General features: G+C 41.2%; 4 protein-coding genes across 7 annotated transcripts in view; all 4 read right to left on the bottom strand.

Moving 5' to 3' along the window:
* Window positions 1-4,322: 4,322 nt before the first annotated feature.
* Window positions 4,323-20,707, bottom strand: LOC124258832 (gamma-interferon-inducible lysosomal thiol reductase-like). The gene is made up of 5 exons (XM_046692924.1): window positions 20,587-20,707; window positions 17,314-17,481; window positions 13,370-13,444; window positions 13,065-13,172; window positions 4,323-4,686 (listed from the first exon to the last, which is right to left on the bottom strand). The coding sequence occupies exons 1-5, from the start codon at window positions 20,692-20,694 to the stop codon at window positions 4,423-4,425; spliced, it is 723 nt and encodes a 240-aa protein (XP_046548880.1). The 5' UTR covers window positions 20,695-20,707; the 3' UTR covers window positions 4,323-4,422.
* A 382-nt stretch (window positions 20,708-21,089) lies between these two features.
* LOC124258799 (gamma-interferon-inducible lysosomal thiol reductase-like) lies at window positions 21,090-30,931 on the bottom strand. 3 transcript variants are annotated; one of them, XM_046692886.1, is made up of 7 exons: window positions 30,821-30,909; window positions 28,282-28,323; window positions 26,654-26,741; window positions 23,216-23,383; window positions 22,410-22,484; window positions 22,015-22,122; window positions 21,090-21,453 (listed from the first exon to the last, which is right to left on the bottom strand). In XM_046692886.1, the coding sequence occupies exons 3-7, from the start codon at window positions 26,723-26,725 to the stop codon at window positions 21,190-21,192; spliced, it is 687 nt and encodes a 228-aa protein (XP_046548842.1). In that variant the 5' UTR covers window positions 26,726-26,741; window positions 28,282-28,323; window positions 30,821-30,909; the 3' UTR covers window positions 21,090-21,189. The 3 variants fall into 3 exon arrangements, with proteins under 3 accessions (XP_046548842.1, XP_046548844.1, XP_046548843.1); XM_046692888.1 differs by lacking the exon at window positions 26,654-26,741 and having other exon boundaries at window positions 30,821-30,906; XM_046692887.1 differs by lacking the exons at window positions 26,654-26,741; window positions 28,282-28,323 and having other exon boundaries at window positions 30,821-30,931.
* Window positions 30,932-34,492: 3,561 nt separating this feature from the next.
* LOC124258762 (gamma-interferon-inducible lysosomal thiol reductase-like) lies at window positions 34,493-45,351 on the bottom strand. Its single transcript, XM_046692844.1, has 7 exons — window positions 45,079-45,351; window positions 42,691-42,879; window positions 41,340-41,414; window positions 39,216-39,314; window positions 37,963-38,112; window positions 37,105-37,173; window positions 34,493-36,073 (listed from the first exon to the last, which is right to left on the bottom strand). Exons 1-7 carry the CDS (start codon window positions 45,196-45,198, stop codon window positions 36,017-36,019), a joined length of 759 nt encoding a protein of 252 aa, XP_046548800.1. The 5' UTR covers window positions 45,199-45,351; the 3' UTR covers window positions 34,493-36,016.
* A 10,555-nt stretch (window positions 45,352-55,906) lies between these two features.
* Window positions 55,907-60,948, bottom strand: part of LOC124258728 (protein REDUCED WALL ACETYLATION 2-like) — a 17,657-nt gene continuing 12,615 nt past the window's right edge. For both annotated transcript variants that reach the window (XM_046692809.1, XM_046692811.1), the window contains exons 3-5: window positions 60,512-60,630; window positions 59,421-59,548; window positions 55,907-57,094 (exon numbers count right to left, since the gene is read on the bottom strand). In XM_046692809.1, coding sequence (XP_046548765.1) covers window positions 56,115-57,094; window positions 59,421-59,548; window positions 60,512-60,630 — 1,227 coding nt within the window. In that variant the 3' untranslated portion in view covers window positions 55,907-56,114. The remainder of the gene's footprint in view (window positions 57,095-59,420; window positions 59,549-60,511; window positions 60,631-60,948) is intronic.

The raw sequence follows: 60,948 nt of genomic DNA, 5'->3' as shown, positions 1-60,948 counted from the left end.
TTGGGGACAGGATCATCTTGGTGACACCATGGATTATTCTTCACAGGGAAAGAGTTTTATTTGTGTCATCATTTTAAAATAAATTGAACAGGCATTTGCAGAATGCCAGAGAACCTTTTTCTCATGTGTATGTTTCTTTGCAAATTGTCTCCCAAACATGTATGTGAAGAAATTGTTGTTCCCACATGACTGTGATTAGGTGATGAAGAAAATGAAGAATGGAGTGTGATAAATCATTTGATAATGTGAGCAGCGGCTCCCTTGGGTTATTTAATACATTATGACCACAATGAATTCCTTGTCCAGTGTTCAAAATAGCCACTGGCCTACTAGCCCATGGCTAGTAAAAATCCAGTCAGGCCAGTAAATCTCCACAGTCACTATCCCGACTGGCTAGTGAATTTTCATGGGCTCATTTTGTAAACATATGACTCTCTCCTACTTGTTAAGTTGTAACACACTGTTAAATCATGCAAGATTATGGCCTGATGAAAATGTTCATCATATTAGCAGCTTAATGATGAAACCTGTGTCTACATTCAAATTTCAGACTAGTGAATTATTTTGTTGGCTAGTAACTTTCAGGCATAGCAAGCCTGACTGGCTAGCAAAATTTTGAAACTATTTCGCACACTGCCTTGTCCATGATCATTTTTGTGACAAGGGTTGCCCAGTTTCTAAGGTGCTGCAGATGGCTATGCTGAGTTGCAGCCATTGACCACACCAAAATATAGGTTTGTCAGCACCATACTGTTCTTGAAGGTTCCACAATGTGGTAAAGGTCCAAGATTGTGTGCTTTCCTCCACTGATGAAAAATAGTGATACTGTGACACACTGTGATAGAACTGGAATACTGTTAAAAGTAGTCTTTAAATTGAACCCAACTCTCTCCATGGTAATTATGTTAAATAAGATCACAGGGTTAGCAAAACTTGAGGGGCAGTGGGGTAGCCTACTGGTTAAAGCGTTCACTCGTCAATCCGAAGACCCGGGTTTAATTCCCCACATGGGTACAATGTGTGAAGCCCATTTCTGGTGTCCCCCGCTGTGATATTGCTGGAATATTGCTAAAAGTGGTGTAAAACTAAACTCACACATTAGCAAAACATGATTTACTGTGTTCTATGTAAGTAGCATTCCTTTAACAGAAAGGTTGTACAGGACAAATTATAAATTTTTATTGCAGAGATTTGTTCAAAACAATATCTATAATGTCTGCATATAGGATACAGTAAGTTAGCTTTCCTGGTGTGACTGTAGCTGATGAAGTCACAATATCTATAATGTCTGCATATAGGATACAGTAAGTTAGCTTTCCTGGTGTGACTGTAGCTGATGAAGTCACAATATCTATAATGTCTGCATATAGGATACAGTAAGTTAGCTTTCCTGGTGTGACTGTAGCTGATGAAGTCACAATATCTATAATGTCTGCATATAGGATACAGTAAGTTAGCTTTCCTGGTGTGACTGTAGCTGATGAAGTCACAATATCTATAATGTCTGCATATAGGATACAGTAAGTTAGTTAGCTTTCCTGGTGTGACTGTAGCTGATGAAGTCACAATATCTATAATGTCTGCATATAGGATACAGTAAGTTAGCTTTCCTGGTGTGACTGTAGCTGATGAAGTCACAATATCTATAATGTCTGCATATAGGATACAGTAAGTTAGCTTTCCTGGTGTGACTGTAGCTGATGAAGTCACAATATCTATAATGTCTGCATATAGGATACAGTAAGTTAGCTTTCCTGGTGTGACTGTAGCTGATGAAGTCACAATATCTATAATGTCTGCATATAGGATACAGTAAGTTAGCTTTCCTGGTGTGACTGTAGCTGATGAAGTCACTGCAGATCTTATCACACATTTGTTTTCAGTTATTTCCATGTTTCTTTGTAGAATCATACATATTTTATACACAATCTGTCAATAATCCAACCCATAAATTCTGTGAATAGTCAGCAGATTTTGCAAGATTCTTCAGCTCAGTTTTTAATATTCTATCAGAATTTCTGTAAGTGAGGGGAATGCACATGCCCGGCCAAAGAAAACGAATGTTTCTGTTGAAAGCCTCTTAAGATTGACAAATGTACAGGTGACAAATGTATATTGAAGGATACCTTTTTGCCTTTATCATAGCATATAACCTTGAAATCTTGTGCAGCTGATTACTCAGGTAATTATTCAAACTGAATAGGTTTTCAAACAAGAGCACACTTCGGTTGTCAGCAGATGGGTCATGGATGTGAAAATTGCTTGGTCACTTGGCCTTCTTATGACAATACAAGTCTCATGTTTGTAAAGATTTTAACTCACTCACTCTCTTGTTTGCATTTGGGTCATCGAAACCCCTTCTGATGACTGTAGTCCCCGCACCACCATCCGCTAACACATTGTCTTCTGGTGGTCTACCAGCCTGTGCTCTTTATTTAACCCTCTTTTGAGGATTCATGTTCAGCACTATTGGTGTGTCCATCTGCAACAATGTTTCCTTGACTTGTACTCCAAGCTAAGTCTCCCCTCAACAGGCAACTTAAACACAGACTGAGATCCTGAGACTGAGAACTTTCTGCGCATGTTCTGATTCAGAAAAATTAAACAATTCAGACACTTGGTACCTTCCTCTTGTCTCATATAACACTTGGATGCTCTTTTCACTTTCCAGTCAGTCTTGACATTTTTTAATACCCCTAAATCAGTATCAAACTCCACCTTGACCTTATCTCTGAAGTAACTACTGTGAATTTTTAAAACAAACGGTGGACATCATGCAAGTAGTTGTCAGGTGTGCTGTTTTGGGTGACCAACCTGAAACAGTCACCTGACCAGTTGATAAACTGTCACTAGTTATAATGTTATACACATTTTCGCATATTAGACTGTTAAATGACACATGACAAGAAACAGGATACTTTGTCAGCTGCAGATGAATGGCATATCTTTCCTTTATGTGGATATTGATGGATACTTTCCTCGAACAAGGTAATAGTCGGTTTATATAACTTTAGTCGGTTTTAATATTGATATTTGTATTTTGTTTTTATTCATTTGTTGTAGCATTCAGCGGAATCATTCCACTTCATTTTCTTTCACTGTGAAGTTTGACGAGAGAGACAACATATACACTAGGTTGCACTTAGGATGTGTGTGAAATATTATTCACATCAGCAATCTATAAAATGTCTAGATATTAGTCATTTTCACTAAAACAGATGGTGTCATTTTTATGAAGTTCCAAAATGCCTAAAAATAAATATGATATAATAAATTAATTGGGATTATATCTTAATAATGAAGATGGAAATATAAATAAGTAGAAAAGATTTCATCTTTGTTTATAAATGTAAGGATATACATTATACTTCCAATTGCTTTTGCTGGGGGCTGTTCAATAGGCCTTTTTGAGAACCAGTCAATAAGGACGAACAAAATATTTTATGAGCGCTTCACCCATTTCGAGTGGCGGTGTTGTGTTTGAAAATAAGCTAGGCCAAGTACGTGTTAACAGGAAACAGTGAGTATGGTTTTACGCCGCCTTTAGCAATATTCCAGCAATATCACGACGGAGGTCACCGGAAATGAGCTACACACATTGTACTCATGTGGGGAATCGAACCTGTGTTCAGTGTGACGAGCGAACGCTTTAACCACTAAACTACCGCCCCAACAGGAACAGTTAGGTAATTCAAACATAATTCTAACAGGGATCTTCACGGGTTCCATAAAGGTGAAAGTTGTTTGAAATTTCCAGGATTGATGGTTATTTAACGTCGCTCTCAGCAATATTCCAGCAAAATGGCGGTGATCAGTAAATAATCGAGTCTGGACCAGACAATCCAGCAATCAACATCATGAGCATCGATCTACGCAATTTGGATACGATGACGTGTGTCAACCAAGTCAGCGATCTTGACCTGGGCCTCCTTTCACGAAGCAACCTTTACTAAGATTAACCTTAACTCCCATTCTTTAACATTGCACTAAGGTTACCTTAGTGACTTACGATCACCTTAGTGCTTTGTGAAAGGAGGCCCAGTACGTTACTCGCCTCTCACGACAAGCATGGTGATCAGAGATTTTCAGGATGTTTAGCAGGCACGGTATTATTGTACCGCAAAACATAGGCGGATCCGGTGTGTGTGTGTGTGTGTGAGTTTGTTTGCACCCCTTTGTCCTGAAGGTTTATTTAATGACCCGTGAAAACGGGTGAAAATGAAGTGTGCACCCCCTTTTCTCAATAGTGCGCACCCCACCTTTCTCAAAAAGCTGTATCCGCCCCTGCAAAATAAGTATAAATATACAAAAACAACTGAGGCTAACGTATGGCAATATTTTAATACCTATAGGGTCAATGTCCGCATGCAAACGTATCAAAGATGTTGCTGCCACATCCCACGTGTCTCGGTATCAAGGACATCACCCCACGACCTGTGGTTTAGGAAGGTCTTTACAGGCAGTCGGTTGTGGCCCGGTGTACGTCTTACAGAGAAAACCCATCAGCCCTGCGGAGGCGCTGTTTTGTATGCTTGTAGTGTGTTGGCCGTTCACGACAATCCAGGGGACATAGTGGACTTTAGCAGCTTCCGTTTTCAGCGCCATATGGTGCATCAGATTCTCGCCATCTTTGTTCTTCATACAAGTTAGTACGTCGTCCTCGGACACCTTGTTTGCAGCCGCACACTGAAAAGTCCAACAGTGAGTGGTTGACTTAAATGTGGATGAGTATGATTTTATCCGCGTTTAGCAATATGAATACAATACCACAGCGCGGGACACCAGAAATGGGCCTCGCACATTGTACCCATGTGGGGAATCGAACCCGGGTCTTCGGCATGACACGCGAATGCTTTAACCACTAGGCTACCCCGCCGCCTCTCTGGCACCCAAGAACGCAGTGACGCCGGGTCGGCATGTCGTAACGACCTACTTTTTGAATGGGGATTCCTATGTTAAAATTTTCGCACAAAAGAGGCCCCCAATTAGCGAGCTCTGCCACGCCGAGCGACCGTCGCCCCCTAATGAAACACCTCGCCGCGTAGGGTAAACACCTTGCCCGGGAAGCTAGCGAGAAAAGTACACAGACGTCGACTCGTAAGTACACAATATACGTACTCGCGAGAACCATAAAACATACAGACATACAAACACCGAACTCATTGTATATTTCGCGATGGATACGAAACAATACCAATGGGTTATTGTCGCCAAGCCACCACAACGGTATAGACTGCATTTCGACGAAGAAGTCGTGTTGGGATGTAGTCAACGTTGGTATTATTCAAAAGGAGAGTGTGTGCGCCATCTGGAAGAGAAGCTGCGATATCGACCCGTGGACATTCCGGACTCATGGGGAAGCCCGTGCATATATATATATTCTCGGACAGCGTACAATCACCGTAGTCCTTACATCATAGCGGACAGGAAATGAACTTACCAACAGAAGTGGACGAAATAGACTCTGAGAGAGTAACGGCATATTTGGAATACTATCTATCGTGCGCCTATGCCTTAGTGGTATGGAAATTCATAAAAAGTATGAGAGGGAGACAGAGCACGATTTCGATACATTTTTTCATACGTCTATGAAAGCGATTGACGAAGACGCGGTTATTCTGAAGTGGCGTCAGTACGTGGATGGTGATCCGTATCTACGTGTCATCTCTCCATTATATTTTCTGAAATATCAATGTAGAGACTACCGAGATACCAGTGTCAAAACCGACCAGTGGATGAACCATATCAAACGGACGGTTAAACGTTGGTGTGGGAAAGTATAGTCATGCAGGTTGATTATCATCAGGAATACTACGATCCCAGGAAACCAGGCGCTTTCGCGGGTGAACAAACATTTTATGCCGCTCTGAAGCATCGTAACCCCTAATGTCTCTTCTCATAGCGTACGAAGATGGATGAGAACGCAAGACGCCTACAACCTACATCGTTTACCAAAGAAACGATTTTCAAGAAATAAAGTCATCGTGGGAGGAATGTACGTACAAGCAGACGGAGACTTATGCGACGTTTCTAGGTTAGCGCAAGACAACGATGGAATTAAGTATATTCTCATCGTAATCGACTGCTTTTCGAGGTATGTCTGGGTCCGACCTATGGTAAATAAAGAATCAAACACGACTGCCAAAGCGATGAGGGAACTATTGTCATCCATGGAGAAACCGCCATACAGTCTAAGAACGGACAAAGGAAAGGAATTTAATAATCAAACAGTGCGACGGATTTACACTCTATTTAACGTCAAACATTTTGTTACGCAAAAAACTCAGACATTAAAGCGAACTACGCCGAACGTTTCATTCGTACTTTGAGATCTATGATGTATAGATTCCTCACGTACAAGCATACCCATAGGTACATCGACGTATTACAAGACCTTGTTTATAATTACAACCATCGCCCGCACAGGAGCCTGAGAGGAAGAGCACCCGTGGAAGTGAAACCATCAAACGAAGCTAGCATATGGTTGGATATATACGCGGACAAAGCGAATATCAAACCTCTACGAAACAGCAACTTTGCATTTAAAGTAGGAGACCACGTCAGAGCATCATTGGTCAAGAGAACGTTCGAGAAGGAATACGAACAGAAATGGTCGGAAGAAGTATTTAGGATACGTCAGCGACAACTCAGAGACAATATACACGTATATTGGATAGAAGACCTCAATCCGATCCCATTAAAGGATCCTTTTATCAAAACGAGTTGCAGAAATATCCTCACGATCCCAACGAAGTGAATTGGCGAGTTGAACAAATACTCAAAACGAAATACGTCGGTAAGAAAGGAAGTAAGAAAAGGACCAAACGTGTTTTAGTGAAGTGGTTGGGATATCCAAAGAAATTCAATTCATGGATCGACGCTGACCAAATCAAGAACGTACACGTAGTGAAAGAATGACGTCAACAACGGAATGGATTGTGACTAAGAGCGACGATAGCGTCGAAGTATTTTCCTGAAAATAAACCTTATAAATTTTCCGTGTACCTGAAACAACCACTCAGACTGAACGGACATTGGACCATATCGCTACGAAGTATACGCCAGAAGGAAGAACGCCAATAAGAAAGAGATGTTTTGAATGGAATGTTGTATATATTCTGTTCCATTTGCGAACCGATCATAGTACACGGTCAACGTCAACCTCTGTTGAGACGAGTGCAACAGTCAACAGCATCGACGTGGAAGGCTACGTTCTCCGATCCCTACGACATCGGCGTGAGAGTGATTAACGATACCGTGGAGCGGTTGGATGTTTATATAACGGACGCCTGGGGCAATCCAGCCACTTTTCTGACGGACATTTCGTCTATCACTCTGCAGTTGAGACCATATCCTTTAACATTTTAGTGTTATGGATGTCGACGACGCACTACCAAACGCAGCAGACAGGATGTATGTTCCGAATGCAAACACGTGGAAGAAATATTACGGCGATGTAGCGCACGGGAAAATAAACCCCTATTTTCACCAAAACAATAACTCCAGAAACAATGTCACGACTATGTCACCAGTATCCGCATCAAATCCGATGATCATCAACTCACCACGTGACATGTCATCTCTCCCGAAGGCGCGTGTCGAACGAGTGGTAGACGTCGCAAGGGATATAAACCTCGTGAGTCCGGTAGAACAGGCAGTAGAACAAGCCAAGTCGGAGATCGAACACAACCCAGACATCGTCTCCAAGGTAGCCATAAACGAAGGTATGAGGATTAAAACAAGAGGTCGCAAGCACGGAGGAGGCAGTTGGAAGAAGACCCTTACGAAGGCAGACGTACGAACAAAAAAATCCGCGCAAGAAGAAAACGAAGAAAGCTCCGAGCAGAAAAAACGGGAAGACGAGGAAAATATCCACATACGGGAAAAAAGCGAAAACAGGGAAATCGCTCTCATACAGAGATATATTTAGCTAATTATGTCTACCATATTCTCTTCAGAGTCCGGATTTTTCAGCGAAACCCAACCACCAGAACTGGATCTATTTAGTCTACCCCCGACGCAAACGGCAGTAGAAAGGACGTATCTACAAGACTGTCGCCCTATTTCTCCCCTGTCCGGATCAGCTCCTATCGAATTTCACATTAGCGGACAAAACAGTCTAGATTACATAGATCTCAGGCGCTCGTCCTTGTACGTCAAATGTCACGTGACCAAAGCAGACGGGACCAACCTGACCCTCGGGGACGAATGCTCTCCGGTCAATCTTTTTCTGCACTCACTATTCTCTCAAGTGGACGTCTGGCTACAGGGACGCCTCATCAATTCCACAAACAATCATTATCCGTACAAAGCTATCATTAAAACGTTGTTAAATACAAACGAAGTCGACGCCAATTCCAAGCTGACATCGCAACTATTCGTCAAGGACACGGCAGAAAGCATGGACGTTACAAAGCCAAACTCGACTAACAGAGGAATGTTCGAAAGACACAAGCTTATATCGGAGAGTAAGAGTTTCGACATGGAAGGTCCTATTATGCACGATCTCTTTCAGCTGAGACGCTACATCATGAACCAGATCGACGTGCAAGTGAAACTATACAGATCCCCTCCGAGCTTTCTCTTGATGGCCACCAAACCGGATGAAAATTACACGGTACACATAGACGACATCGTCCTTCGCATCATGAGAGTCGAGGTGAACCCCGGCGTCATATACGGACACAACACCGCTCTTTCTACGACAACGGCTAAGTATTTTTACCCTCGCACGGAAGTGAAAATGATGTCCATACCCAGAGGTCAAGTGGCGTTCACGTACGATAATATCTTTCAAGGCGTGCGACCCAATAAGGTGGTCGTAGGCTTCGTACCTTCCAACGCAGTAGCTGGAGATTATAGTCGAAATCCCTTCAACTTCGCCAACTACGATCTATCTCAGATAGCGCTCTACTGCGACGGTCGAAACGTCGGAGAATCGGGACCTATGAAACTTCAATTCGACAAAACGCGAGGTCAAAACATGATGATGGCATTCGCTAATCTCTTCCGGTTCAACGGGTGTTGGACGGCTGACGGAGGAGGTATCGATTCACAAAGCAGCGTCTATCTAGATAGGACGGATTTCGACGGGGCATACGCCCTATACGTCTTCCCATTGGAACCCGTCTTCGGACGAAGCCACGAACAATCCTATCTAAATCTACAAAAACAAGGCAACCTCCGCCTGGAAGCTCAATTCGCCACTGCTCTTCCGGAAACGGTCACGTGTATCGTGTACGCGGAATTCGGGGTGGATTTCAGGTCGATAAAACCAGGAATGTCATAGTGCGATAGAGAGAATGAACAGACAGAAGGAATGTTATGTATACCGATATATACCGAGGCATTAGCTGTATTGTCTCACTACTGTGTCTACCATTAAACCGTGTGCAGCAACGACGATATGACGAGTACCGCGCGAGACAGAGGCGTCGTACGCGGTACTACAGATGATGACGTTGAAGTGACGTCGACGACCTTACCTCTACTCGCCCCGACCACTATTTTCATTAGCGGTGCTACGCAAGCGGGGAAGTCAACCTTCACCAAGAGATTGATAGAAAATGTTGACGCCATGTTCGAAAGAAAAGTAACGAAAATACTCTATTGTTATTCCGTGTGGCAAGATATCTACGACTCATTGGAAAGAAATGCCCGAGAAAATGCACATCATCCGCTCTTAGAATTCCACAAAGGATTACCATGCGAAGAGAGTGTAAATGAATGGGCGAATTCTACTGAACACAAACTAATGATAGCCGACGATCTGATCGACCAAGCATCACGTGACCCGACAATGTGTAAAGTCTATACGACTCTCGGGCACCATAAAGACATAACGGTGTGTCTTCTCAGCCAAACACTCTTCCCCTCCGTCGCGTATGGAAAGTACGCCAGGACCATATCTTTAAATTCTCATTACATCGTACTATTTAAAAAATAGACGCGATACCTCTCAAATATCAACGATTGGACGACAGATCCTACCCGGGAAGGTGAAGTTTTTTTCTGGATGCGTATGAAAAGGCAACGAGTAAACCGTTTGGGTATTTGATCATAGATCTGTCACCGAGAGGCGACCCGCGCTACCAGCTCAGAACCAACATATTCCCGGGTGAGGTGTTGACGGTATACGAAGCGTCCTGATAATCACCATGTCCCATCCGTTATCATCGGCGAGCGCGTTTCTGCATTTTATCAAAGATGCGCCGACGGACAGACAGCGGAAGTCGATACTGAACCTGATGACCAATGAGCAAATGGACGTACTGAGCGAAGTGTGTGTAAACATCTTATGCGGAAACATCCCAATTCCGCCCTATCTTAAGGAGAAGCTCAGACGCAAGAAAAGTCAGTTGAGAAAGATCGCCGACAGGAGAATAGGACGCTCTACCACCAAACGCCTCCTGTTACAAATCAGACATTTGTTGCCATTAATAATTAGTCTATTGAAGCTTAGATCCGAATCTGCACTCGAAGACGACGCATCAGAACAAGACGGGCACTATGGCACGGGAGATGGTTCTGATTCCGAAGGAGAAATATGAACGAGCACTCAACGAGCGATGCGTCCATCTGCATGAGGAAAGAGTGAAAGATAACAACGTACGAGTGGATGACAATGACAACTCAACGCCATCAAGTCATTACGACGAGACTACAACGGAACAACAGCAAACTGGGAAAAACGCAAACTCCCGCATGTCAATCGACTATGTATTACCACCCAAAAGCGAAAGAATGAAGACTCATAGCACCAGCTACCCCGATAGCGTTGGTCATCAACACTGGATACGATATTGAAGGAATACTACACCACGAGCCGAACGGATACATTTTATCAGTGACTATCCTCGCATGTATCACGAATCGACTGTGCTAATACAGTTTGTAAATAGCTCCGTGTACAATCGTAGCGCTACTTCTCTATTTGTGTATATGAGTGGTGTACATAACTTACTATATATTCTGTTTGACCTAACTATGTATCCGTATTTAAGACGTGTATACTTCTCTTTTCCATTGATTGTATACTACTAATGAACAATATCAAGTATCACGAATCCACTGTACGAATAGTGTTTGTAAATAGGACGATGTGAAATCGTGGCGTTACTTCTCTATTTGTATATGTACATAGTGGTATACATATTCTGTTTGAGGTATCCATGTATCCGTAGTTAAGACGTATAGATAGATAAAATAAAACTCATAAACACAAAAGTACATAATAGTTGTATTTTATTTATATAGATATATAGATATACACCAACACCAAGGATATATGTATAAATATATATGAATCCACATTTCTGACCAGACCAACACCTGAGATTACAGATCAACATTATCTGGAAACGGGTTTCAAAGTCAAACATTACGGTTGAGTCGTCACTCCGTCCGACATCACCATTCGTTTGGCGTAGAAATACGACAGTCCCGAGTGCCTTTGCTGATATGTATACATGGTATTATTTCACTTCTGACACCGGTATTGACAATCGATCATTCCATCGCGAAACACGGACCGATAAGATTCATTGTGACATTTCTCTTGTTCACCGTTAAATAAAGCTACAATATAATTAAGCACCCTTAAGTTTTCCCCTTCACGCATGCTGTACGTGTGTTTGATGCACACATCTTCTCAAACAGCTGTAAATAAAGAAACATAATGATTAAAAACACACAAACACAATCATCCAATGTTTCTTTAACACGTGCCTAAGAGATAATTGCTCTGATAAAATGAAAAATTGCTGCAAGCGAGCGTTTGTGTTTCCGTTATATACCGTTAAATAAAGCTAATATATATATATATATGTATAAAATACATCTTAAGTTAACCCATTTCCGCGCGTGCAAACACACACACACGCATCTCTCTCACACACACACACACACACACACACACACACACACACACACACACACACACACACACACACACACACACACACACACACACACACGCGCGCGCATTAAATGGAGAGAAAAGTTAATATATAATTGTTACGTCTTAAGTTGTCCTTAACATAGGAAAATAGTGACATTTCATATACCGTTAAATATAGCTACAATATAATTAAAACATCTTAAGTTTTCCCCCTACGCATGCCGATGCGCGCGCGCGCGCGCACGCACGCACGCACACACACACACACACACACACATCCAATGTTCCTTTAACACGTGCCTCGCGCGGATTAAATGTAGAGAAAAGTTCACTCTCACACACACACACACACACACACACATATTGTTACATGTTAAGTTGTACCTACCTTTCTCGCGACTTTTTCCGGGAAGCGCAGGTTTCTCGATGATGCAAATGTATATTTTGGGATGTAGATGATACCTCCTCCGATCTTGATTGAAATCTTTCTGGAAATAGTGTCCTTTAAACTGACATAGGGCACGTTTGGGTTGCCGAACTCGTCGTAGTCATCGTCGCTGTCATCGCTTAACAGTATAACATCGCTTTCGGTTTCGCTGGTAGCATCATCGTCGAGGTCTGTTCTCTGTTTTTGAGTAAGATTACTCAGCGCGTAGACATCGTCATCATCATCATCATCGTCATCACGATCACGATATCAGTATCTTGTGAGGAGCATTCGGGTTCGTTCTTCCAGCTCACCGCTGGTCGCTTTTCGTTTTCTTCGAAGAAGAACTCGATTCAGCTACTTGGGGTACCTTACGTTTCAAGTTCTACAGTTTGGTTGTTCTGTTCATACTATAAGACCGCGTGTATGTCTAATTAATTAACAGCGGTGTCATTAAAATACTTTTAGCTACGTGTCTATATCGGACGTCTGTGTACTTTTCTCGCTAGCTTCCCGGGACTGGTGTTTACCCTACGCGGCGAGGTGTTTAATTAGTGGGCGACGGTCGCTCTGCGTGGCAGAGCTCGCTAATTGGGGTACCTCTTTTTATCGAAAAATTTAACATGGGAATCCCCATTCAAAAATTTGTCAGCGTAGCTAATACATAACTACTCATGACATAAGAGGTGCAAATATGTTGAAGCTTTTCTGACCCAAATGGTAAGGACGGAGTGGTACCTTGTGTAGGGCGGACAACTCTTGACCATGGGTCGTGCTTAGCTCCATACAGTTGATAAAGGGCATGTAGTGTGCGGCTTTATATGAAGTATACTTCAGGGCACATGCCTGAAGAAAAAATATAAAAGTACCAGTCTTTTCACAGAAATCAATATTCATCTCATAACGAGGTGCAGTGAGATCTATTCAGGTCCAATGTAGCACATGCCACTGTTTTGCAATCGAAATTAGGAGTTATACTGAACATTATAAGGAGTTGCAGTTATTAAGAGATATATCTGCTACGAAGGCACTCTCCAACTCACGGCGATCAGGTTACCAAGACACTCCACCGCGCCGTGCTGACAGGCGAACTTCCAGCTGCCGTTTCGCTGCCGTTCCTGAAATAGTTTAATATGTACAACAGCAGATACATTTCTTCTGTTTCTGTGGCAGTCATTCAGATTTATTCACTTAATCACGTATGTTATGGTGACATATACCTACCCTGCCACTGACAACACAAGACAGAATATACCCACCCTGGCATTACCGTAGGACACTGTTGTGACATTGACAACACCAGACCGGATATACCTACCCTAGCATTACCGTAGGGCACTATAGTGACATTCAGAACACAAGACAGAATATACCTACCCTGGCATTACCGTATAGGGTACTATTGTGACATTGACAACACCAGACCGGATATACCTACCCTGGCATTACCGTAGGGCACTATCGTGACATTGACAACACCAGACCGGATATACCTACCCTGGCATTACCGTAGGGCACTGTTGTGACACTGAGCACACAAGACAGAATATACCTACCCTGGCATTACCGTAGGGCACTATTGTGACATTGACAACTCCAGAACGGATATACCTACCCTGGCATTACCGTATAGGGTACTATCGTGACACTGACAACACCAGACCGGATATACCTACCCTGGCATTACCGTATAGGGTACTATCGTGACATTGACAACACCAGACCGGATATACCTACCCTGGCATTACCGTAGGGCACTATTGTGACATTGACAACACCAGACCGGATATACCTACCCTGGCATTACCGTAGGGCATTATTGTGACATTGACAACACCAGACCGGATATACCTACCCTGGCATTACCGTAGGGCACTGTTGTGACACTGAGCACACAAGACAGAATATACGTACCCTGGCATTACCGTAGGGCACTGTTGTGACATTGACAGCACCAGACCGGATATACGTACCCTGGCATTACCGTAGGGCACTATAGTGACATTGACAACACCAGACCGGATATACCTACCCTGGCATTACCGTAGGGCACTATCGTGACATTGACAACACCAGACCGGATATACCTACCCTGGTATTACCGTAGGGCACTGTTGTGACACTGAGAACACAAGACAGAATATACCTACCCTGGCATTACCGTAGGGCACTATTGTGACATTGACAACTCCAGACCGGATATACCTACCCTGGCATTACCGTAGGGCACTGTTGTGACATTGAGAACACAAGACAGAATATACCTACCCTGGCATTACCGTAGGGCACTGTTGTGACATTCAGAACACAAGACAGAATATACCTACCCTGGCATTACCGTAGGGCACTATTGTGACATTGACAACTCCAGACCGGATATACCTACCCTGGAATTACCGTAGGGCACTGTTGTGACATTGACAACACAAGACAGAATATACCTACCCTGGCATTACCGTAGGGCACTATTGTGACATTGACAACTCCAGACCGGATATACCTACCCTGGCATTACCGTAGGGCACTGTTGTGACATTGACAACACCAGACCGGATATACCTACCCTGGCATTACCGTAGGGCACTGTTGTGACATTGACAACACCAGACAGAATATACCTACCCTGGCATTACCGTAGGGCACTATCGTGACATTGACAACACCAGACCGGATATACCTACCCTGGCATTACCGTAGGGCACTGTTGTGACATTGACAACACTAGACCGGATATACCTACCCTGGCATTACCGTAGGGCACTATTGTGACATTGACAACACAAGACAGAATATACCTACCCTGGCATTACCGTAGGGCACTATTGTGACATTGACAACTCCAGACCGGATATACCTACCCTGGCATTACCGTAGGGCACTGTTGCGACATTGACAACACCAGACCGGATATACCTACCCTGGCATTACCGTAGGGCACTGTTGTGACATTGACAACACAAGACAGAATATACCTATCCTGGCATTACCGTAGGGCACTACATTGTGACATTGACAACTCCAGACCGGATGATATACCTACCCTGGCATTACCGTAGGGCACTGTTGTGACATTGACAACACCAGACCGGATATACCTACCCTGGCATTACCGTAGGGCACTGTTGTGACATTGACAACACCAGACCGGATATACCTACCCTGGCATTACCGTAGGGCACTATCGTGACATTGACAACACCAGACCCGATATACCTACCCTGGCATTACCGTAGGGCACTATTGTGACATTGACAACTCCAGACCGGATATACCTACCCTGGCATTACCGTAGGGCACTGTCGTGACATTGACAACACCAGACCGGATATACCTACCCTGGCATTACCGTAGGGTACTGTTGGGACACTGACAACACCACACCGGATATACGTACCCTGTCATTACCGTAGGGCACTGTTGTCACATTGACAACACCAGAACGGATATACCTACCCAGGCATTACCGTAGGGCACTATAGTGACATTCAGAACACAGGACAGAATATACCTACCCTGGCATTACCGTAGGGCACTGTTGTGACACTGAGAACACAAGACAGAATATACCTACCCTGGCATTACCGTAGGGTACTGTTGGGACAATGACAACACCACATCGGATATACGTACCCTGTCATTACCGTAGGGCACTATTGTGACATTGACAACTCCAGACCGGATATACCTACCCTGGCATTACCGTAGGGCACTATCGTGACATTGACAACACCAGACCGGATATACCTACCCTGGCATTACCGTAGGGCACTATAGTGACATTGACAACTCCAGACCGGATATACCTACCCTGGCATTACCGTAGGGCACTGTTGTGACATTGACAACTCCAGACCGGATATACCTACCCTGGCATTACCGTAGGGCACTATTGTGACATTGACAACTCCAGACCGGATATACCTACCCTGGCATTACCGTAGGGCACTATCGTGACATTGACAACACCAGACCGGATATACCTACCCTGGCATTACCGTAGGGCACTATAGTGACATTGACAACTCCAGACCGGATATACCTACCCTGGCATTACCGTAGGGCACTGTTGTGACATTGACAACACCAGACCGGATATACCTACCCTGGCATTACCGTAGGGTACTGTTGGGACAATGACAACACCACACCGGATATACGTACCCTGTCATTACCGTAGGGCACTGTTGTCACATTGACAACACCAGACCGGATATACCTACCCTGGAATTACCGTAGGGCACTGTTGTGACATTGACAACACAAGACAGAATATACCTACCCTGGCATTACCGTAGGGCACTATTGTGACATTGACAACACAAGACAGAATATACCTACCCTGGCATTACCGTAGGGTACTGTTGGGACAATGACAACACCACACTGGATATACGTACCCTGTCATTACCGTAGGGCACTATTGTGACATTGACAACTCCAGACCGGATATACCTACCCTGGCATTACCGTAGGGCACTGTTGTGACACTGACAACAGCAGACCGGATATACCTACCCTGGAATTACCGTAGGGCACTGTGGGAACATTGACAACACCAGAACGGATATACCTACCCTGGCATTACCGAAGGGCACTGTTGTGACACTGACAACACCAGACCTGATAAACCTACCCTGTCATTACCGTAGGGCACTGTTGTGACACTGACAACACCAGACCGGATATACCTACCCTGGCATTACCGTAGGGCACTGTTGGGACACTGACAACACCAGACCGGATATACCTACCCTGGCATTACCGTAGGGCACTGTTGTGACACTGACAACACCAGACCGGATATACCTACCCTGGCATTACCGTAGGGCACTGTTGGGACACTGACAACACCAGACCGGATATACCTACCCTGGCATTACCGTAGGGCACTGTTGTGACACTGACAACACCAGACCGAATATACCTACCCTGGCATTACCGTAGGGCACTGTTGGGACATTGACAACACCAGACCGGATATACCTACCCTGGCATTACCGTAGGGTACGATTGTTACATTTAGGACTCTGGAATGGAGTGCGGTAAAGGCAGGGTAGAGCTGGGTGGTTATGAACATGCGACAGTAGGGGCACATGGACTCATAATACAGAACGGCGTCTACTGGTTTAGCAGAGGTAGCGTCTTCTACACAATCCTGAAACAGAAAGTTCAGAGAGTACAAACAAACTAAACACTGAACAAAACTCAACACTTAACACCTAAACAATTATAACATCCTTTAGACAAAACATAAATATATGCTGATTGATGGTATCTATCAGCATATATTATGTTGTATCTAAACAAATTTCAGGGTTTTTATATGAATTATCACCGCGTCTGTTCAAATCTTCAAAGAGTTCCGGTTTCAATGGAGCCCCCAGTGTGGAATATGGCCTAACAAGGCAGAGAGCAACTATTCAGCACCGTCTAGAATTTCTAGCTTTGAAATGGGCAGTGACTGAAAATTTCAAGGATTATCTGCATGGCAATACCTTCCGTGTCTATACTGATAATAACCCTCTGACCTTTGTGCTCACTTCTGCAAAGTTGGATGCTACAGGTCATCGCTGGCTAGCAGCCTTGTCAGCATACAACTTTGATATCGTCTACAGACCTGGGGCTCCTTTCACGAAGCAACCTTTACAAAGGTTAACCTTAAGTCCCATTCTTTACCATTGCACTAAGGTTACTTTAGTGACTTACGATCACCTTAGTCCTTTGTGAAAGGAGGCCCAGGGCTCAATAATGTAGATGCTGATGGACTCTCCAGACTACCAGGAATAGAAGCTGAAAGACAACAGATAATATCGGAGTCAATACGGGCTGTTTGTAACATTTCACAGGGCCATCCTTTGGCACACAGCCTTTGCTCTTTAGCAACGCCAAGCCTTGCAAGTCTAGAAGATCCTGGAAAGGACCTTAAAGTGATGGCAGACAGAGACTGGAGAGAGGCTCAGGCTGCAGATGACTTTCTTAGACCATGGGTTAACTTGATAAGGGTTAACAGGAAGCCCAAACGACAGGATTATTCCCCTTGCCAACACTGTTATCTACAGGAACTTTGACAGCCTGGTTCTTCAAGAAAACTAACGCCAATGGCCAAGAACAACACCGGCGTGTTTTTCCATCAGCCATGATTGAACATGTGCCCAGAGGACTTCGCAGTGATGTAGGACACCCCGGAAGAGACAGGAACCTGTCGCTCGTCAGAAATCAGTTCCTTTGGCCGGGCATGGCCAAAGACGTGGAAGACTGGATCCAGAGATGTGACAGATGTTTGAGAAGGACGCCTCCAAGCAATGCACGTGCTCCCCTAGTCAACATCACCCAGCCTTTAGAGCTTGTCTGTCTTGACTTTTTAACTTTGGAACCATCATAGGGAGGCTACCAGATTATTCTCGTCATCACAGATCACTTTACGAAATATGCACAAGCTATTCCAACTAGGAATCAGACTGCAAAACCAACAGCAGAAGCCTTGTTCAAGAACTTCATAATGCACTATGGGATCCCAAAGCGTATCCATAGTGATCAAGGAACAAACTTTGAGAGTCAACTTATGAAGGAATTGTGTAGTCTCTTGGGAATGGAGAAAAGCCGGACTACATCTTATCATCCCATGGGTAATGGTATGGTTGAACACTCCAACCGGATACTGCTTAAATTGTTGGGAACACTCCAACCAGACAAGAAAGCAGACTGGAAGACCTAGCCCCTCTTGTACACGCCTATAACAGCATTCGGCATGAGCCAACCAACCAGTCTCATTCTATGGGTATGTATATATGAACGGGTGGAAGATGTTATTCGTTGTGTAATAATGTTCTAAACGTAACAATTGTATATGTTGACATTCAGTAGAGGACAGGGATTTGCTCTATATTTAGACATGAGCGATATTTGGAAACAGTTCTGGAATGTACTACAGATCCAGTGACGCGAAGAACATTACAGAACGATCGGAATCCTACCTCCTGTCTCTCATCCCAAATTACATCTCAGTGAGTGAGTTTGGCTTTACGCTTCTTTTAGCAATATTCCAGCATTATCATGGCGGGGGGGACACCAGAAATGGGCTCCACACAATGTACCTATGTGGGGAATCGGCGTGACGAGCGAACGCTTTAACCACTAGCATGACTAGGCTCCTCCACCGCCCAGCATTAATTACATCTCAGTTTACCAGAATAGTACTCATTCTTACTTGTTGGACACTTGACCATTTTTGCAGTGAATAATACTCTGAGTGAATATTGCCACCTGTCTTTTCTTTGATTAGCATTCTAGAAGTTGAGGAGATAAGGTGAGGTGAAAGGGGGTTTAACGTCGTACTTGAGAATATTTCGCACATATGACGACGTGCATGCGTGTATGTGTGGCTGCTTGTACTAGCCCAGACAAAAAGCTGGTTTTATAGTGCTAGCTCACCGAGATACCACGCCACACTGAAGCATGAATACCTCACTCTGACACAGTATACTGGCTCCGAGCCGACCAGTCTTTGTTGTACCCATTAATGCTGAGCGCCAGACAGGGACCATCAAATACCATATTTTAACGTCTTTTGGTTTGATGCGGCCGGGGATGAAACCCTTGACCTTCCGCGCTCCGGGTGGACACTCTAACCACTACAACACGGAGGCGGTTTAAGGAGATGAAGAATGAGGACAATGTGTATGGATATACAACTTTTCTATTCTGTATAGGCGACGTTTCGACATAGTGAGTGAATTGGGTTTTACGCCGCTTTTAGCAATATTCCAGCAATATCACGGCGGGGGACACCAAAAATGGGCTTCACACATTGTGCCCATGTGGGGAATCGAACGCAGGTCTTCGGCGTGACGAGCGAACGCCTTAACCACTAGGCTACCCCACCGCCCGTTTCGACATATGTCGCGGTCAAGTAAGAGGTGCTTGACAACATTAGAATCTATTGCGAAACGTCGCCTATGCAGAATAAAGAAGTTGTATACATATATCCATAAAAATTGTGCTCATTCTTCACCTTTGTCTTTATTTATTTTTACTGCCACTGTAATAGTTTGTGATTTGTAAACTTAGTGAATTTTGGAATACAGTTGTTAAATATGTCACATAGCTGTTGGTTTCACGCCAAGTTCTTTTAGCGAGTCCGATTCCCGGTTATCTGTAAGTTTCAACTTGGGAATCAACAGGTAACCAACACACGATGGTGACGAACATCATAGTTGCGACCTTTCTATGAATCCTGTGTGTGTCAAAATGCCTCACTCACCAAACATGGGGCAGCAGCAGCGACTCCGACGATACAAACCAATAACGCTACAATACCTCGACACCCCATCATGAACAGCACTGACACACTGAGACAGATATAAAACATTGCAGGTGAAATGTGCAACGATGCATCTGGCTGTTCCCATGGCTATCTTAGGTCGTCGCAATTAACTATTTCAGTTTACCTAGGGGCGGTGGGGTAGCCTAGTGGTTAAAGCGCTCGCTCGTCACGCCGAAGACCCGAGTTCGATTCCCCACATGGGCACGTGTGAGGCCCATTCCTGGTGTCCTCCGCCGTGATATTGCTGGAATATTGCTAAACGCGGCGTAAAACCAAACTCACTCACTCAGTTTACTTAGGCAAGGTATGAGATGTTAGCAAACGTATGATGACGTAGCTAATCATAAATGTAGAGAGTTGTACGTTTTCCAAAATGATCATGATAACGTACATTTTGCAATTAACATACACACAAGGGTCAATATACAGAAAACTGACGCTAACGAATAGCAATATTTTAATACCCATATGGTCAATGTCCCCATGCAAACGTATTAAAGATGTTGCTGCCACATCCCACGTGTCTCGGTATCAAGGACATCACCCCACGACCTGTGGTTTGGGAAGGTCTTTACAGGCAGTCGGTTGTGGCCCGGTGTACGTCTTACAGAGAAAACCCATCAGCTCTTTGTAGGCGCTGTTTTGTATGCTTGTAGTGTGTTGGCCGTTCACGACAATCCAGGGGACATAGTGGACTTTAGCAGCTTCCGTTTCCAGCGCCATCTCGTGCATCAGATTCCCGCCATCTTTGTTCTTCATACAAGTCAGTACGTCGTCCTCGGACACATTGTTTGCAGCCGCACACTGAAACGAAGACGAGGTTCTGTATTGCTGGACTGTGTCTTATTTATTTATTTATTTATTTTATAACGCAGTCACTGAACAAGGAGGTCCCAAACGCTTACGAACAGCATGCTCCATCTACGAGCAGCCTTCATTGCTACTTTCTCTGAGTTACTTGCATGCGCATGTACGGCGATACAACAACGAGTGAGTCAAATGCATAGTCATTGGCCCGTGAACGATAACCCCTTGCGCACATAACAATACAGAAAATACGCTATTTTGTCAATTCAATGCATGTAAGACGTGGGTAATAAATAAAATACCACACTCGGTCTCATTACCTACGAATTATACGAAACTCGTGACCTTCCTATGGTTTCTGACCTCGCGCACGCTCGGTCAGATACCATAGGAAGGACGCTCGTTTCGCATAATTCGTATGTAATGAGACTTCGTGTAGTATTCTCTATGAGAGACGTCATAATAACCCACTACGATATCCCAACGTCACGTACGGTCCATTAGAATGTTTACAAGGGTGATCTGAACATGATCCAAATGATAAGGACGGGGTGGTACCTTGTGTAGGGCGGACAACTCTTGACCATGAGTCGTGCTGAGCTCCATGCAGTTGATGAAGGGCATGTAGTCTTCGGCTTGATATGAAGTGTAGTTCAGGGCACATGCCTGAAGAGAAAATATAAAATGACAATTTCTTTCACAGAAATCAATACATTCTTTTCATAACCAGGTGCAGTATACATGCCTGGATATATGAAGTATAGTTAAGGGCACATGCCGGAAGAGAAACTATGAAAGAACCAGATTATCATGGAAATCACTACATTAATGGCATAATGAGGTGCAGTGAGATCTCCTATTCAGGTTCAATAACACATGCTACTGTAATCGAAGTAAGGAGTTGTATTGTTGAACATGTTTTATAACTGTAATAAAGGCACTCTCCAACTCACGGCGATCAGGTTACCAAGACACTCCACGGGGCCGTGCTGACAGGCAAACTCCCAGCTGCCGTTCTGCTGCCGTTCCTGAAATAGTTTAATATGTACAACAGCAGATACATTTCTTCTGTTTGTGTGTCAGTCATTCAGATTTATTTACTTATTCACGTATGTTATGGTGACATATACCTACCCTGGCACTGACAACACCAGACAGAATATACCTACCCTGGCATTACCGTAGGACACTGTTGTGACATTGACAACACCAGACCGGATATACCTACCCTGGCATTACCGTAGGGCACTGTTGTGACATTGAGAACACAAGACAGAATATACCTACCCTGGCAATACCGTAGGGCACTATAGTGACATTGAGAACACAAGACAGAATATACCTACCCTGGCAATACCGTAGGGCACTATAGTGACATTGAGAACACAAGACAGAATATACCTACCCTGGCATTACCGTAGGGCACTATAGTGACATTGAGAACACAAGACAGAATATACCTACCCTGGCAATACCGTAGGGCACTATTGTGACATTCAGAACACAACACAGAATATACCTACCCTGGCATTACCGTAGGGCACTATAGTGACATTGAGAACACAAGACAGAATATACCTACCCTGGCATTACCGTAGGGCACTATTGTGACATTCAGAACACAAGACAGAATATACCTACCCTGGCATTACCGTAGGGCACTATAGTGACATTGAGAACACAAGACAGAATATACCTACCCTGGCAATACCGTAGGGCACTATTGTGACATTCAGAACACAAGACAGAATATACCTACCCTGGCATTACCGTAGGGCACTATTGTGAGATTGAGAACACTCGAAGGAAGTGCGGTAAAGGCAGGGTAGAGCTGGGTGGTAATGAACTTGCGACAGTAGGGGCACATGGACTCATAATACAGAACAAGGTCAACCGGTTCTGCAGAGGTAGTGTCTTCAACACAATCCTGAAACAGAACGTTTAGAGGGTACAAACTAAAATAAAACACTAAACAAACGTTCCTGTAGAAAACTGAAATACCTCCTACATAGAATCACGCTCATACATAGACGCTTAAGTTGTAATTTTGTGTTTTTAAGAAAAACTGATACTTCTCTGGTCTAAACGTATTCTTCTCAGGTTGATAATAGGAGTTCGATTTTATCGATCGATTTCGATCTGTAACAAAACACATGACATTACCATAATAATTCAATTAATTGCTGGTGATCTTTTGCGAGAATGTTTTTTGAACATTTAATACCGCTGATGTGTGCGTACAGTGCATTCAATTGCGCCATAATGGGGACATGTGTTACTTAAGGTCTGCCACTGATTTAAACTGACGCGATGACTATCTTTAATTGGAGCTTAAGATACCAAGTTTTCATTGTAATGGTACCATACTATGGGTATCTTTAAACGGGTCTTGTCTTGGTGGTATGTGTTACTCGTTGTGTAACAATGATCCAAATGTAATACGTTGTACCTGTTGACATTCGGTGTGGGGTGGGTGTGTGTTGGGAGGGGCGGTGCAGTGGTGTGCTCTACTTTTAGACCTAGGCTATATTTAGACACAGTTCTGGAATGTACTACAACCCTGTACATGCCTGTCCCGTGATGCAGAGAACATTTAGAAAGATCTGCTAGCGTTTTCTTAGCTATATTAGGACAAACTCCTGCCTCTCATCTCACATAACCTCTCAAGTTACCAGATGACCAGCACTGGTGTGGACATCAGCCTTACCCTTGATACTCAGCCTGTTTAGAAAACATTACCAGTGCTGCAGTGAGCTCGGGGTGAATATTATCATCTATGTCTTTATTGCTATAATCACAGCTTTTGTATAACACGGCCTTTGAATTTGTACTGCCACTCTACTTTGTATTGCCACTGTCATATTGTATTGCCGCTGTAATATTGTATTGCCACTGTAATATTGTATTGCCGCTGTAATATTGTATTGCGACTATAATATTGTATTGCCACTGTAATATTGTATTGCCACTGTAATATTGTATTGCCGCTGTAAATTGTATTGCCATTGTAATATTGTATTGCCGCTTTAATACTGTATTGCCGCTGTAATATTGTATTGCCACTGTAATATTGTATTGCGACTATAATATTGTATTGCCGCTGTAAATTGTATTGCCATTGTAATATTGTATTGCCGCTTTAATACTGTATTGCCGCTGTAATATTGTATTGCCGCTGTAATATTGTATTGCCGCTGTAATATTGTATTGCCGCTGTAATATTGTATTGCCACTGCAATATTGTATTGCCGCTGTAATATTGTATTGCCGCTTTAATACTGTATTACCACTCTAATATTGTATTGCGACTATAATATTGTATTGCCACTGTAATATTGTATTGCCACTATAATATTGTATTGCCGCTGTAAATTGTATTGCCACTGTAATATTGTATTGCCGCTTTAATACTGTATTGCCACTGTAAAATTGTATTGCCGCTTTAATACTGTATTGCCCTGTAATATTGTATTGCTGCTGTATTGTACTGCCGCTTTAATATTGTATTGCCATAATATTGTATTGCCGCCCGCTTTAATATGTATTGCCGCTATTGTATTGCCACTGTAATATTGTATTGCCACTATAATATTGCCACTGTAATATTGTATTGCCACTGTAATATTGTATTGCCGCTGTAAATTGTATTGCCACTGTAATATTGTATTGCCGCTTTAATATTGTATTGCCACTAATACTGTATTGCCGCTTTAATACTGTATTGCCCCTGTAATATTGCCCGCTTTAATATTGTATTGCTGCAATATTGTATTGCCGCTGTACTATTGTATTGCCGCTTTAATACTGTATTGCCGCTGTAATATTGTATTGCCACTATAATATTGTATTGCCACTGTAATATTGTATTGCCACTATAATATTGTATTGCCGCTGTAAATTGTATTGCCATTGTAATATTGTATTGCCGCTTTAATACTGTATTGCCGCTGTAATATTGTATTGCCGCTGTAATATTGTATTGCCACTGCAATATTGTATTGCCGCTGTAATATTGTATTGCCGCTTTAATACTGTATTACCACTCTAATATTGTATTGCGACTATAATATTGTATTGCCACTGTAATATTGTATTGCCACTATAATATTGTATTGCCGCTGTAAATTGTATTGCCACTGTAATATTGTATTGCCGCTTTAATACTGTATTGCCACTGTAAAATTGTATTGCCGCTTTAATACTGTATTGCCCCTGTAATATTGTATTGCTGCTGTAATATTGTACTGCCGCTTTAATATTGTATTGCCACTGCAATATTGTATTGCCGCTGTACTATTGTATTGCCGCTTTAATACTGTATTGCCGCTGTAATATTGTATTGCCGCTGTAATATTGTATTGCCACTATAATATTGTATTGCCACTGTAATATTGTATTGCCACTAATATTGTATTGCCGCTGTAAATTGTATTGCCATTGTAATATTGTATTGCCGCTTTAATACTGTATTGCCGCTGTAATATTGTATTGCCGCTGTAATATTGTATTGCCGCTGTAATATTGTATTGCCACTGCAATATTGTATTGCCGCTGTAATATTGTATTGCCGCTTTAATACTGTATTACCACTCTAATATTGTATTGCGACTAATTTGTATTGCCGCTGTAATATTGTATTGCCACTATATATTGTATTGCCACTATTTGTATTGCCACTGTAATATTGTATTGCCGCTGTAAATGCCCATTGTAATATTGTATTGCCGCTGTAATATGTATTGCCGCTGTAATATTGTATTGCCGCTGTAATATTGTATTGCCGCTGTAATATTGTATTGCCGCTGTAATATTGTATTGCCGCTGTAATATTGTATTGCCGCTGTAATATTGTATTGCCGCTGTAATATTGTATTGCCGCTGTAATATTGTATTGCCACTGCAATATTGTATTGCCGCTGTAATATTGTATTGCCGCTTTAATACTGTATTACCACTCTAATATTGTATTGCCGCTGTAATATTGTATTGCCACTGTAATATTGTGATTTGTATGAATTTGTAAACTTCAGTTGTTGAACATATCACAATGCTTTGCTGTTTGTTGGTTTCATACGAAGTTCTTTTATCGACCGATTTCCCGATTAACATTTAATTTGAACTTTCAACGCAGCAAATTCATGATGGTTCAAACTTTCTATTCACTGTTGTAAATGAAGTGTTAAAATGTCTCACTCACCAAACATGGGGCAGCAGCAGCGAGTCCGACGATACAAACCAATAACGCTACAATACCTCGACACCCCATCATGAACAGCACTGACACACTGAGACAGATATAAAACATTGCAGGTGAACTGTTCAACGATGCATCTGGCTGTTCCCATGGCTATCTTAGGTCGTCGCAAATTAACTATTTCAGTTTACCTAGAAACGTTATGAGAAATGAGATGTTTGCAAACGCGTGATGACCTAGTAAATCATAGCTGTACAGAGAGTGTACGTTCGCCAAAATGATCCTGATAATGTACACTGTACATTTAACATATATATTTTGTATTTAGCATACATATTCTGCATTTAACATACACATTTTGCATTTAACATACACATTTTGCGCTTAACATACATATTCTGCATTTAACACACAAATACACATTTTGTATTTAACATACATATTCTGCATTTAACATACACATTTTGCATTTAACACACACATTCTGCATTTAACATACACATTTTGCATTTAATACACATATTCTGCATTTAACATACACATTTTGCATTTAACATACATATTCTGCATTTAACATACACATTTTGCATTTAACATACATAATTTGCATTTAACATACACATTTTGCATTTCACATACACATTTTGCATTTAACATACATATTCTGCATTTAACATACACATTTTGCATTTAACATACATATTTTGCATTTAACATACATATTCTGCATTTAACAAACATATTTTGCATTTAACATACATATTTTGCATTTAACATACATATTCTGCATTTAACAGACACATTTTGCATTTAACATACATATTTTGCATTTAACACATTACTTAAAATGTTAAAGTTAACTATCTTCTCGGACAATCTTGGCAGTCGTATTAACTTTGATTATAATATACTACTCACAAGCAGGAACTCCCAGTAAGCCCCAGAGAGATTTGAAAGAAGAATCGTATGTTTTGAACGATATTTTTAGTAGTATATATGGAAACCTAAGGAATGAAGATTGTTATGACATTGCGAATGTAGTATTTGCTGCTCATGAACCTAATACTAGCTAAAAGAGATGGCCAAATGGTTAGAAGGGTTGGCTAAGGGATACATTGACTTAACACCAGAAAATATTATGTTTGGTTTTAAGGGGAGAAATAATAATCCACTTAATGCCATTTGTCTCATGGTGAAACAAAATAATTACAATATGAGCAGAAAAGGGAGAAAACCTAATTTTAAAAGCATTCAAAAAGAAATATTAAGTTACTATCAAGCATGCACATTTATCACCTTTACAAACAACAATCAGTCCCAATTTTGTACATTTTGGTCCTCTTTCCGCAGGCTATTTAGACTTGTAGTTCAATATTTAATTGTAAACTTTAAAGAGTACACTTTAATGTAAAAATGATTTATGCCTTTCAGGTGATTAGAAATAGTCAAACATGCAGTAGACGTTTTCATGCACTGTACTATGTATACTTATGTACATGTAAACATCTGTTGAGAAACAATGGGTAATGTTAAACGACTTATATACTTGCATGTTACCAGATGCAGTCAAACATACACAAGTTGTAATGTATATACAACACGAAACAACACTATGTATAACAGAGGCCTACCTGTGTATTATGTAGTTATGCCTACTTATCTATATGTAATATCTGCAAAGAAAGAATGGTCGATGTAACATGTACTGGGACATAAAAATGTTAAAACTAAAAAACCAAAAAACAACTAATACTAGCTCGTTTATCACGCAATTCTTGGTGGCTTTACAAGATAAGACTGTTCTACGATAGGAGCTGCTGTTGGTGAGGCGATCAAACCAGCCATCACACATGAGAAAGCTATTGTGCAGAAGAACCAGAAGGACAAAGTTAGAACAACACTCCGGGGGTAACAATATCCGAAAGACGGGTATACCTAAGAAGCAGGGAGAAAATACAAACCAACTTATTCTTGACGTGGCAAATGCAAAATGAATATACATTACATCCTCTGACATTGCTAACAGCCATAGAATCCCTCGCTTCCCCGCTAAACCTCGGGTTCAAGCAAAACATAATATTGTACGTTAATTATGGTAACACCACCAAACAAAACCTGATTACAAACAGGAGGAAAGACCAGAGGGTGTGGTCAGGCAGTAAGATTTTCATCAAAAGAGATCTAATAATGAAGAGGGTAGCACGAGCACGTCAGGAGAGGGATCTATAAAAATAGACACACTCATAATAGTCTGCTATACACATTCCTAATAGTATGCTAGACACACTCTTAATAGTCTGCTATACACACTCATAATAGTCTGCTATACACACTCCTAATAGTCTGCTATACACATTCCTAATAGTCTGCTAGACACACTCTTAATAGTCTGCTATACACACTCATAATAGTCTGCTATACACATTCCGAATAGTCTGCTATACACATTCCTAAAAGTCTGCTATACACACTCATTTTAGTCTGCTAGACACACTCATAATAGTCTGCTGTACACATTCCTAATAGTCTGCTATACACACGCATAATACTAGTAGGTTTCTAGACACACTCATAATAGTCTGCTATACACACTCCTAATAGTCTGCTATACACACTCATAATACTAGTAGTTTTCTATACACACTCCTAATAGTCTGCTATACACACTCATAATAGTCTGCTATACACATTCCTAATAGTCTGCTATAAACACTCAAAGTAGTCTTCTATACACATTCCTAATAGTCTGCTATAAACACTCAAAATAGTCTGCTATACACACTCGTAATAGTCTGCTATACACACTCTGCTACAATTATACATAGTCTACTACAATTACATTAACCAACCCCAATGTGGTGCGTTTCTTCGTGAATATGAGTTCATAAACAACAAGAAATCTATTGTGTGGCAATCCATCGTTTCAAGACATTCAACTGATGGCTTGATATAACCATATTATATACTCTTCACTGACTGACTGACTGAGTTTGGTTTTACGCCGCTTTTAGCAATATTCCAGCAATATCACGGCGGGGGACACCAGAAATGGGCTTAACACATTGTGTCCATGTGGGGAATCGAACCCGGGCCTTCGGCGTGACGAGCCAACGCTTTACCCACTAGGCTACCCCACCGCCCTATATACTCTTCAAAAACGTAGGCAACAGAGATGGACAACAGAGATGGACCTCATCCATAGAAGTACGCCATCTCTATGGCATCGAGCCTTTTGTGTCTAAATCAAATTATCTAGAAACAACGATAGAGAAGAGGTTCTTTTAACCAGTCTTCGTCTTTGGGACAGATCTTAATATTATTAAGAAAGATATTTCCGCAAATTGCACAGTGTGCAATCAAGTAGATAATGTGGCTCATTATTTACTGCATTGCCAAAAATGTGTAAATCAACGTAAGGCGATGGTGGAATCTCTTCCAGCTCTCAATATTGACATCTCATTGACTGGACTATTGTGCTCAAAGTATATCGTTCGCCGTGAAGTTCAGAATGTCAGTCTTGATAATACTAAGGCGTGTGGCAGCTTTACTACTATATAAAAGTTTAGAAACTTAGCAAACCTTTATGATGGGCAAGGTGTAAATGGGCCGAGTTGCCCGAACACCTACTGAACTTTTAATTATCAGTCAATCAATTTGTACACGCCTATACTTCCTATCCAAATTGAAAGTTCAGGTTCCCCTATTTTTAAGAGTATATATCGTGAGTATTACTGTGCTTGCATGAGTACAGTCTTGTGATAAACTCAGTGTTCCTATTAACACCTCTGAAATCTAGGTGAGGTGTGGTGAAATTGGGTTTTACGTCGTGCTTGAGAATATTTCGCTCATATGACGACGTTGAAATCTAGGTGTATGCAAATGAATCTTAAAGTGATCTATCAGTAATCCTTGACGTGCAAGTGTGACTATTCCATAGGCGCCCGACTCTGATATATTTATAAGTATGACCTACATGTATATATATATATATAGGTCATACTTATAAATAAATCAGAGTCGGGCGCCTATGGACTATTCGTATCAAAACAATTATTCATCAGGCTATTTCACAGACTATTCTAATGATGCACATCGTCTGCTCTGAATATTCAAACTATGCACGTGACACCTGAAATAACCATTGAAACACTTATCAATAAAAGTACATACCTTCAATTTCCAACCAACGGCATTATCCCTGTACACCAGGTATCCCCATGGAGTGTCAGCCGAACTAGCGCATAATGCCACACGACCCGCACGGGCTTTTCATTCAGAACATGCTTACAGAACTGTTTACAACATACAACGTGAATACTGAAAGTTCTCATCTTACTGTATCTACTTTACTAACGTATCCTAGACACACTGTCACAACATTATTTACATGGTTATTGGTTTTTTTAGATTCGGTTTATTTTGTATTTATTTATATTTAATTTCTTATATAATTGCGGGCGGTGGGGTAACCTAGTGGTTAGTTCGCTCGTCACGCCGGGTACATTGTGTGAAACCCATTTCTGGTGTCCCCCGCCGTGATATTGCTTGAATACGACTTGCTGACAGGAAATTTTCATGGATACAAGACCATCCAAAAGCCGTGATTTCATAACTCAGAGACATACCAAAAGACGAATACCGTAATGCCTTTAATAAGTGGCTCGACCGCCTCAAATTATGCATAGAGAGAGGAGGGGAGTACTTCGAAGGAAAGTGAAAATCTCAACTTTGTATGTTAATGCAGAATGTTTTTACACTCTTGTTGCCATTACTTATTGAACACCCCTCGTATTGCTAAAAAGCGGCGTAAAACAATACTCACTCACTCTTGTATAACGTTGTCTGTACGTGTCATGGGCATGCACTAGTTGCGTGGATATGTGCGCTATATATAAATATCCTATGATAATAATATAATGACCACAATTGTTTAGGACATTTACTGAATTGTAAATAACGTTCCAATATTTCAATACTTTAATTTGTTCACATGTTTCTTTATATGTGTACGGTCAGGTCAAGTCATCGATGTGACTACTCCATTGTTTGAAATTATGTTTGTATTTAATTTTTCATTGTTTGCTTACAAACTGACGTGCAACACGTCCATTATTTTCATGCATGTACAGATGTCAAAACATTAGTTATCTTTGCATTATGGTACCAAAACCTCATTTTCTGTGTATTCTCCTCCTACTCCAAATGATTCACATAATATTGTATTTTACTACAAAAAGCAAATTTCTCAAGCAGCATTTCTCACTCATGCACTGCCTCCTACTAACTTTATATCGCCTGTAAGTCAGATCGTTGGGTTGGGTTGATTTCTGCTACACAGGCAAACTGTATCGCAAATAGGGTTGGGCAACACAAAGAAAATGACCAGGGCCCTTATTCTCGAAAGGTTCGTAGCCCTAAGAATTCTTAACTTTGATCGTAGCCAATGTGTTAAGAATGGGCTTAAGAAGTTCGTAGGACTTAAGAAGTTTCGAGAATAGCTAGCCAGTCCTCCTATAGGTGATTAATAAGACTAGTCATTTTCTTTGTGTTGCGCAAGCCTGTGGCTGCTATTACCTCAAGAAGAGTTTTTGTTTAGTTCTATGTTTAGGTGCTCATTACTTTATAATGATTTCTTTATTACTAATATTCTGTGGAGATGTACATCCACATCCGGGTCCAGATCTTATTCTAGGCATGGAATTCTAGTCAGTATCACAATTTAAGAAATGTACATCTTGAGACAAGACTTTATCCGCAATATTAAAAATTATAAATCGGTCCCAGGCGAAGTCAGATTCTTCTCTGTCGTTTGCTCCTGGGCTGCGCATTTGTTTGATAGATGCTTGTCAGACAGCCGAACCTGCTCCTGTGGAAACACTTGAGAGGATCACTTCCATTATTTCCTTCAGTGTCCTCCATATGATAGATTCACATTTCAGACTAGACAAATGATATAAATTTGCATGCTATTCTTAGTGGCGATAAATCATTGTCTCAGTATGAAAACGAATTGATAATATAATCTGTGTATAATTTCCTGAATGATACCAACCGTTTTTCATAAAGTGTGGTACCATTTGCTGTATTTAGTTTGAAATTATTGAATTATGAAAACATTTGTCTGCGGATTTTCTATATTTCCACAAATGTATTTATAAACTCATTCGTTATAAGTTAATGTGTAGGAGAAGCAGTTATATAGGCTGATGCAGCCTGTTTGCTGATCCTTTTTCCTTTTATATTTATTATTCTATATTGTACATTTATAGTGAGTGAGTTTAGTTTTACGTCACACTCAGCAATATCCCAGCTATATGGCAGCGGTCTGTAAATAATCGAGTCTGGACCAGACAATCCAGTGATCAACAGCATGAGCATCGATCTGCGCAACTGGGAACAGATGACATGTGTCAACCAAGTCAGCGAGCCTGACCACCCGATCCCGTTAGTCGCCTCTTACGACAAGTACAGTCGCCTTTTGTGGCAAGCATGGGTTGCTGAAGACCTATTCTACCCCGGATCTTCACGGGTCGTACATTTATAACAGGAGATACTTCGCCCACAGGCAGAAATAATAAAGACGTATATGGGTTACAAGGGCGGATCCAGGAATTTTGAAAGTGTGTGTGTGTGTGTGTGTGTGTGTGTGTGTTTCAGGGGGTTAAAAACCCCTTTGGATCTGCCAACGCCAAAAAAAGAAATTCAATGTGGTCTTAAGTCACTTTCGGGGGGTTGGGGGGTGGGGGGTCCGATACCCTGAACCCCCCCTTGGATCCGCCACTGGGTTAATGGCCTAGACGTACATTGCACATTGACGATGTGTGAAAACCGTGAAAACTAAGCATAAAGATGCAGCTACCAGTAGGCCTGGTGTGTGTGAAGTTAGGATTCATGTCGTAGCTTTTTGTCAAAAGACCTGTGTAATGGATGATGAGTAAAACCTTTGGAAACACTGAAAATCGTTTTTGTAATCCAATTTTTCACGTGGAAACTAATTTGTAATAATGAATCCTTTAAGGATTGTTTTGCACGTAACGGCTTTGGGGCTATACACACGTTTTGGGGTTAAAACCACCACCCCCGAACCCCCTTGGCTGCGCCAACGCCAATCTATTTATTTGTATGTATGTACATGTTCTCTGTACAGAACACAAATCATGTTCGGTTTGAGGAGGGAGACTATATAACGTTATAGATTATCCCTGGTTTGAGTAAGCCCTTCTCACTGATGAGTAGTTAGCTTTGTCTTTCCCAGTCTGAGCTGAATAACACCTTCCTTGTTTTTCCCCCCAAATCATGATTAAAATTTACTCCTGGGAAATCAAAGATATTAAGACCAAATTTTGTTATAGTCTTCAGATCTTGTAAACTGAGCTAAGGAATCCCTGATTTATGACACAATTATATATTCAAGTCATTTTCATACTCCTGAGGCCTGATCCTATGTTGGAGTCCAGTCCTCACTCTGTGTGTCACACATTGTCATGGACAGTGAGTGAGTGTTTTGGGTGAGTGAGTGAGTTTGACACTTGAAATGATGCAGATAATGAAGGTTCACAAGGCTGGTCAAACCAGGGAGACTATATAAGGTTTTAGATTATCCCTGGTCAAACCAACAAGCACAGTTAGGTACCAGCAAACCAAGCAACATTATCTGGACAAACCAGGATTCGAACTCACTGTCCCAGGTTCAGAGAAGCCACTCTTCACAGCTAATTGTGGCGCTGACTGAATCTGGACACACCAGTAATTGACATTCATTACTCTGGAAAACACTTGCATTAATTTCACCATGAACAGCAGCATCTACATAACCAAAGTTTCAGAAATAGAAACACAACATATTTCTCCATTTAAGTTTATTATGATTGTAAAAATACAATGTAAATTTGTATGTATTACATCTCATCTCCCTGAAATAATAGGAATGATATGTACATCTTGGCACCAGTCTTTCTAGTGAAAGAGATGAAGTCATCTTCATCACACCTCATCCTCAAGCCTGGTGTTATTGAGCTATTTCCTGTCATTTGTCAAGGTCTGAACATTACTCCTGGAAAAAACATAAGACCCCCGGTTTGTAGTTTTATACATCCCTAATTTATGCATCTCATGGAAATATACTGAGGGAAAAAAATAAGGGATCACATGAAAGCACAAGTGTTCCTTTATTTATTTCCAGGTTTTTTCACAAGTTATCCGATGCAAAGCTTGTGAAGAAACCTTAGGAAACAATATAGGAACACTTGTCTTTCATGTGATCCCTTATTTTTTTCCCTCAGTATATCTACATAAGCCATTTAGAGGCATTTGGTACAAGACTGTATGTTCTTCCAGATGGTTGAATGTACCAGGTGATACGACATGTTAAAGAGGAGGATGGAGATGAAAGGATAGCAAACAACTTACACAACAACAGGAACAGAATGTCCAAACATCATGGCTTTTGATTTCTGTGTTTCAATATCAATCACTCTGTGAACAATAGTATAAATGTTTTGCCAGCAAATAAAACAAAGAAATTTGGAACATATATATTAAATGGTATTAACATTTTCTGATGTCGAAATATATTTTTACTCATCAGGATTCAAACATTCCTGTGATACAGATGGACAGACATCCTGTCAGCTGCAGGTTGGGATAATTCTGAGTTGTGTCTTTTAATTTGGTTATATACTTGAGTATCACGCCATTTACAAATACAAGTTGTTTTCTAAAGTGCCATTTTATGATGCAAAAAGACTAACATGAGTATTATGACTTTGTGTGAAAATACAAATAATCACTACTCTGATAAAGGAATCCCTCTTCATAAAGCAGCATACTCTCGGTTACAAAAATATTTGCTAAAAGAACTAATGTTCATAGCAATAAGAAATTAAACAAGTTATATAGATTTATATAAATTTGTAATGAAAGCATAAATAATATCGCAAACTATTTAGCAGCATTAGGTTGTTTCTTGATATCACAGACCAGAGGTTAGATGGCAATGTTAACACATACAGTTCTGCTACATAAAGATTGCTACATAGTTACAGAAACTACAAATAAAAACAAAATTATCTGTTAGGAAATGGCAACAAAATCCCTTTTTCAGTTATCTCCATAATCTGTTTTTTACCAAAACCATATGGTTTGATGGCCAAAGTATATTTGGAAAAAAATCATGTTTTTTTCTGAAATTGATTTCTGAGAGTTGACATAAGATGACATCAACACAACCAGAGGCAACATACATGTATGTGAAATATATCAATAGAAAAAAGGGGAGCTTTAAGAAAGGTCAGGAAGGTTATTTCTGCCATGAATATTGATGTTTTTGCAGAGTGTCACTTTGATTCTGAGTTGTTTCGGACTATTTTATTTCCTGGCACAGTAAGTCGCCTGCCTCTGTTGGCATCCTGATGGCTTGGTGCCCTGCAACACAAAAGGGTGGGTGAGGTTGGCTTCATGTGGTTTTGAACATTATTTCTTGGAGCTGTATTTCAGTCAATCACTGCAGTCAGCTTGATACCGGAGAGAGCCTTAAGTGATGTGATCTTGGCACTTTGGTGAAAACCATGATCATAGGTATCATGTTAACAAACCTAGAAAGGGAACTGGTAATCACAGTTTCAAACCAAGTTTCTGGCAAGCCTGAAGACACAACACCTTAGATGACTTATAACATCACACAGTTAACTATATCAACACTAGAAAAGGGGTTCTAAAAGTTAAGAAGGGGGGCTTAGGTGGAAAAGAGTGGGGATCTGGTGTCGGAGGGGGGTTGTTGAGAGGAGGAGGGCTCCAGAGTGGAAGAGGTTGGGCTCCAGAGGGGAAGAAGTGGGTTCAGAGAGGAAAAAGTGGGATCTAGAGGTGTGCTTCAGAGAGGAAGAGGTGGACTCGAGAGTTGAAGGGGTCAGCCCCAGAGAGAAGAAGTGGGTTCCAGAGTGGAAGAGGTGGGCTCCAGAGAGGAAGAAGTGGGATCTAGTGGTGGGCTCCAGAGAGGAAGAGGTGGACTCCAGAGAGGAAGAAATTGGGTCTAGAGGTGGGCTCCGTTCCAGAGATGAAGAGGTGAACTCCACAGTGGAAGAAGTTGGGTCCAGAGGTGGGCTCCACTCCAGAGAGGAAGAGGTGGACTCCAGAGAGGAAAAGGTGGGCTCCAGGTGGGCTCTGCACAGTGGAGAGAAGAAGAGGTGGACTCAGAGGAGAGAGGTGGAAGCGGTGGGATCTAGAGGTGGGCTCTAGAGAGGAAGAGGTGGACTCCACAGTGGAAGAAGTTGGGTCCAGAGAGAAAGAGGTGGGCTCCAGAGAGAAAGAAGGTGGGATCTAATATAGTACCGAAAACCCTTGAAGGATAGAATGGCTTTCAAAGACAACTACAAACTCCAACTTTGGACAAATGAGTCCAGATGACAGTTAGTCTTTCTACTTGCTGTATGGTTCAAGTGTAAGATTAATGCACTCACTGTGTACGTGTCACAGAGCAGCTTGATCAGATTAGTTGTGGCTTCATTCTGAATCTTCTCATTGTGAACCTGAAACAGTATTACGTCCATATCACAGAAGTTGGAACAGCATGTCATGAATGATACAGACAAACTTTATAGATAAGAACTTCTATATTTTGTGAGTGAACCTGAAACAGTATTACGTCCATATCACAGAAGTTGGAACAGCATGTCATGAATGATACAGACAAACTTTATAGATAAGAACTTCTATATTTTGTGAGTGAACCTGAAACAGTATTACGTCCATATCACAGAAGTTGGAACAGCATGTCATGAATGATACAGACAAACTTTATAGATAAGAACTTCTATATTTTGTGAGTGCAACGTTTCGAAACAGACAGAATTTCTGCTTGACAATGGTACAAGAATCTGTATTAACACGCCACTCTCACGAATTACAGAAGTTTTTATCCATACAGTTTGTCTATGTTGTACTTCCCAGCTTCTAAGTTGCCACTCAAAGAATGTCATGGCCCGAAAGACTACAGACTATAGTGTACCTTCTAAACAAAGTACATGTATGTCACTTTACAGGAAGTATTTACAACTCCCATTTTGTGGCGTGAGTGAGTGAGTATGATTTTACGCCGCTTTTAGCAATATTTCAGCAATATCACGATGGGGCACACCTGAAATGGGCTTCACATATTGTACCCATGTGGGGAATTGAACCCAGGTCTTCAGAGTGACAAGCCAATGCTTTAACCACTAGACTACCCCACAGCCCCTTCCATTTTGTGATTGCTGAGTGGGTTAGATCACTGACTGTCTGCTGTCACTGACTCACTATCTGGAGCCCTGCCTACTTACCCCGTTTAGAGTGACCCAGGGCACGTACTGATGCTGGGGGTTGAGGGCATCTGTCTTCGTCGCCATCTCATGCTCCCACTGGTTGCCTTGGGAACTGTTGGCACAAGCCTCGATCTTACTGGTCGGGATGGAGGGGAACTTCTTGCCACACTAGGTATAAAACAGTACTAACTGACACAACTGGAAAACATCAACCACATTGGAATACTGATTGAATGAGTGAATGAGCAAAGCTTTATGCTGTTTTTAGCATTAATCCATCCATTTCACAGAAAAGGACACCAAAAAGTGTTTCACACAACAAACTTATGATGGAATGGAACTCAGATCTTCAACATGACAAGCCAACTTTTGCACAATGGGCTACCTTACTAGACATCAGAATATGCATTCTGTTATCACTATGATCTGTAGAAGCCGACTTATGAGCTACTCTCATGAATCTAGTTTTAGGTCACAGCAATGTTGGGTAATCGCTTTTGTGTAATGCCCAGTCATCTCTGCACTTGGCATGATAAAACATTCTCTATTTTTTATTTGATTCTCATGTCAAATAAAACTTTGGACAAAAACACACATTTTTATGCTAAAAGTAATTCTACATTTTCTCAAAAGTGTGTAACCAGAACGGAATCCGAGTTAGAATTAAATCCATGCAGCCTGTGTTTGTTGTGAGAAGGGTGTAACTAGATAGGATGGTCAGGATCGGTGGACTGACGTCATTAGTATTGTGATGGTGTGGATCAGTGCTCATGATGTCAATCACTGGAAAGTCTGACCCAGACTTGATTATTTACAGATGGCTGTCATATAGCTGGACTATTGCTGACAACAGTGTTGCATACAAAACATACAATATCTTGTCATTTGTAGTGATTATGAAGGGAAAGTCTGTTTGGTGGCATATTGTGTGAGTGAGTGAGTGAGTGAGTTCAGTTTTATGCCTCAATCAGCAATATTCCAGCTATATGGTGGCGGTCTGTAAATAATCGAGTCTGGACCAGACAATCCAGTGATCAACAACACGAACATCAATCTACACAATTGGGTATGATGACATGTGTCAACAAATTCAGCGAGCCTGACCACCCGATCCCATTAGTCGCCTCTGAAGATCAATTTTAACATGGATCTTCACAGGTTGGTGGCATATTGCATTAACTTAAATACACTATTGTTATTTCAACATCATGAAGTCCTCATGCACTGTGTCATGTGTCATATATTAAAGTTGTTTCTGACATGTTACTAACCTCACGGAATGCTGCCCTTGACCTCTCTGGACCTTCTTCCATGCAGTTAATGAATGGGAAGGCAATGTTGATATCATTCACTATGTTAAGTAGGCAGGTCTGAAAACACAAAGGGGCAGTGATATTACAAACAATGTTGAATGGGCATAAATAGCTATGTAATGTCAATTCACTAGGCTGAATAGGTATGTAATGTCAATTCACTCTCCTGAATAGGTATGTAATGTTAATTTACTATCTTGAATAGGTTTGTGATGTCAATTCACTATCTTGAATAGGTACGTATTGTCAATTCGAGATCTTGAATAGGTATGTAAAGTCAATTCACTATCTTGAATAGGTACGTATTGTCAATTCACTATCTTGAATAGCAATGTCATGTCAATTCACTATCCTGAATAGCTATGTAATGTCAATTCACTATCCTGAAGAGGTATGTAAAGTCAATTCACTATCCTGAATAGGTATGTAATGTCAATTCACTATCTTGAATTGGTATGTAATGTCAATTCACTATCTTGAATAGGTACGTATTGTCAATTCTCTATCTTGAATAGCTATGTAATGTCAATTCACTATCCTGAATAGCTATGTAATGTCAATTCACTATCCTGAATAGGTATGTAAAGTCAATTCACTATGCTGAATAGCTATGTAATGTCAATTCACTATCTTGAATGGGTATGTAACATCAACTCACTATCCTGAATAGGTATGTAATGTCAATTCACTATCCTGAATAGATATGTAAGGTCAATTCACTATCCTGAATAGATATGTAACGTCAATTCACTATCTTGAATAGGTATGTAATGTCAATTCACTATCCTGAATAGATATGTCATGTCAATTCACTATCCTGAATAGGTATGTAATGTCAATTCACTATCCTGAATAGCTATGTAATGTCAACTCACTATCTTGAATAGGTATGTAATGTCAATTCACTATCTTGAATAGCTATGTAATGTCAATTCACTGTCTTGAATAGCTATGTAATGTCAATTCACTATCCTGAATAGGTATGTAACGTCAACTCACTATCCTGAATAGGTATATAATGTCAATTCACTATCCTGAATAGGTATGTAACGTCAATTCACTATCCTGAATAGGTATGTAATGTCAACTCACTATCATGAATAGGTATGTAATGTCAACTCACTATCATGAATAGGTATGTTATGTCAACTCACTATCCTGAATAGCTATGTAATGTCAACTCACTATCCTGAATAGCTATGTAATGTCAACTCACTATCCTGAATAGATATGTAACGTCAACTCACTATCATGAATAGTCATGTAAAGTCAATTCACTATCCTAAATAGATATGTAATGTCAATTCACTATCCTGAATAGGTATGTAATGTCAACTCACTATCTTGAATAGCTATGTAATGTCAATTCACTATCCTGAATAGGTATGTAATGTCAACTCACTATCCTGAATAGGTATGTAATGTCAATTCACTATCCTGAGTAGGCACATATCATTAACTATCATGAGTAATTATGGGATACTGTTTACCATCCTGCATAGACATGTGATATCATACACTCTCCTGAGTAGGCAGGTGATATCATTCACTATATCTGGTAGGCATATGATATCAATACGACCTAAGTTAACATATATGTCACTACACGCAGAAAGAGATCATTGATGCTAGACTTTTTATACAAAAATTGTTTCCATCAAGGAAAGTTAACCAAGATTGCCCTGAAGTGCTGATCGAAGAAAAAAACCAGCAACATGAAAAGACATTTGTATTTTTTTTGTTCCCACCTACCAACTTCAAGTTTTTCCCACAAAGATCTGTACACTAAGAGTGAGTGAGTGAGTGAGTGAGTGAGTTTAGTTTTCCGCCACTTTTGGCAATATTCCAGTAATATCACAACGGAGGACACCAGAAATGGGCTTCACACATTGTACTCATGTGGGGAATCAAACCAGGGTTCTTGGTGTCATGAGCAAATGCTTTAACCACTAGGTTACCCCATCACCCCTGTACTCTAATAAACAAGAGAAGCCTCGTGATGTCACTCCCATGTAACTATTGGTGTAAATGAAGGATCAAGATGTTCTGGTGTAACAACCAGTCAGTATTGAGACCACTCACATCCAGGAGGTTTTCGGCACACTCCTCTTCTCCATGTTGACACTGAAACACCCACTTGTCACCAACTTTCTTTTCCTGAAAACATAGCACAATGTCATATTCAGTTGACACTGACCTTGTCAGAGCATAACTCTGAATGGACACTGACCTTGACAGAGCATAACTCTTAATGGACACTGACCTAATAAGGACAACAATTTTTATGGCTATACAACTTCTTTTATTTGGTGAAAGGCGACGTTTCGACATAGATTCTAATGTCGTTGTGAAACAAGTGCATCACATCGTCTTTCACAGAATAAAAGAAGTTGTATATCCATAAAAATTGACATCATTCTTCATCAACTCAACTTCTAAAATGCCTGTCAAAGAAGACACTGACCTAACTGGAGCATAACTCTTAATGGACTCTGACCTTGATGATGATGATGATGATGATTAGGAGATTTAACATGCGCTTTCTGACATAATGCATATTTCGCCCACGTTATAGGCATTCACACACACACACACACATGTACGCACGCACGCACCCCCACCCACATGCCTGCCAGCACGCACGCACGCACACACACACACTCCTCCATAAAACGATCCTTTTGATGTGGTTGTTGTGTGATTTTATGGGATTAAACTATTCTGCTTCCTAGGAACTAACCCTCGTTAAACCTGACCTTGCTAGTGGCTGGTTTACAAGTAAATAACCTTGTCATAATCTTTCACATGTCCTTTCTGTCTCTTCTTTGGCAAAATTAACAAGAAGACATGGTCATCAATATTCCCCACCACACTGTTCTGTCCCTATTTGGTTCCTGAATTGTAACTCCACCACGACATTCATGTCCTGAAAGTACATACCACATTTGGTTTCCCCATCTATAGTTTTTTTGAGAAAATCCGTCCCCATCATCTCGGACGGACGGACGGAGTTCTAACCTTCTCCCACCCCACCTTGTGACAGGGGATAATGAAAAATCAATGGAGTTCAAATGTAGTAGGGAGAGATTATCAGCTGTAGTAGATTTAACCCATTCAAGGGCATAGTTCTTAATTACAATTATGTATTAAATACTTTCTCCCTAGGCTTGCCCCTCATAATAGAGGAAATATGGTATACATATGCGGATCCAGAAGGGGGTGCAGGCGTGCGCAACCCCCCTTTTGTCCTGAAAGTTTATTAAATGACCATTGAAACTCGGATGAAAATGACATGTACACCCTCCCTTTTCTCAATAGTATGCACCCCCCCTTTCTAAAAAAGCTTTATCCCCCCCTGGTATACATGTAAAATTTGAAAGAGGACTGGGTGAAAACAATCATATGATGGCGTGTGTATATTTGCATGTCGGACCTCTGCATTTCCATACGGGACCAGCGTGAGATTGAAAATGCTGCCAACCGCAGTGAAGGCTGGGAATAACTGTGTCGTGATGAAGTTTCGGCAGTCTGGACACAGGGATTCGTAGTACAGCGTGAAGTTGACGGGAGGGGCGGGGCCTCGCACTGTTTTCCACACTGTTCTCCTGCAGTGTTCAGTCACCTGCAACATAAAATCAGGTGAGTAACTCATCCATGCATTAGGCCAACCCTCACAATGACAAACATGTCCATGAACTGTCAAAACTCGCAACGATAGTAGAGCCATAAACCCTGTGTGTTCCATACAGTGGCTTGCTACTGAATTAAAAGAAAGAGAGAAAGGGAGGAGGAGAGAGAAGAGGGGGGAGGAGGAAGAAAAGAAAGGTCAAACCCCTGATGCCCCCTGTTTCTGGATCCGCCACTGATCTAGACCCTGATATTGTCAACCTTTATCTCACGTGAAACTGATCACCTAGACCCTGATATTGTCAACCCTTATCTTATGTGAAACTGATCGTGTAGACCCTGATATTGTCAACCTTTATCTCATGTGAAACTGATCGTGTAGTCCCTGATATTGTCAACCTTTATCTCATGTGAAACTGATCACCTAGAATCTGTTATTGTCAACCCTTATCTTATGTGAAACTGATCACCTAGACCTTGATATTGTCAACCTGTATCTCATGTGAAACTGATCACCTAGACCCTGATATTGTCAACCTTTATCTCATGTGAAACTGATCACCTAGACACTGATATTGTCAACCCTTATCTCATGTGAAACTGATCACCTAGACCTTGATATTGTCAACCTTTATCTCATGTGAAACTGATCCCATAGACCCTGATATTGTCAACCCTTATCTTATGTGAAACTGATCACCTAGACACTGATATTGTCAACCCTTATCTCATGTGAAACTGATCACCTAGACCCTGATATTGTCAACCTTTATCTCATGTGAAACTGATCACCTAGACCCTGATATTGTCAACCCTTATTTCATGTGAAACTGATCACCTAGACCCTGATATTGTCAACCCTTATCTCATGTGAAACTGATCACCTAGACCCTGATATTGTCAACCCTTATTTCATGTGAAACTGATCACCTAGACCCTGATATTGTCAACCCTTATCTCATGTGAAACTGATCACCTAGACCCTGATGTTGTCAACCCTTATCTCATGTGAAACTGATCACCTAGACCTTGATATTGTCAACCCTTATCTTATGTGAAACTGATCGTCTAGACCCTGATTTTGTCAACCTTTATCTCATGTGAAACTGATCACCTAGACCCTGATTTTGTCAACCTTTATCTCATGTGAAACTGATCACCTAGACCCTGATATAACCAACTGTTATTTCACATGAAACTGATTCCTAGATCCCTGTTGCATAATGATTACTCCCTAAGAGTCTGTACACAATGACTGGTCCATAGGCAATGTGCGTCTGTGTAGGCCAAAACCAACATGGAGTAAAGTGATCGTCTCCCACTACAGTTTTATGTTATCGAGTCTTCCTCGGACATCACCAGACAGACGATCACTTTACTCCATGTTGGTTTTGGCCTACACAGACGCACATTGCCTATGGACCAGTCATTGTGTACAGACTCTTAGGGAGTAATCATTATGCAACATCGCCCTTTCTTTAGAAAAGTAAAGATAGCAATTAACACACTATGCTGAGGATGTTCTTCAACAACTCATGCCTGATTGTTGCAAGAGCTGACTCACATTGAGTGGCAAGGCTCACTGACTCAAATAAGCTGAGATAGCTAAGCCATGTCTCACTGGACACTAATTGCTGGACCTTGAGATAGTCAAGCCATATCTCAGTGGGTACTGGTTACTTGGACCCTGATATATTCGTGGCATGTCTCATGGGGCACTAATTACCTTGACCCTGAGAAAATCGAACCACATCTCACAGGACGCAAGCTGCCCAAACCCTGAGATAGCCAAGCCATGTCTCACTGGACACTAATTGCCCTGACCCTGAGATAGTCAAGCCATATCTCACTGGGTACTGGTTACCTGGACCCTCTCAAGCCATGTCTCACAGGGTAGTGATCATCTGTACTCTGAGATAATCAAGCAATATACCTCACTGTACACTGACTGTGTGCTCCCTGACATAATCAAGCCATGTATCACAGCACACAGATTGTGTGTACTCTGAGATAATGATAAGTTGGTGTGTCATGTCATGTCTAGAACACACTCACAGTCTAAACCTGACATAATACACTGATATCTCACTAATCAAACAGCTACCTCTGGCGACACTGTCTGAAATGCAACACTGATCACAGACACTGATGGACACTTATATAATGCTGTGTCATTACTGTAACAAATACTAACCTTGCAAGCATCCGCAACGTCGTTGGAACTACACCATAGCGACGGGGGGAGAGAGCACTCGGACGCCAGGGTCCCCACCACTGAACACAGCATCAATGTAAGAACAAAACTGATCTTCATCCTGTACTACTCAGTTGAGTTAAAACAGAAAACTGAAAATTAATAACTCGGATATTACACTTATAAGTTGTCTAATCTGCAGTCGCTACTTGTCAAAGTGATTGGCACATTTCGAAAAGTAATTTGTTTATCGCTGAATGGGATCACATGATTTTTGCGGATCATGTGATAGATCACGTGGGATTAGCAGACTATAGTGTGTTTCACAAATGTAAGACTGCAGTATCTCAAGTGTTCGTGGAAGAAAAAAAAAGACGGATCATTGGTTTTTATTTCATATCATACTATTAAGTTTCTTTTATATCAAGGGGATATATGCATCTGGTGGAAGTTGCATTTTTATTTTTGATAATTGCTAATTTGCTGAAAGGGATTATAGTGTAGTGGGAGTGATAAATTGGCATCTTTGTAAATGTCCATATAATGATCAGAAAGACATCAAATCTTATACTGGTTGTCATAAGAGGTTTATGGATGTCATTGAATCCCAGTTACGGATGCTGCCAATCACTGGATTGTATGGTCCAGGTTCGAATATTTACAGATCTCCCTCGCATATCTGGACTATTTATTGCTCAGTGCAACGTAACATATGTTATATTTGGGACTACACTTTCTTGTAAAGTACAGATTCCTGTATTTTTGTACTAGTGTTGGGCTGAGTCCCATCCTGGATTCGAACTTACATCCTCAGAGTCAGGTACCTAATCGCCAGCACACAAAGTCAGTTGCCGAACCCACTCAGCCACCTCGACTTCATGTGCTGGCCATTAGGTGCCTGACTCTGAGGATGTAAGTTCGAATCCAGGATGGGACTCAGCCCAACACTAGTACAAGAATATGTACTTTACTAATAAAGTGTAATCCCAAACAAAACATGTGTTACATTTGATCACTTCCTACATGGCATTGTGTGATCAGTGCAACGTTAAATGACAAACACATTTCTGGTTTTATTGAAATAACTTAAACAAAATATTGATTGTACTTTTCATTGCCCCACATGGGCACAATGTGTGAAGCCCATTTCTGGTGTTCCCTGCCGTGATATTGCTGGAATATTGCTAAAGGCATGATTCTAGTTAGTGGTTGAGATAATATTATGTATTCAACAATGTTTCTACAATAGAAAAATGTGGAATCCATATTAAAGGGTTTACTTAAAGAGAAATGTGGTTTCACAGAGTTCATGTATATTAACACTCCGTTTGGTAACCCCCATTACCCCTACATGCCACTACCCCTACAGCTTATAACAACATAGTTTACGGTCTGTTGCACTGTTAATCCACTGCCTGTTACCTATTCCACACTATGGACTAATCCACTTAAGAGACATAACAACACACAACTGAAAGGTTGAGAGAATGATTTTAATGAAAAGTGATCATCATTTGTCATCATCAAGATTTTAATAAGAATTAACAATAATTCGTCATCATGATTCTTTCATGGACATTAACAATTAATTGTTGACATTCAATGTTAACATAGTCATTTGTGTCAAGTGTTTCAGTCTATGAACATTCAGTGTTTCAATCTATCCCAGCTTAAGCAGATAGCCGACGGCGTCCAAGAACTGAAGAGGTGATTTCTGTCCAAGCTCAAGCTGCTCCTTGTGTCTACACAGGCGATTGTCAATCTCCCTGATTCTCGCTTTCTGCTTCTTGTCGCAGCACCAAAGTCTATTTGTGAAATCTTCACCCTCTCAGCATGTTCAATTCTCCTAATTACTTCTACAAATCTGTATATGTTCGGATGCCTGTGTGGAATTTCACGGTTCAGTCGGTTGTGAAAACCTTCTAGATTGTTGTGTGTCCTCGGCCCAGTTGTCAGGTTGTGGTTCCACAGGGGAAGTAGAAATCTGGCTGTGTCGTCGACCCAGGTTGTCACGATGTAATCGTTGAAGTCGACTGGCTTGACAGAAATGATGAAACAACCCTTCACGACAGCAGTTGGAAATTCAATCTCTAAGGCATGGATTGCTGCTAACTCGAAGTCTGTCTGGATACAGGATGGGACAAGCGCTGAGTCTCCGCTGAACTTCATCCTTGAGGAGTCTGAAGAGTCTGGAGTAGGTCGTCGTCTGGCGGTCGGGAAGTAAGGCGAAGATGAGGGGATATGTGGTGGTCCCACGTCTGGCATGTATGATGTAGACTTGATTCCATAGTGCAGGGCAGGCCGTGATGGTTACGATGGGCAGCCTTGAGGTGTCCTCCCATTACGCAGACAGCCAGTACGCAGACACCTTAAAACAACAACATTTACGGTTCAGTGAATAGATTATCTACTACCTGTTACCTACACATTATATTGGAATAGTCGAAATAAACACACAGGAACAAACTGAAGCTATATTATTTATTTTGTAAGATGGACGAAAAGTAATTTGAATTTTTATTGCTGCAATATAAAAACAGTTTATTTTCATAAACATTTCGGTTTAACCTTCTAGTCTAACGGGAGTCGGCATCATCATATTGAAAACATTAGCTTAGCTATTAGAAATTGCGACACTGTTGTATCATATAAATCAAATGAAGACAAATGTGAACCTAAATATTATTCATATGGAATAAAGAAGTTATATGTTTTGCACACAATATTAAGATATATGACGAGTGCGCTTAATTACGATTTATTTAGAATAAATATTTAAAACATGACGCATCATGTCAATGTGGTCATGGATGTGAGAATGTTTTTCATTACTTCCTTGAATGGCCATCGTACATTGTATACTACTCAAAGACATAAACTGTTACAATCTTTAGAAAGTATTGTTGAAATTAGAACACTGATTGGTATTAATCGTATCTTACATGGCAATACAGGTGTCTCATTTACTGCAAATCAGAATGTTTTCAAATATGTACATATCTATATCTCTCCAACAAAACTTTTTCTCAGTTAACTTCTGTTGAACTTATGCTATTATTGGGAGGGGTCTTTTCTATCAATAAACTCAATCAAATCTGTCAGTGACAAACCTGTTTTTATGTTCGATAGTAATTGATAGTAATACCAATTTTGAGAAGAGAAATCATTAATCATTTAATCACAACAAAGTTCTAGTTATTTACCCACAATCAAACTTCTCAGTAACGAACCTGTTTCAGGCTCACCCTGCTCTACTAACCAGAAAGTGGACTGTTCTATTATACCCGTAGGTGTTACCCTAATTAACCTTCTAGTTCAGTGTCTGTCAATTGGGTGTCTGTCAAATGGGTGTCTGTCAAATGGGAGATAACCCGCCTTGAGATTAAATGCCGACCCTTGGTCCGAAATCTCTTTATGTATACAATTTATAGCACCCTTCAATGCTGTCCCCTAAAACTTGTCATGTATTAATGCTTTCCCCTGTTGAAATATTATTAAAAGCGACCTAAAACAAACCTAGAAATGTTAAATCGGCTGTAGTACCTTACAATCTCGTATTGTACTACATTAAGGCGACGGTTTTTGTGTTATTCACAACTACAAAGGGACTAATCGAGTTAATTTAGTATGTCGTATATACTAACTAATACATAATTTCGGAAATAAACATATCCTCACGATGTTAATAAAAATCGACGACCATAATATCTCCCAGCAGCTGAGCTGTTCGGTCAAGTGTAAAACGTGAATACCGCCGACCGATTGACACGCGCCAAGTGCACATCTTGTCATGAGACATGCATGTGAGCGTCGGTGTGATGACTCACCATTCGACTGTCATCAGACATAGAAGATAAGTTGTAAGTAAAACACTCCACGTGACTGCTCGCTGATAGCTACAGGACATGATTTCAAATAGGACTTTCTAAATCAGCATGGATACACGTGACGAATGACCTTGTGGTTTTTTACGTGACAACGATTATGGCGTAGTCATACAATCGTTGAACTTCGGTTATCCTTAAGACGTCGTATTTTAATAGCGGTTGTACTTTTGTCGACATTTCATTGTCACCCTATTGTTAATTCTGGTTATATGAACAGCAATGTGTTAAACATCCTCCACTAGTGGAGATTTATCGGAACGTATACCCTGGAGATTATCGAGGCTGTGTGTTAAAGTAAACCATTACATGACCATTGACAAAATATGAATTATATACAAAATACTTACTTGTGGTTTCTTTTTACTTTTGGAACACAATAAACACTGATTTATGTAAAGAAGCAAATAAAATAGTCATCTGTTAAATAGTGTACACCGGACTCCAAATTACTAAGCCTCAAAGTTCCATTCTGATTCAGGTTTGAGTATACATTGCTGATCATAAGTACTATGAACTGACACTGTACTATTTTCAATGAAAACATAATGTCCTAGCATTTGTTACAAGTTCAGTTGCAGCTGTGACGCGTACATTGCACCAGATGGTTATAAAATACGTTGAACCTATAATGTCAGTTATGTGTTGAACGAATCACACAATAAAATATTGATCACAAAATACCGATTGCAAATAAACACAGATATATGATTCAGTCTTTCAAGATTCAGTCAAATTGTGCATGCATATATTTGGTTGCTGGTTCTCAACGGTCACACATTCGCTTCCTAAGGCTTGTTTTAAGATAACCCAGTGTGTTGTGGCCCCTTCAATAAAGACACGCATGGCGCTTAATGGGAATATTTCAATAAAGGAACAGGGCCGGTGGGGTAGCCTAATGGTTAAAGCGTCGGCTCATCACGCTGACGACCCGGGTTCGAATCCCCACAAGGGCACAATGTGTGAAGCCCATTAATTGTGTCCCCAGCCGTGATATTGCTGGAATATTGCTAAAAGCGGCGTAAAACCCAACTCACTCACTCACTCAATAAAGGAACACACGAGTATTAGGAATCCTCAGATTTCCCATAAAGCCAAAAGGGAACGATTAATAGATGGGCAGGGGTGAGTAAAGAATCGTTTCATTAATCTGGTTTAGCCTAATGATTAAGCGTTCGCATATCACACCTAAGGCCCGGGTTCGATTCCGCACATTGGACAAACGTGTGAAGCCCATTCAGGTCTCCCCCGCCGTGATGTTGCTGGAATATTGCTAAAAGCGGCGTAAAACCAAACCCAGCCCAAACAGAAAAAAACTAACTTTAAAACACTAAGATGATTTAGTTTAAAACAATATTCCCTTCCACGCTGGCAGACGTTTGGCAGTGATGATGGAGGGATTTTATTGCAGGTTCGTAGAAGCCGTTCTCCACATCTGCTATGACTTCATGCAGTCTAAATGAATTTTGGCCAGAGCCATGGAAATGAGTCGAAGATAAAGAATGTAAGCGCTGAAGAGGTTTAACGCCACACTCGAGGATAGTAACCACGGAAATGAGTGATGTAGTGCACAGGCGCTTTGTCCTGATGCAAGAGCACATCTTTTCTTAGCTTCCAACCGCCTCCGTGGTGTAGTGGTAAGAGCGTCCGCCCAGAGAGCGGAAGATCGCGGGTTCGATCCCCGGCCGCATCATAACAAAACACGTTAAAATATGGTACTTGTTGCTCACTGCCTGACGCTCAGCATTGATGGGTACAACAAGGGCTGGTCGGCTCGGAGTCAAAATAATGTGTCTGAGTGGGGTATTCATGCTTAACTGCGGCATGGTATCTCAGTGAGCTAGCACTATAAAACACGCTTCAGTCTGGGCTAGTACAAGCAGACACACATACACACGCATGCACGTTGTCATATGAGTGAAATATTCTTAAGTACGACGTGAAACCCCATTTCACCTCACCTTCTTAGCCTCCCGTGAAGGTCCGGGTTAGAATATTGATCTTCAGTAACCCATGGTGGCTCGCTGACTTGGTTGACACATGTCATCGGTTTCCAATTGCGCAGATCGATGCTCATGCTGTTGATCACAGGATTGTCTGGTTCAGACTCGATTAGTTACAGACCGCCGCCATATAGCTGGAGTATTGCTGAGTGCAGCGTAAAACTAAACTCACTCACTCACTCAGTCTTCTTTCGACACAAAAGTATGGCATGGTATGATCTGACTTATACTTTTGATTTGTTGATATACCTCTTTGGTGCTATGTAATCCCTAAAACAAAATTCACTACTATGCACGCTTTCTATGTCTCACCTTCTCAATCATGCAGGCCTCTTGGAAATATACATAACTCTATATGTTACGGCTGCGTGCGTTAGAATATCGTGCAGAAACACCTTTTACTTTCTAAATTCATATGTGCACGTGTACATGTTTATTTTTCCAGAGAAGTATCTATAATCCTCGTTGGACGTATCTACAAAAACCGTACTATCTTTAACACGATTCCGAACATCGGAAATGGTCTTCTTGCATTGTACCGTTGTGGAAAATCGACCTTTGAATCAAATGCAAAGGGCAGGGACTGGGGGTTGGGTGGTTCTCAATTGCTGGTCCTTAATAACTTCCGTCTACTTCCAAAACCCGTCCATATAAGATGCCATTTTAACGGTTTCTATTAGGAACAATTACTCGTAATAATATTAGGTGTTTGTTAGATACGATGCAGTAATAACTAGATCATAAATCTCCTTACATATTTCGTGCGGTGGGTAGCCTAGTGGTTAAAGCGTTCCCTCGTCACGCCAAAGACCCGGGTTCGATTTTCACATGGGTACAATGTGTGAAGCCCATTTCTGGTATCCCTCGCCGTGTTATTGCTGGAATATTGGTAAAAGCGGCGTAAAACCAAACTCACTCACACATTCCATGATAACAACTCCATACAATAGCCTGAATGCTCTTTACTCAAACTCGTGGATCTTCAGCAAGTTTAGTTTTGTATTCTGATTTATATTGTTTAGCGTGATATACAACAATGACCTGAGGTTCGAGTCAACTGAAGCCATTTAACCCTTCAACCCCCGTGTCAGTGTTTTGATGAACACCCGACAGGACGTACTTTATGCTTATCCTGTAGAGCATATATATATCGCTGGGGATGATTAATTTCAGCCATCTGGAGATGCGATCAAGGTCAAAGCTGCTGTGTATCATGTTGTCGGGGGACAGATTTTATGGACTGACAACTTCCTTTTTGCAACAGGTGCAACGTTTCGGTGTAGATGCTAACACCGTTATCGAGTGCGTGAGTTGGGTTTTACGCTGATTTTAGCAGATAACAATACTCATCAGGTCATTGTTCCGGCAGATAACAATACTCATCAGGTCATTGTTCCAGCAGATGACAATACTCATCAGGTCATTGTTCCAGCAGATAAAAATACTCATCAGGTCATTGTTCCGGCAGATAACAATACTCATCAGGTCATTGTTCCAGCAGATGACAATACTCATCAGGTCATTGTTCCAGCAGATAAAAATACTCATCAGGTCATTGTTCCGGCAGATAACAATACTCATCAGGTCATTGTTCCAGCAGATGACAATACTCATCAGGTCATTGTTCCAGCAGATAAAAATACTCATCAGGTCATTGTTCCGACAGATAACAATACACATCAGGGCATTGTTCCGGCAGATAACAATACACATCAGGGCATTGTTCCGGCAGACAACAATACTCATCAGGTCATTGTTCCGGCAGACAACAATACTCATCAGGTCATTGTTCCGGAAGACAACAATACACATCAGGTCATTGTTCCGGAAGATAACAATACTCATCAGGTCATTGTTCCGGCAGATAACAATACTCATCAGGTCATTGTTCCGGCAGATAACAATACTCATCAGGTCATTGTTCCGGCAGACAACAATACACATCAGGTCATTGTTCCGGCAGACAACAATACACATCAGGTCATTGTTCCGGCAGACAACAATACACATCAGGTCATTGTTCCGGCAGATAACAATACTCATCAGGTCATTGTTCCGGCAGACAACAATACACATCAGGTCATTGTTCCGGCAGATAACAATACTCATCAGGTCATTGTTCCGGCAGACAACAATACACATCAGGTCATTGTTCCGGCAGATAACAATACTCATCAGGTCACTGGTCCGGCAGATAACAATACTCATCAGGCCATTGTTCCGGGAGAAACATTGTTTCGATAATAAACAAAAACACATAACATAAAGGCCAATGCATTTAATGCAAAATATAACCCACATAAAAATAAAACTGTCCAAAAATATCTTCCACAAATATTAGTATCCCGAGCAAATGCCCACCACGTGACTTTTGTTTGGGGGTTGTTGTACATCATATATTACATGGTAAGTGACCGTTCATAATTTATGGCTAAGTTAAGGGTGGTGATGAAGATTTTCACCCATTTTGTTCTTGGGAGGCACGGGGGTCAGCAATTTGGTACATATACAAGTATATTTGAAAATTATGCTTAAAAATTATGGGAAGGGGGCGGGGTGGTAATTGATTTAGTACATGACAAGCAGGGAGGGGTCACTTACTTTGCACAGAAATTCACATTGTACCATCCTCGATATCTCCAGGGTATACGTTACGATCACTCTGCACTATACTATTGTGTTGCCAAGTTTAAACGGTTAGATAATTTAAGAAGTGAAAGTGAGTTGTGACTGGTTCGCTCAACTTCCCAGCGTAGACACCTGATTGGATAATAAGCCAGGCAAGGGAGGTAATAAAATCAACATAAAAAGCCGTGGATGCATCCAGGGTATAGTGCAGAGTGATCGTAACGTATACCCTGGAGATATCGAGGATGACTTTGTACATGCTTCTCCATACAATCATCAAACACCCCCCACCCAAACCATAAATTATGAACGGCCTCTAAGAGGAACTAATGTTAGTCACCCAAGGCAGTGCTTAACAGTTATTGTAGACGTGTGTTTACTCTACAACCAATAAAAAATAGTAAAAGCTGTTTTACCATGTTGATATTAAAACTGACATGTTAGTTTATGTTATACAGTAAACTATGGCATACAGTATATGTTATACAGTAAACTACTCAAAAGGGATAACCGTTGTTCGTTATGATTTACAGGTGCGCGGAACCAAAATAGGCTTGTTATTCACGTCAGTTCCATATAAATGTGTTTTGTTATAACAGGATTAAAACTTCGACACACGGGTAACGAATTTTCATGACGTACTATATACATTTTGAATCAGTTGTAAAACCGTTATTCTAAGTACAACTCAGTACTCGAAATAGAATAATACTTCATAGAATACTGCCTCATCACAGATATTCTATGCATATTTTGCATGAGCCATAATCTTAGCATTCAATGACAAAGTGTAATAAATGGAACCACTATACAATTGAACATGAATACCATTTTCTATTAATTGTATGCCTTTTATAAGGAAAACAGCATATGTACATCCCCAGTTGTCATTGCATGTATTAATGATTGAATCACAAATTTCGATAAACTTTTATGAACATAAATTGTTAAGTTTGTTAAAAGCATTGCTTCATATCTGAAAAGTCAGCAAATCCATTTCATACTTTATTAATGTTTTAAGATATTAAGATATAACATAGTGATTTGTCCCAGATGTCAATGTGAAAAAGGTTATCGTATGTCTTGTAGCCGTAGTAATACATTTCTTCTTTGCAGTTTAAATGCCCTGTAAATATACACATACATTCCACCGTGAATACACGATACCATCCAGACAGTGGACAAGCGAGAGCCGTGTCAGTTTACACTTGTCATGGTGTACACGAAGTACGTGATCCAGACTACCAGTGGACTGACAGGTAGTCACTCAGAATTGTAGGTTTCAGTCACTCCCTCAAATAGTCCCTATATTCACTAGCCCAACTCACTACAGAACATTCTGCCACTGACTACATTCACTAGCAGGCTTCATCACATCATGATATATTCAGTTCAGCCCAAACACCTTTATAGAGCTCTTTACTCCAGCAGCCAGTTCTATGTGAGATTCATTTCCGCTGATACATGTATATAGTATGGAGGTTAATAAGGGCCATAACTCCATGTCGTGTGGCGTTATTGCAATGGTATGTCATATTCTCGCAATGCCTGGTCGGTTACGGCCATGTCGCTGCATGTTATGGTTATTTCGTTTTTGGCTGTATCGTGTCGCGATATCGCATCATACAAACGCTTTGTCGTGATATCGCGCGGATATCTCAAGGTGATATGCATGGAGATGACCCAAATCAGTCACCATATATTAGTGCTGAACTTGTTTCTAAACTACCGTCGTGTTCTAATACCACGTTTAACCTCAATGAAGACATGACATAACATATGTCATTTCGCGAACAATAAATTACGTTTTCCTCCGTTAAGGTCACCTGAGTCGATATTCAACATGTAAGTCTATGAAAGACAAGCATATGCATGCTAAAATAAAGAAAATATCGATTTGCGTCACATTGGTGAATACAAGCATATCAATACAGTGACGACGGCTTGCCGTGAATCAATATGAATAACAATGCAACAGTTGTAATCCATATGGGTGAGTCAGGTGCGGGTAACGCTACTCCGGACAGAATGTCAATGCAACCATGTGTCGACGTGCCAATGTAAGGCGCTGACTGAGAATAGAACCCACGATCAGCGGATCCTGCTTCGGCTTGCTAGAGGACGTGTTGAGTGACTTCCGGTTCCTCCACCTATCTCACCAACCAATCAACACTGACTATATTACACTAGAGGAGAGAGCATGAAGGGGAAACGTAACTGCTGAGAAGATAAAGCAATGACCATTACTACGGCACGTCTGGTTCAGGTAGGTTGGAACACCCAGGGTGTTTTGCACCAAAGGGGTTTCACACCCCCACCCTCTGAAAATTCCTGGATCCGCCTATTTTCGTCATTCCTAATCAGACATTCTCCACTGCTTTCGCAATGAACCAACTATACCAATCAAAAGTGTAATAAATATGTCATAACAGATTCCCACAAGAAAAGGTTACCTTTTCACAATAATCTATACGGATGCCAGCACTAGAAGTGTCATTTACACTATACCGTTGTGTGAAATTCATATATGTATATGTCCCCCTAGAGCCACCTGAATACCAAATGCAATCGCTGCTGCAGCACCGACAACGACAGCACCGGTGACGGCGTATTTCGACACCACGGTCAAGTCCTTGGGGATGAGAAATGAACTGAACTGTGTTGTTAGATGAAACAGTACGTAAGAGATGAACAGGTAAATGATGGTAGCCAGGGCAAAATTCAGAAGCGGCAGATCTACAAGATAGCCCAGCAAATCCTTTGCATTCGACTGCAGGTATATATGAAGCTGTGAGAGATACGTCTCCAGGGTGATCTTGCCCAACCAGGCAAACATATGGATGTAGTATCGCCGGAGTATCGGAAAACTGTTCCGTAACACAATGAAAACAAGTATCGGGATCATGGAAGAATAACAGTGGGTTCTGTTGTATGCATATTTTTCTTTACCCATGAACGTTGTGTACCACAGGACACCGACCGCAAGGGAAACTACGATCATGACAGTCTTGATGCCTATTTGAGTGTATTTTTCTGTCCTGGTCGTCGCTTCCTTTTCAAGTCGTTTCAATAGAGCCTCGAAGTGTGGATAGTTGTAGGCGCATAGCATCCCGGTCAGACACGCCCAATGGTCCAGTCCAGCTCTGAACTCCCATTCATGCATAATGTCGTTTTTCGTTTCGTGTAGGCCAAATATGAACCACAATGGACGAAACAGGGTTGAACATACGCCCGAGATTTCAAATATTAGGGCGTTACAAATTATAAAAGCGGCAAATTTGATCGCCATCTTGACTCTGTCCTTGTTCCAGCTATTGAGAACGCGCATGAATACATAAACACTGATGAACCAGTACGTGTGCATGGCGCAGATGTAGTACAACATGTACTCGTTGTTGGTTGTCATGAGGACGAAAATAACGAGGAAGTTCAGTCTGAACATCATTTTTATAATTCGCCATAGGGAAAAGTCGTTTCTGATCCAGAAGAAGGAAAAGTTGCCTGAAACACAGAAAGGTGAGCGTTTAAGGAGACAACTGTCAAGAAAAATGCATGAAATTTACAAATGAAGGATCAATATATATATATGCATCTGTGTCTAACTGTTGATACTAAATGGAAGTAAGTTGACATCGTATTGAATATGCAATAGACAAGCAATGAGGCCAGATATGGTTATGTTTCATTGAATCTCTATGTCTCTATGTCAGACGGACGCGTTTGAGTCACCCAATAAACCAACACAGTACACACCTATTTCCACTTTGCAGTGTTATCTTACTCTAACAACACCCTGAACACTGCCTCATTACATCGGTAACATCACCCGTTATTCCATCCATGCCTTGGAAATAAAACAACCTCTTCAGCAAGCAAACATCGATAACCGAAGCTTACAAAGGGAACCCTTTCCACCATCTATAGTGATTCCTGTCATAAATACAGCGAATCCTGCCATGTAGAATGAATCCCCCACATCATTTACCGAATCCTCCCATTTAGAATGGAACCCTCCCTACCGCTAGCAAAACCGGTCATTTATAGGGCTGTGCAATATTACCGGTAAACCGGTATATACCGGTACAGTATCTCGCGATACGATATTCGCGATATGGTTCAGATTCTGCAATATAGTGGGTCATCCAGAGTTAGCTCCCTTTGAATTATCTGCCCTTGATTTCCATAGCAGAAAATGTGATCTAAAAGTGCCAAATATATTTTTATTTCTGTTGGTTTCATGTAACATATTACAAGTGGAAGTGTCATTATAAGTGGCTCCAAAAGTGCCAAATATTCTACCAAATGCATTACATTTTGTGGGTTTCAATATGTATTGCAAGTTCGCTTAAGTTATTGCAATATATCGCAATATGAAAATCAGGGCAATATCCAGCCCTAGTCATTTAGAATGAAACCCTCCATATCACCTACCGAATCCTGTCATTTAGTATTAACCCTCCATATCACCTACCGAATCCTGTCATTTAGTATTAACCCTCCACATCACCTACCGAATCCTGTCATTTAGAATGAAACCCTCCACATCACCTACGGAATCCTGTCATTTAGAATGAAACCCTCCATATCACCTACCGAATCCTGTCATTTAGTATTAACCCTCCATATCACCTACAGAATCCTGTCATTTAGTATTAAACCCTCCATATCACCTACCGAATCCTGTCATTTAGTATTAACCCTCCATATCACCTACCGAATCCTGTCATTTAGTATTAACCCTCCATATCACCTACCGAATCCTGTCATTTAGTATTAACCCTCCACATCACCTACCGAATCCTGTCATTTAGTATTAACCCTCCATATCACCTACCGAATCCTGTCATTTAGTATTAACCCTCCATATCACCTACCGAATCCTGTCATTTAGTATTAACCCTCCACATCACCTACCGAATCCTGTCATTTAGAATGAAACCCTCCACATCATCTACCGAATCCTGTCATTTAGAATGAAACCCTCCACATCACCTACCGAATCCTGTCATTTAGTATTAAACCCTCCATATCACCTACGAATCCTGTCATTTAGTATTAAACCCTCCATATCACCTACGAATCTTGTCATTTAGTATTAAACCCTCCATATCACCTACGAATCCTGTCATTTAGTATTAACCCTCCATATCACCTACCGAATCCTGTCATTTAGTATTAACCCTCCATATCACCTACCGAATCCTGTCATTTAGTATTAACCCTCCACATCACCTACCGAATCCTGTCATTTAGTATTAACCCTCCATATCACCTACCGAATCCTGTCATTTAGTATTAACCCTCCATATCACCTACCGAATCCTGTCATTTAGTATTAACCCTCCACATCACCTACCGAATCCTGTCATTTAGAATGAAACCCTCCACATCATCTACCGAATCCTGTCATTTAGAATGAAACCCTCCACATCACCTACCGAATCCTGTCATTTAGTATTAAACCCTCCATATCACCTACGAATCCTGTCATTTAGTATTAAACCCTCCATATCACCTACGAATCTTGTCATTTAGTATTAAACCCTCCATATCACCTACGAATCCTGTTATTTAGTATTAAACCCTCCATATCACATACGAATCCTGTCATTTAGTATTAACCCTCCATATCACCTACCGAATCCTGTCATTTAGTATTAAACCCTCCATATCACCTACGAATCCTGTCATTTAGTATTAACCCTCCATATCACCTACGAATCCTGTTGTTCAGAATGAAACCTTCCATACTGATTCCTGTAATTAAGAATGGTCCTTCCCCACCCCTTGACGATTCCTGTCAGTGGAACCGCTTCCTGCTACGTACCGAATCCTGTCATCCAGACATAACAGGCGATGTAGACTCGAATCCAGTTGTACCACTCCTTGGCCGCGAAGTAGTGGTACCACACAAACATCACCTGCATCCAGCCCTTCCACTCCTCCGTCTGCTCCCTGGACAGACAACGTAACCGTTCACAATGATTATTGTCTCGTCTCTTACTCTGCGTTATTTGTACGGTGCCTTGTGTGTTTGTCCTCCGCAGGAATCCTAACCGGAAGCCCACAAAATTGACGCCATGTTTAAATTTGGCACATTATGTTATTCATGCTTTGTCAGTCATGTGTATGTGTTTTAACGGTACATTCAGCACTCTTTCAGCTCTATGACGGCGGCCTGGAAATATTCAAACTGGGCCTGATTGGCTCATAGTGCCACGTGTGATCCAAGGGTATCGCAATACTTAAAGGTACCATTCGTCTCATGTTTAGATCTCACACCAGACAATCCAGTGAGTGATATTAAGAAGCTTATGGCGATGACATCCAATCATCCGATTCATTTAGCAGTCCCTAACGACCAGCCCGGAATGACCACGGTCCTGAACGTTATTGTCTTGAGAGTATGGTCGTTGTAGTCGTTAATGACGGTAACATTAATGATATTATGGAAGACCACCACCACAATGGCCTTCGCCGTCTCACCACCAGCATAATCAACTACTCTGCCTTTAACAGATACACAGATTACCATTATCGGCATGTGCATTACAGACGCTCATTGCTATGTAGTATCTACTCCTAAGACTTTAACGCCATAGAGAAACTAAAGGATGCAATAAAGAACTAATCTTTTTCAGTGAGTGAGATAATATTAATATTTAGCGCCACACTGCAATATTTCAGCCATATCGTGACGAGAACGATTTCTATTTTAAAGATCCTAATCATATTCAAACTTCAAACTTGCACTGCTTTGAAATTGCGGAGGACAGCGCGTGTATCTAGCGCGAATCTGTCGCTTATCTGTTGTAATAAATCTGCATGGTTCTAAAAAGCAGATTTTTAAGGGAGCAAGTGTCTTTTTTCAACACCTGATCTTTTGTAATTAGCCGGCGTAGAGTGGAGGCGTCTTACCTGTTAAGAATGATATCCTTAGTTGGCTTGATGGTGAACACACACGCTACGAGGAACAGAAGGAACACCAGGAACAGGTAGGTGTCCCGATTGTACACGCGGGGCATGGCCGGGAACACCTGCAGAAAACACGTGATTTAGTACGTACCCTTCAGTGTCATCAAATACAAAACTGTAGTTAGCAGGTGAGTGGGGTTTGTTTAACACCGCATTGAGTGAGTGAGTGAGTTTAGTTTTACGCCGCATTCAGCAATATTCCAGCTATATGGCGGCGGTCTGTAAATAATCGAGTCTGAACCAGACAATCCTGTGATCAACAGCATGAGCATCGATCTGCGCAATTGGAAACCGATGACATGTGATGCAGCTATTCACTGATATCTAAGAGCTAGGGATAAAACGGTATACCGCGGTATTAGTAGAACCACGGTATTTTG

This window comes from Haliotis rubra, unplaced genomic scaffold, assembly GCF_003918875.1.
Source record: "Haliotis rubra isolate DU_JTF1 unplaced genomic scaffold, ASM391887v1 Scf70, whole genome shotgun sequence".
Taxonomy (NCBI): Eukaryota; Metazoa; Mollusca; class Gastropoda; order Lepetellida; family Haliotidae; genus Haliotis; species Haliotis rubra.
The sequence above is the reverse complement of the archived record's forward strand: the minus strand, read 5'-3'. Positions and strand labels throughout refer to the sequence as shown.

Coding starts and splice junctions, on each gene's coding strand:
- LOC124258832 (XM_046692924.1), bottom strand. CDS start 20,694: ATGTTTTATATCTGTCTCAGTGTGTCAGTGCTGTTCATGATGGGGTGT. Junction 13,173..13,369: donor GTCTTGGTAACCTGATCGCC/GTGAGTTGGAGA, acceptor TTTTTTCTTCAG/GCATGTGCCCTGAAGTATAC. Junction 4,687..13,064: donor AGTTGTCCGCCCTACACAAG/GTACCACTCCGT, acceptor TGGACTTTTCAG/TGTGCGGCTGCAAACAAGGT.
- LOC124258762 (XM_046692844.1), bottom strand. CDS start 45,198: ATGAAGATCAGTTTTGTTCTTACATTGATGCTGTGTTCAGTGGTGGGG. Junction 41,415..42,690: donor TCCCGTATGGAAATGCAGAG/GTCCGACATGCA, acceptor CTATGTTTTCAG/GAAAAGAAAGTTGGTGACAA. Junction 39,315..41,339: donor GTGCCGAAAACCTCCTGGAT/GTGAGTGGTCTC, acceptor TTGTGTTTTCAG/ACCTGCCTACTTAACATAGT.
- LOC124258799 (XM_046692886.1), bottom strand. CDS start 26,725: ATGATGGGGTGTCGAGGTATTGTAGCGTTATTGGTTTGTATCGTCGGA. Junction 23,384..26,653: donor CTGCTGCTGCCCCATGTTTG/GTGAGTGAGACA, acceptor GTTCTGTTTCAG/GATTGTGTTGAAGACACTAC. Junction 22,485..23,215: donor TGCCCTACGGTAATGCCAGG/GTAGGTATATTC, acceptor AAACTATTTCAG/GAACGGCAGCAGAACGGCAG.